Genomic DNA, 72089 nt, shown 5'->3' with positions numbered 1-72089 from the left:
GACATCATAATATGGTGCCATATATAATTGCAAACTCAGTAAATTACTTTGATTTAATTCCTTCCTGCTAGTGACAATATGCCATTCTTTACTTTTTCAAGTTTTTGAGGTTAATATTAGTTATATGCTGGCTCTTCATTATTATGAAGATGTTGAACTAATTACAGCATAAGTTTTTTTGGAAGATAACTTCCCAGGGATTTTTTCACAATTTACCATATCTTGTGAGGAGAGGCACTGACAATCTTTTTTTTTCTGGGTACTTTCATGGGTATTTGTATATCAAACATACTTGGAAGCTGAAGATATTATCACTAGGTCAAATTTGCTAACAGCCCATTATATATAAGATTAGGTTCTTAAGTTGGTGTCCCCAACTCTGATGCAATCCACCACATGTGTAAGTGGCCCAATGGGGTCTTTCACTTGCACACAGAAAGCAAAGCTCTGAACTATGGAATGTTTATTCACAAAGCAGTTTATTTGAGGTGGACACCAAGGCCATCAGTGAGATTGGCACCTTCAAAACTAGCTCCTTGCACAGTGTCATACTGTGATTATGAAGGGGGTGGGTCTGCCCGGTCTGAGGTGCTACTAGAGTCTAGGTGTCCTAAGTCACAGAGTGTGGCTTTCTCAGAAGGGAGTGTCTCCTCAGGAAACCATCAACAATGGAAAACAGATGCTTGCTTTTTTTTTTTTTTTTTAAAGATTTATTTATTTATGCATACAAGAGCCGGGGTATATATAGGCCAGAGGTGTAGGGGGGTGAGAGGATTCACCAGAGACAGAGTGGGGAACAGAACAGGCAGACTCACTGAAATACACTGCTGAGGGGAGCAGCGAGCGAGTCAGGAGAGGTCTGCTGGCCAGCCGGGGATTGAACTCGTGCTGCAGAGGCTGTGAATTGCTTCATAGTGAGGTGCTTAACCCCTTGTGCCACCAGGGAGGACTTACTTGCTTTTTTTTTTTAAGATTTATTTATTCATGCATACAAGAGCTGGGGTACAGGCCAGATGTGCAAGAGGGTGAGAGGATTCACCAGAGACAGAGCAGGGAACAGAATAGGCAGATCTACTGAAATACACTGCTGAGGGGAGCAGTGGGCGAGACAGGAGAGGTCTGCTACACCATGTGGGTAGCTCCCTGGCTTGGGATTGAACTCATGCTGCAGAGGCTGAGGATAGCTTCATTGTGTTGTGCTCAACCCCTTGGGCCACCAGGGAGTCCCAGATGTTTGCTTTTGATATTCATATCAACCTCAAAGGTGCACAGACAAATTTCGTTAGATATAATAAAAATCTGTCACCCAAAAATATGTGTTGGCGCAAGGTTGATTTCAAGGGATGAGCTCTGAAGCCTGCATGAAAGTTGTTTTTGAAGGCGATATTTACAAACTCTGTAAGGTGGTCTCCTTGCTTTATCAGAGAGACCTAGTCTATATATTTTTTCTCAAGGGAGAATGCAGAACTCAGTCTGTGTAGTTTTTTTTTTAATATTTATTTATTTATGCATACAAGAACTGGGATGCAGGTCAGAGGTGGGCAGGGGGTGTGTGTGAGAAGATTCACCAGAGACAGAGTGGGGAGCAGAACAGGCGGATCTACTGAAATACACTGCTGAGGGGAGCAGCGGGGAGACAGGAGAGGTCTGCTGCGCCATGTGGGTTGCTCCCTGGCTGGGGATCTAACTCTTGCTGCAGTGGCTGCGGACAGCTTCATAGGTTGTGTCTTAACCCTTTGCACCACCAGGAAGGCCCCTCAATTAATTTTTTAGTGTCTTATTTTTTGCATTTATTTTTTTACATTGTTGCTCATTTTTGCACAGTATTTGATTTCTCCCCTCAAGTGTAGTGTCCATGGTTCTCCCACCAACACAGCACCCATGATCCATCACCACAGTCCCTTGTGCTCTTCCTTCCTTGCTTTTGACCTCTCTCCCTCCCCTTCCCCTGCTGGATGTCTCAGATCTATGGTCAGCAGGCAAGTTTTGACTTTCTCTTGATCCTTCCTTGCTTTCTCTATATTCCACAATTAAGTGAAACCATCCAATATATTTTTAAACAGAAATTTTGTTAGTTGGTTCTGAGCCCCTGCTGGTGAGGTTTGTACCTCTCCTCTCAGCAACCAGTCATTTCATTACCACCTTATAAAGATTAGGTATAAATATTTTATGTAGTTTTATCCCATAGTTCTGTTATTACAATGTCTGATATTTATTATTTATTTAGCTTATTTTGTTCTTTCATTAATGTGTTTGCATATTGGCTCCAGGGCTAGTGCAATGTGAAGAAACAAAACAAGCTAATAATTTTGAGAACTCTTATTTTAGTGTAGCCTAATTAAAACCATTTCTGGAGACAGAGAATTAATTATTACAACGGGATATCATGCATATGATCTTGGGGGGATGCCCAAGATTCCTTGGGAACTAAGTCAGGAAAGAATTCTAGATGCAAAAACTGGAACCTTGATTAACACTAAAGTTGAGCATTCCCTTTTTAAAAATGGACTTACCATTGGTTTATAACATTATATAGGCTTCAGGCATATAGACACAGATATCAATATTTGTATTCACTACTTTATAAACGTTACCAAAGTGTAGATTCCCTCAATCACCATGCAATTGAGCCCTTCTTACCTAATTTACCCACCATCCCTGCACCTTCCATTCTGCTAAACACTATATTTTTCTTTCATCTAAAAGATTGTTTTTATGTATATGTAGTCTGTAAAAAATTATAAATAGTATTGAAGTGTCTAAAGTCAAAAACAAAAGAACTAAATGTGATTAGATCTGGAACAGAAAAGATTAGTGGGAAAACAGATAAAATCTATACAAGTTTGGAGTTTAGTGAATAGTCATGTGTCAATGTTTTCTTTTTTTTAATTTTGGGAAATGAATGGTGGAAATGTAAGATGTTAATGCTTGGGGAAATTGGGTGAAGGATATTCTGAAACTGGGGTATATTTTAACTTTTCTGTCAATCTAAATTATTCCAAAATTTAAAAATGTTTATTTTTTAGAAACTGAAAACAGGGTCTCCCCAGTGGCTCAGTGGTTGAGCGCTGCTCTGTGAAGCTGTCCACAGCCTCTGCAGCATCGGTTCGATCCCGGCCGGCCAGCGAGGGTCCCACATGGCGTGGCAGACCTCTCCTGCCTTGCCTGCTGCTCCCCTCAGCAGTGTATTTCATCAGTCTGCCTGTTCTGTTCCCCGCTCTGTCGCTGGTGAATCCTCTCACCCCACACACCTCTGGCCTGTACCCCAGCTCTAGTATAAAAAACAAACAAAACACACAAAAAAAACCCTGAAAACAATTTTTTTCTTTTGTTGATAGTAGGGTTATACTAGCATGTGCCTCTTCCCTTTGCTCCACAGGATAGGATTAGACACTCAGGTTATTTTTAAAAATTACTGCAAGTTACTCCATAATAATTTATATACATTAAAGTCATTCTGTTACAACTCCCTTTTTTTTTGCCTTAACAAATAATCCTGCAAAATGATATCTTTTCAAATATATCTTTGTACATGTACATGAATCTTATGTATAAAATGGATGTTTAAAATTGCCAAAAGTATAAATATTAGCAGTTTAAATGTCAAATTTTCTTCAAATGGTTGTTGGAATTTATAAGTGTACCAACAGTATTTTAAGAATACTTTTTTACTGATATTTTTACCAAGCTGTATATTATCTTAAAAATAGTCCTCATTCTATTGGAAAGCAGGTGGCATTTCAGTGGTGTCATGATGGATGGATGGGTGTTAGCCATGCGGCAAGGCAAGATGAACTCATGGGCAAATGCATGGATACACAGAGGGAAGACTGTTCTCACCATTTTTCAGAAAAACAGGAATTTAGCATGGAATTGAGGGTCAATGTGAGGTTGATAGCCATATTATGTTTGAATCCTTGATAAGGGGACAAAATGTTGAAATGTTGGAAAACCATTAGTTTTTATAAATAGGGTAGAACCTACACAGATTTTCATCTTAGAAAGATGACTATGAATGCAGTGTGGGAGTCTGACATAAGTGGGACTAAATCTGGAAAAAGGATGATTGTTTAAGAGCTTCTAAATACATTATGATAAACATTAGCAATTACACAAAGCAACTACCTTTGAGAGAGGGATACGGGATAGAAATTACAGGACTAACTTGTTGGATAGATATAAAGGGTAAAAAAAATGCAGTAGGTTAGAATAGATTTCTGTTTATTTTTACTGACAATATTAAAATTAGACACTGCATGGGGAAAAAGCAGATTTGTTAAGGAGATGATGCATTTGTCTTAGATCTATTCCATGATGCCCATAGGACTCAAAACTGGGCAAGTGCAATGGATAAAGGGAGATTCAGGTTTCAAGGTCAGTCTGACCTGAAAGTTGAGAGTGAATAGGTGGAAGAGGACATTTGGGATTGGCTGGTTCTTCATGGTGAGGGGCAATCCTAGACACTGAGGGCCTTGTATAGCAGCCTTTCTCAGTAGTATTGTAGTGAGGTTCACCTGGGAAATTTTTTGTTTCCCAGAAACAAAAATTATTTGTTTCTTGACCCCCAGAGAGCTTGTGCTGATTCATATCCTCAAGTCCCACCACAAGGTACTTAATGCCCTTGGTCAGGGTCCACAGTCCTGAGAAGCCTGCCAGGGGACCACACCACAGATCTGTACAGTAAGAGAGCGGAAAAGATTCCTAGAGACCAAAACCGGTTAAACACCAGACACCTGATTTAAGATGACCAGCATTGTTGATGGACTTCTTTTTTTTATTTTAATGTTGTTAAAATCAACTTTCAAATCTCCTTACCATATTATGCCACAGAATAACAGCTCCACCCATTGGAAGACAACACATAAAAACTACACCAGAGAGGAGAAAATTGGTGGTTTAGAAAGTCAAAGTACTTTTCCCACCAGAACTTAGTAGCTTTCCTCAAGTTGTAAAGACAAAATATGTCTCCAGATATTGCCAAATAGCCCTTGGGAGTAACATACAGTTTACCCAAGTTGAGAACCACTGGAATATGCGAAAAGAGAAGAAAGCTAATGACGGAGTCCCTAGGGAACGTTAGCACTAAAAACGTGTCAGCGAAGGCACAAGGTAGAAATGTCAGGTGGGGAGAAGCAGAACGGCAACCACAACAAAAAATGGTACCTTGAAAGACCGAGGATAGGAGGCATCCGGAAGAAGGATATGGACATCAATGTCAAATAATGATGAAACGTTATGTGAGTTAAAGACTAAGCCTGTCAACTTATTTGGCAATTTCAAGGTCACTGGTATTATTAACTGGAGTGGATTTTTGGATGTCAGCTTTAGGTGCCATCTGGAGATAGTTGTTCTCAAAATTCAATAAACTATTCGTTTTTGAGTGATGGTAATCTTATTGCTTCTGAAGGATTTCCTGACAGTTCCTTAACTTTTCAGCCACACTCAAGTCTAGGTATTTCCTTAGAGAAGTATTGTACATTTCTACTTTTTCTTTGCATTACTTTTGTCTCTGGGCTCCAATTTCAGATTTAAACCTTTACAAATGAAATACCATTCCTATTTCAAGATGGCAATTTTTTCAGTTTTAACCACTCTTATTATAGTCCGTTCATTCTAAACTATCCAGAGATGTGTCCTGGTGTTACTTGGAGAGACCAACATTTTTTTTTGCCACAATCTTATTTTCTCTTTTTTTTCTTGAACCAAACTTAATGAAATACAAGTGAACTAATAGATCATAATGTAATTATAAATTAATAATGCACATTTTTAATTAATATTTTATTCTGTACATAGGAATGAAAGTTTTCTGAGAGCAGGACTGTATCTATTTTTATTCTCAATTGTAGTCATTGTGTCAACCATAATACACTCTCAATTAAAAACTGATTGACTAAAATCCCTGTTTTACAAACAAAAACTTTGCTACTATAATGATTAGCAACACTTTGCATATAACTTATCTAGGAATATCTAGTTGCAAATTCATGTGATATGGAGTATTTCGTGAAAACCTTCTCCTAAGATGGGAAAGGAAGGAGGTCTTTTAGTTGAGTGGGATAAATATATTTGATGTTAGGGGTCCTTTTGTTTCTAAGCTAAATTTACTCATTTTTTGGGCCATAGAGACAGAATATGTGCAAATGTCTGAGATAGTAGTGTGTGGAATGTGATGACAGCGCCATATGTGGAATGGCTTGGTGTCTGGATGACATGTTATATTTTAATGTTTAATTTAAGATCTGATTTTGACAGTGAGAGTTGGGAGCTTAAAAAATAGAACTAAGGGATAAATATATAATAATATTGCATGACAATAAATAAACTAGCTGTGTGATAACCCATTATTTTCTATTTTTATGTATGTTTTCACACACACAAAAATTCATCACTCATTCACCTAATCTGCTGCATACATGTAATTGTCATTTTATGTATGAGGAACCAATTCTATTTTTCTCTATTTTATAGTATTTATTTTGGGTGCTTGTTTAATTACTGAGCTTTTTTAAAAGCTATTTATCAGTAGCCATTTTTTATTTTATATAAAATAATATTTAAAACATTACTGTCACAGATTGATATATATATATATAAATTAGAGCATATGGATTAGTGCAAGTAGTAAGACAAACCAGAGTTCATTCCAGAGGAACATATGCCATTTCAGTGTTTGCTGACACTAACATTAGATTGATGAGATACATTTGATTACAAAAATATTTTTTTCTAAATATATATATGCTATCATATTTTTAAACAGAATATTTGATGCATGAGTATACTTAGCATACGTTTTCTTCATATTTGTGTGCTAATTATGTGCAATTCTTTCCCTATCCTTTGAGCATATCTATGCAATTATGACATCATTTGACAAAAATACACCCAAGAAATGTCTGTACTAACATCTTCCATTAATATACAAACTAAAAGATGGGGGAATGTCAATAAATTCAATTGTATACATCTAGAGAAATGAATCAGAGAATAGCTGTAGCATGTATATATACATGAATATCCCAACAAGAGTAGGAGTGTATACACACACACACACACACACACACACACCCCCCAACTCTCATGAAGTCATTGAACAAATTGCAATGCTTTGGAAGGTAATTTTACCCAATTTAAATTACCTAAAATTTTTGAGTTTACAAGAGAATCCTTTAGGGATTTAGGTTTATGGAATTTAATTTCCAATTCTTGTAGTATACTTTGGAACAAATTAAAACACTAAGACTTTTCTTGAATCTCATAAACCTGGCCATAGATTGATTTACATATTTTAAATACACATTAAACTAACTGTGAAATTTAATTTTCTCAATTTCTAAGTGATTAAGTATTTAGCAGGAGATACTCAAAAATTAAGAATTAAACAGGAGATGCTTCAAGATCTTAAAAATGTAAAAGATGTAAATGTAAAAATGTAAAAGACCCACACTCTGTTACTATTTTCTTTCTGATATAATTTAAAGAGCCAGTATGACAAAATAAAACATATTCAGAATTCTCTAGAATTTTTAAAGAATAGAGACTAGAAAGCTGCACATTCATTTAGGAATCAACCAACAATTTTTAGGTATAGGTTTAAGAGCTATAATTCCCATAGAAAATTAGCCAGTAAAGTGAATGTCTCCTCTGTAATACCAATGGGTTCTTTGTTACCTGCCTCATTCTAGAACTGGAGAAGAATGGTGTCAAGATTGAGAATTAACGACATTATCCACTCCAAGATAGACAACATACAAACAAGACAAAAATCAAATTATTGTCTGAATTTTTTTTCAACTAACCTTGAACCAGTTAAACTGAAAACTCACAACCAGCCACAGGTTTCATGGAAAGGCCAGGATTGTGCTGTAAAAAAGTGAATTTCTCTGTAGTTTTGATACTGAATCTGTGAATTCAGTATAAATTCAATATATAGAAGAGGCCATATGCATCAATGTGTCCACTCAACAAATGGATGGCTTTTGAAGGTCTCTGTGTTCCTTATGCACTCTTGGCAGGTGTTGGTAATACATTTTTTTATTAACCAAAGGTACATTTATTATGTGTTGAATTGCTAACATTAAATGTGTTGTGTTAAGTAGAATATGAAAATTCATTCCACTTGCTTCCTTTCTTAATGTGGCAATAAGAACATAATTATTATTTTATTAATGACATATCTTTATTTTACTTCTTTTTTGTTGTTTCACAATAAGGATTTCTCCCCTCAAGTGTGGTCACCATACTTTTGCCACCACCAGAGCGCACATAGTGCTATAGTGCTCCACCATAGTCTGCTCTCCCTCTTTTCTCTATCCCCCTCCCTCCCTTCCTGGCTGCCTCAGGTCCGGGGTCAGCCTTCAAGTGTCAGTTTTAAAGTTTGTTTCTCTGAGCCTTTGCTTGGTTTCTATATATTCCACCTGTAAGTGAAACCACCTGGTTTATCTTTCTCTTTCTGGCTCATTCACTTAGGATCGTCCTGCCCAGTTCCATCCATGCTGCAACAAATAGCATGAATTTATCTTTTTTGACTGCTGATTGGTAATGCATTTGTGAGATGGAATTGAAGAATTACAAAAGTATTGGGTATTGTTTCCCTCTTTCGCCCACTACATTTGTTTTTCCTTCTTCCTCAATTCAAGAAGAATGTTAGAAGATGATTTTGTGAACTTTCTTTGATATAAACCTGGCAAATAATAGGTAGGGAAAAGACATCAGGACCAAGTACTTAGAGCCTTTTATTTGCTTTCACATCAAGTCCGTTTGAAACCTGCCACAGATTGAGTCGATTTGTCTAAGTGCCTGTCATTTGCTGCAAGGTAGAAATCAGTAGTCTCCATACATTTGAACCAAGATTTAGAAAACACCGTTGGAATGGATTTGGGTGGATCCAACCCACATACAGAGACAGGAAAGGGAATGGAGCCCTGAAATGAAATGACCACGATGTAAACAACAGAAAGAAGTATTCAGTGGGTAAGATCACACGGGGAGACCAGGAGGGAGAAGAAAGGAGTGTTCCAGATCAAACCCTGCTGGGCATGATTTGCACCTAGGAAAAGCGCTTTATGTGAGAATTAAAGCAGCAGGTGGTCGCAGTTGTGATAATACTTGGGACTCAGTCAATTTGTCCTGGTGCACTCTTGGGTCAGGCTTGGCTTCAAGAAATGCTTTAGTATTTGTGCCTCCCCTCTGCTATAGGCCTGTTCTTTCAGACCGGGCTCTCAAGTCATTGTCCTGAGCCTTTATGACTTCAAATCTTCCTGTATCTGGGGCACATGAAAGAGCTTTCCTTGGAACCTGGCTAGATGCTGGAGAGTCTTTCTACTTTTTTTTTTAAATGAGAAAATCCTCAGTCAACTCTGGCCAGGTGAAGAATGGATACTGTAAGGACAAGCTACCACCTTGCACATGAGTTTGCTACAGGAGTAAGGCCTTCTCTTTCACCACAACAGTAATAGCAGGTACTGTGAGTTAACAATAAAAATCAGATTTTAGACATATTAGCAGCAAGTTGTTCATATAAAACAGGAGAAAATACGCTAGGATTAAGAAAGATAAGTGTAGGGTAAGTAAAGTATCAGGCTTTTCTGCCTGCCCACCATTAGGATAGATGATGGATCCTTGAGGTCCATCATGCGTAGATGGGATTCACCTGGGCTGAGAGACTGGGCTTATAAGGGCGGCGTCATGGGGATGCCAGCAGAACCTCGAGGAGCAGAGAGCAGAGGAGCAGAAGAACCATGAGAAACAGAACGAATGGAAGAGCAGAGAAGCAGAAGCAGAACCATGAGAGGAGCAGAGAGCAGAGAAACAGAACGCCGACAGCCCAGAAACAAGACTTGCTGGGGGGAGGCCTGCCAACCTCCCGGCCCCCCAGCACCCCTGCCTGCTGTGTACCTGGTGAATCCCAATAAAGCCTGCAAAAGCCACTGAGGGCTCCAGAACTCTCTCCTCCTTACTCCGTCTGCTCGAGTCATAGAGATCCTGCTCTGTGTGGCCATTCCTGCCACTACAGTAAGAATAACACCTTCCTATTATTATTAGATGATTATTAACAAAAGTGTAACATTTCAATCATTTGAAGTTGTTCAACTTTGCAAAAGTATAAATAAAACCTAATAACTTTTTATATTACTGTAGGGTAAGTAAAGTATCAGGCTTTTCTGCCCTCCCGCCATTAGGATGGATGATGGATCCCTGCGGTCCTGAATGCATGCCTGATGGCGGGCACCTGGAGTGGGGTGTGGGCACGCGTAGGTGGGTTCACCTGGGATAAGAGACTGGGCTTATAATGGCGGCGTCAGAGGACTCCAGGAAAGGGGAACAGCAGAAGCAGAAGAGAATAAGGCCACGAGAGAACGTCAGAGAGCCCAGGAAGAGTGAAGACTTGCTGGGGGCTTGGAGGTCTGCCAGCCTCCAGGCCCCCCAGCACCCCTGCCTGCCGTGTACCTGGTAAATCCCAAAAAAAGCCTGCAAAAGCCATCGAGGGCTCCAGGACTCTCTCCTCCTTTACCCGTCTGCATGGGATCATAGAGATCCTGTTCTCTGCCGTCCTGCCACTACAATGACATAAACAAAATTATTTTTCTCCTATTTACTTTCCAAGGCAGCAATTGTCATAGGCTAGATACTGGATAGAAATAGCTATATCTGTTGGCATTTGAGCTAAAGAGATTTTGTAATTAAGGAGGAATGAAAGTAACTTTTTTCTTGATTGAAACACTTAACTCTGATTACTTTTTCATGTTAGGGTATTGTTAGTCTTTTGCCCTTACGTGAGCGGACAAATTTGGAAATAAGCTTTCCACTTTGGAAAATGCTAACACGATGACTTTAAAGTAGCGAAATCGCCCATGGACTCCTAAAGGAGGAAGGAGCAAAAGACGTGTTCATGTCAAATTAGCAAATCGTAAAGCATGACAAGTATTAAAATGCATGATGTTGGGGTACAAAACCATAAATCTATACCATCCCTATATATTTATATATATGTATTTATATTTTCATATATTGTATATTATATATTTTATATACATTTTATATAGTATATTATCTATATATTCTTGATTCATTTTTCTTCCCTTAGCTAGAATCTCTTCCCACCCCATGTCTGGCCACCCGGGTCGTGGGAGGATGTGCTGACCGTGTTCCCGTTCCCAGTCTTGTTGCTAGGGGACGTTGGGGGTGGGAGTGGAGACGTCTTGTGTCTGGCTGATGCCCTGGCATATCTGTTGGCAGCATTTGGGCAAGTGCATTTGATTGGTGAGGTTCCAAAAACATCTGGCAGAAAAGCTGCTCATATTTTGCCATTGATTTTCTTGAGAATTTTTACAAATGCCTAACTGACGGATAGAGAGTTCTAGGAAAGCTCAGAATTGGAGTTTATGCAGGACTGAGCCGTCAGGGGCGTGTTCCTTGGTCATAGTCGGGTAGAGGGTTGAGTAGAGAGCCTTTGTCTTTCTCAGTATTGAAACCCTTTGTTTAGTTCGCGCTGAAATTTGGGCTCACCTGAGGAGAGTTTGCTTTCCACGGAGCTCGCTGTGGTCGCCAGGAGAGGCCCATGCATAACCTACATGTGTAACTGGTGAGCGGCCAGGGCAAAAGTCAAAGACCAAAACCCAGTGAGCATTCTGTGCTGATATTCTTTTTTTTTTTTTTTTTTAATAGAGGCATGCTTTATTTATTTGTTTGCTTGTTTGTTTGTTTGTTTGTTTATACATGCACTGGGTACAGTCAGAAGCGCGGGAGGGTGAGAGAATTCACCAGAGCCAGAGCGGGGAGCAGAGCAGGCAGAAGGACCGAAGTACACTGCTGAGGGGAGCAGCGGGCGGCAGGAGAGGTCTGCGCGCCATGTGGGACCCTCCTCTGGTGGCCGGGGAGCAGCCGGGGATCGAACCGGCGCCGCAGAGGCCGCGGGCAGCTTCGCAACCCAGCGCTCAACCGCTGCGCCACCGGGGAGGCCCATGTGCTGATATTCTTTATGTCCTGTGTGTTCCAGGAACTTGCACAAATGAACCCTTGGAACTGGAGAGACCCAGATATAGCTCCAAGACAAAGTTCCTCCATTACCACGTGAAAATCTCCCCCAGAAAAGGAATCTGCCTGCTATTTTAATGTGACACATGACCAGGTACATGGAGCCAGTGCGGAGACACCATATTGCCGCCTCCTGATCAGCAGCTGACACCCCTGAAGTCCCCTTTTCTCCAGCTCTTCGCATTTTGTGCTTAAAAGAGGAGGCCCAGCCTCTGCTAAGTTTGCCTTGCTTTGTGGCGCTGGCCCCAAGGGACCATCTTCTTTGACTCAAGTAAGTAAATCTGCTTGCTAAAGCCTCATGACTTTCCTTTAAAAAAATGCATTATTGAGGTCAAGTTGGTTTACATCACTGTATTTACTTTAGAGGCATGGATTATGGATTCACAGCTGCTCAGATGTTTGTTAACATACCCTGTCCACCACCAAAGCACCCACATGCTGCACTACAGTCACTGGGTCTCATCCTCTGCTTTGCTGCACCCCCCAGTGACCCTCTCTGGTAGCCTCAATGCTACAGTCAGATTTCTAGGATTTGTTTTGGTTTAGTTTTTACTTTTGCTTATATTCCACACGAGTGAAATCATGCCATCTCTGTCTTTTTTCCTTCTGGCCTATTTTGTTTAGCATAATCCCCTCTAGTTCCATCTGTGTTGTCCCAAGTGGCAAGATCTCATCTATTTAAGTAGCTGAGCAGTATCCCATGGTGCATATATCTACCACTTCTTCCTAAATTCCCATGTCTCGAGTGCCTTGACTCCTCAAGCAATCAGACCCCTTTAGGGAGGTCATGCCTGGTGCCTTCTGTCCTGGCAGCAATGGGTAGGGATAAAGAACAAAGTCTGGGGGATTTTTCTGGATGTGCTGGATGATGAATTGGTCCTTGTGATATGATCACAACCCTCCTGCACTCTGCAGCTTTATTTACGTTAGATGGCCAGCCAGAATGCTTGTAAAGATTAGTCCTCCTTGCTGAGCAAGAACCCCCAAAGCATGAGGATTTGTGTTTGTATGACTATGACTTTGTGGAAGCTTGTTTCTGTTTTGTAACCCCTAAACTGAGGGTATAACACTTATGTTTTCAGAGTAAACCAGTGATGAAATTGGATGACTGTATGAATGAAAAGAGTGGTTTGAAAATGGGTAATATAAACTTCAGTATAATCAGTACGGCAGTACAATCTTCAATAAATTCTAGATATGAGATTTGAACATAAAGCCCTAAGGAGAATGTTCGTACTCGAAGTTTACGTATTCCTAGAAAAACACTCCAGGTGGGCGCTCACAGCCACAAATATACAAGGTCATGAACCCATCCTCTTAAGTGAATTACATTATGAATGTGGAATAGAATACATTCAGAATCATTCTGCTGATGATGTGACAACACTGATGAGAGGATTTCATCACAATTGACTCAGGGAAGAACATGTTGTTTAAGATCACTGACATGTGGTCAGCTGAAAGGGAGACCTTTCTCAGTGGCATGAAAATCATGGTTTTGTGTTGGCTAACGTGATCAAAGTAAAACAAGGCTGGCTGAAGCGGGATTCTGCTGGGACCTGTGTGCTTGATTTTGCTTAATCTGTACACTGCAATCATGATTTCAATGCTTGGGGCGGGCGGGTTCCTCTCTCCAAGGTAATGCAGGAACATGTGGAGGCAAGTTGCGGACACGTAAGGCAATGGGGAAGACCCTGGGTTTACTTGATGCTCGAATATATATGTCGCTGGGATGACATGCCAGATGGAAGTAAGAAAGCATTTCTCTGATTTTATCACTAACACTGGTAGAGATCCCATTTTCCAGGTAGAGAGGAAGTCCAGCATCTTTCTGGAGAAATTCCCTGCCTGAGAGACTTAGGCAACACGATTTCAGCTTCTCAACTGCAGTCACTCACAGAATGGAGAAATCACTCAGTGTGCAAGGGAGAGCAGGTGCTCGCCTATGTGTCTCTCCTGCTGGCACTTGCACGCGCTGCGGTGCAGGGAGGACAGCGTTGGCTGGCACAGGCCCGGCTCCCGCAGGGCGCAGGGGCGCACGCTGGGGCTTCGCAGGGCAGGTTCCTTAGGGAACACTTGCGTGTTCAGACTTTTCCCCCAAAACGGCTTCCTCAGCCAGCATGGCCCATCCAGCCTGGGCTTCCAGCCACAGTCTCGTTTTCCCAGAACCAGCACTGGCAGCTGAATCCAGTCACCAGCGCCGAGGTCCCCTCCTTCACGCTGAAGTTTCCCTTGCGGGGGTCCTGTGCATCCTTTTCTGTGACTGTGCCAGGGCAATCTCAGTCTATCAGAAGAGCTTCTCACAGCCCATGCTATGTTATTACATCTTAGTCTTGGGTCGGGGGGGGATCACAAATAACCTCACTTTTTGACAAAACCCAAAATTTCCATTTACACATCTTATTTTTAAACATAGATGAAAAATATTACTCTTGACTATTTTAATCTGCTGCGTTTCATGAAGAAGGCTTTGAGAGGCCACCCGGAGTGAGAAAGGTATAAGATCACGAGGGGCAATTTTCCACCAAAGAAGGAAAGCTACACTCACTTTAATCATTAGTTATATAATTTTTTAAGGCTAGGGAAAGAAACGATTCTGTTTTAAAATGACAGACAGAAGCCCTGGTAATCTCATCTAAGAAACTTGAAATAACTTGCCAGTATTTTTTTTTTCTTTATGCTCTAAATTCATTTTTAGTAACAGTGGAAGCAATTTGAAATGAAATACAACACTTAAAGCAAATGAAGCGGAAATGAATGCCAGCAGCAAATGGCAAGAAGAAATTCAGTTCAGTGTGGTCTTCCGAAATCCTTTTTTGGACGAATGTTGAAAGCTGAATTCTTATTCTGATTTTTGAAATTTCACAATTATGATGCTACCCAACGCTATTAAAATGAGCTTTATTTTAATATATCCACTTGTTCTTTTAATAACAAAAGTTTGGCCTCAAATAGACCCAAGATCAGATTAACACCTGTAATTTCTCTGTGATATTTCTTTTCTCTTAGATTTGAAATAGAAAAAATGATTGCCTATATTAGTGCCTGTATTACCAGCTGTAGCTTCCAAAGTATACTAAGTATTTTTGAGGATAATAGATGTAACATCTGGAACTAGGTCTTTTTGATATGGTAGATACTTCATATAAAGAAGCAACTATGATTTTTATATCTGATATTTGCATAAAAATAACTTGTCCCACTCTTTGTGGTTTAAGCTTTTTCTAACAACTTGCAATAAATTCTTCTAAACTGAGTTTTAAAAATTTATGGTCTGGAAGTTGCTCGTTGTAAGGTATCGGGGGAGCATTTGGATTCCATAGCGTGATGGCTAATTTTGCATCAACTTGCTTGGGCCATGGTGCTCAGACATTTGAATAATATTCTGGATGTTTCTGTTATGAAGTGTTCTGGACGGTTTTGAGTAAAGTAGATTATCCTCCATAATGCTGGCGGGCCTCCCACAATCAGGAAAATCCTAAATACAACACAAAGCCTCCTTCCTCCAGCAAGAGGGCTTCTTTGCACTCAGCTTATACCTCCTGGGTCTGCATCCTACTTCCCTGCTCTGCAGATTTTTTAAAAAAGATTTATTTATTTATGCATTCAAGAACTGGGGTGCAGGCCAGAGTTGTGTGCGAGGGGGTGAGAGGATTCACCAGGTAGGGGGGTGAGTAGGATTCACCAGAGACAGAGTAGGGAGCAGAACAGGCAGATCTACTGAAATGCACTGCTGAGGCGAGGAGCGGGCAAGACAGGAGAGGTCTGCGGTGCCATGTGGGCCAGCCGGCCAGGGGATCAAACTCGTGCTGCAGTGGCTGGTGGTAGCACCACTAGGGAGGCCCCCTCTGCAGATTTTGAACATCTACCTCCACATTCGTGCAATCCAGTTCCTTAAGCTAAATCTGTGTTTCTCTCTCTCCCTTCTTTCCCCTATCCATCTCTCGGTCCCTTTCCTGCTAAACACAAGACAACATTTCCTGGATTATACTAAGGAGTAACAGTAGAAAATTAAAATCTGTACTAACCATCCTTGTGTGGTTCTGTAGAGTGCTTGATAGCAAAATTTAGGAGTAGTCAGCGTGAACTGTTTGACTCTGCAAGTTACACAAGTTTCCTTGTAGGGAGAAGTTCAGGCCACTCTCAATGGCATCTAGGATGGGCAGGGCAAGAGGTGCCACAGGAGGGAGCTGGGAGGAGTAAGGGTGCATTTAAATCTCCCTTTCCCGTTCTTTAAAATCCAGACTATACTTTTAAGGGAATCACTTTCCCTACCATGGTTTGAAGAATTAGCCAGAAATGCACTACTGGTGCTTGCTAATTGACTTTGAGAACTATTCCAGGTGGCTACAGCTTTCTCCATCTGCTTTGAAACCCCCTCTCCAGTCTGCTGTCCCGGATTTCTCTGCCATTGGCATCATTCCTTGGATGCTTTCTCTCTGCCTGGCACAAACAGATTGATTACCTATTTGGCCAGTCTTCTGTTCTTTGGACAATTGCTGCAATATGTGCAGCTTCTCAAATTGCTGGCCTTTGTGACCAGCAGTGAGTGAAGTTTTACCTTCCACTAATTTGTGTAGGCTGGAGGGCAGGGTGGGAAGCCCTTGTCAGGTTCTTATGTGAAGCAAAATTTGTGTCCAAATGTCTCATGGAAACATAGATATGATTAAATTATCCAGGATATAGCATAGTACCCAGGACCATATAAGGAGAAAGTATTAACATGAAAGGAATATGAATATTTAGGATTACATGATGCTTGGTAATCAATAGTTATTTGATGATATGAAAATGGAGATCCTTTTAGAATATCACTTACTAGGATTTGGTGGTTATACAAAGAATTAAGCTTTTCTATTTATTATTACGTCTTGTGTAATGTAAGAATTTGCCTGGCTAGGGTCATGGTTAGTTTGGGATATCTTTTGGTTTTATGGTAATTTTGAAAGTAGGAAACAATTAAGCTTTGACTCCTGGAGTTTGTCTAAGGGGCCACTTGCAGATCTGATTCTGCCTACTTTTCAGGGAGAAAGAGTTGATTTCGATTACCAGATCTCCATCCAATACAGACATTCCATGAGCATGTTATTGCTTTACATTGCTGAGGATTACGTACTGAATGTTTATTTGAATAAACATTTTTGAATAAACATTTTTATGATGGAAACAGTATAGTCAGGAACTTCTGGAATTTTTTTCTTTCTGTCAATTTATGCCGCTGCCTTCAGAAAGTATGTTCTTTTAGGGCCTCTTGTTTCTACATCTGTAAATTTGTTATGTTGTTATCATTTTTTAAGTAGGCATAGACATTTGTGTGGACTGTTAAATTCTGCAAGTTAGACAAGGTTTAGTTTTAATTATATTATTGACTTTGTTTTAATTTCACAATAATCTTAAAAATGCACATTTTCAGATCTAGCTCTCACATTAAAGAGCTTAGAAGCCATCATTCCATCATTAAAGACAAAAAAAAAAGAGGAAAATTGAAAATCAATGATTTTTCTTAAAAGACAACTAAGATCATGGATCAAACCAATACCCTTAAATCTGGAGCTACTGGGTGGTCACAGGGCATGGTTGAGATCAGTGTACCTGGAGCGGAGGCTGCTGGAACCATAAACATTAAATAAGAGCTAATGTAATATGAAATTAGAATATCAGAATAAGAAGAAAGATGAAGCAGAAGAGAAGAAATATTGGAAGTTGTAGTTACCAAAACCTTTCTACTATTAATGGCAAATTAATGGCAGACTAACCACAGGTCCAGGAAGCTCAGAAAACACCAACCATGATAAACACTGAAATCCAAACCAAACCAAAAAACCACAAAAAATTCGTATCTCATTTGTAGCTATATTGTGTTGAAACTGAAAGCAAAGACAAAATGGAGAAAATTTTTAAAGAATCCAGAAGGGAGATGCCCAAAAATAGATGACTGGATCAAAAAGATGTGGTACATATACACCATGGAATATTACTCAGCATTCAAAAAAGATAAACTCATGCAATTTGCAGCAACATGGATGGAGCTGGAAGGGATCATGCTCAGCGAAATAAGCCAGAAAGAAAAAGAAAAATACTGGATGGTCTCACTCATAGCAGGAATCTAGAAAACTTCAATAAGGGACCAGGAAAATGAATAACTATAAGAAAGTGAAAATCAAAATCAACAAACAACTATGAACCAGAGACACTCTATGGGGAGTGGGGGGCAGGGAGGGGAGGGATTGGGGTCAAAATAAGGGGATTGCAATTGTATGGGGAATATAAAAATAAAATTTATTAAAAAAATAAAAAAAAATTAAAAAAAAAAATCCAGGAGGGAAAAAAAAATCACCTTTTCCATAGAGGAACAAAGACAAGAATTCCTTTTGGATAAAAATCTTCTGGTCACAGACAATCTAAGTCAGAAGAAAAAGTAGTGAATTATTTAAAGCGTTGACAGTAAAACAACACATTAACATCAATTTTATGTACAGTAAATTTATCATTCAAAGTAAAGATAAATAGAGACTTATCTCACACAAAAAGTGAGGAACTTCATTATTTGCAGACCTGGTACACAAAAAGCATGAGAAGAAGTTCTTGAGGTCATAAGAAAATGAAACAGAACAGCAATATGAATGTATGCACAAAAATAAAACATCAGATACATTATAATTGAGGGTGAAAATAGTCTTAAAATTTTTCTTTTTAATTGATCAAAGAGAAAACTTTTCTTTTAAAGCAATAGTTGTAGCAATGTATTGGATATGGGTGACGAGTATGAAGGAGAGCGATGTCACAGGAGGTAAGAGGAGAAATTAGGAACAATGTGGCTTAAGTTACCTGTCCTGCAGGTGATAAAAATTGTGTCACCTGATAAAGGACATGTACTAGCTAGAAATGTGTATTAGAAGCTCAAGGGCAACTATTAAAACTTATAAAAAGTATAACTTTTACACTAAGAGAGGAGATAAAATTAAATCATGTTTTTAGCTGAAGAGAAGACAGAAAACAGATGGCAAGGCAACACACAAATAGAAACCAATTACAAACATGGTAGATGCTAATCCAGTGATACCAATAATGATCAAACATATAGATAATCTAAACACGCCAACTAAAAGACAGAGACTGTCAGAGTGGATATAAAAATGAAACACAGGTATGTTTTATACAAAAGATATACTTTAAATATTAAAATCCAGATTGATTGCAAGTGAAGGGATGGGATAGAGAAAGATTATTGCTCATGCTAGCAATAATCAAGAGAAATTTAGACTATATTGATTTTTTTTTAAGATTTATTTTATTTATACAAGAGCTGGGGTACAGGCCAGAGGCACAGGAGGGTGAGAGAATTCACCAGAGACAGAGCGGGGAGCAAACAGGCAGACTGCCTGAAACACACTGCTGATGGGAGCAGCGGGCGAGACAGGAGAGGTCTGTGGTGCCATGTGATTATCTCCCTGGCCAGCCGGGAATTGAACCCGCTCTACAGAGGCTGTGGACAGCTTCACAGCGCTGCACTCAACCTGCTGCGCCATCAGGGAGGCCCTATATTAATTTGGAAGTCAACTTCAGAACAAGGAAGATTGTGAGCTAAAGAACCAATACTTAATGATAAAGGGGCTAATTCTTTAAGAACATAATGATCCTGGGACCTCTCTAGCAGAGAAAAGGGTTAAGTCTTAGCACTGTGAAGCAATCTGCAGCCTCTGCGGCGAGTTTTGATTCCCAAGCCGGCCTGGGGGCTAACCCACATGGCGCAGCAGACCTCTCCTGTCTCCCCGCTGCTCCCCTCAGCAGTGGATTTCAGTAGATCTGCCTGTTCTGTTCCACAATCTGTCTCTGATGAATCCTCTCGTCCCCCGCATCTCTGGCCTCTACCCCAGTTCTTTTATGTATAAATAAAAAAAAAAAACTTAAACAAAAAGAAAATGTATGGGGAGCAAATTCAGGAGGAAGCCCACTGGAATATGATGGGTGATTATGGGTGCTTTGGTGGTGGATGTGGTGTGGCAATGGTAACATGCACGGACAGGAGAGAACCTATCTCTAAATCAAACGTAGTGTTACAAACCCATGTCTCAATAAAATAACAACAACAATAAAAAGTAAAATCTGTCTTTAAAGGAATTTCTGATTTCAAAGGAGTAGAACTGAGGAGGCAAATTGCTAGTCTGGAAATCAAGATTTTTTTTTTTTTAAACCAAATATTTCTATTCCTAGTTTATCAAACAAAGAAACAGAGATAAAATTTATTGACTAGATTGACTTAAAACAACCCCAGAATGTGCTTAAGTTATTTTTAAATAAAGTTGATGATGCTAAAACTATCTTTCTATAGATTATATCAAATTATATAATTATATATATATATGTATTTCCCTTATGAAAATGAATAGGATTCATGAATCATGTTAATTATATAAGGGGAGATTTTCCCCTCTAATTTTATAGGGGTTTTGTTTAGAAAATCTTAATAAGTTAATTCTTCTGTTGCTTGGGTTTAAATAAAAGCTAAACAGAATAGTGTTTTATCATCAATAATGGCACAGGTCCTTATGTCTTCTGGTTCTCAGCTCAATCGATGCTATTATAATTCCATATCACCCTGTATAACCTCAATTGAACAAAAATGGAAATGAGTTATTTAGGACATTCAATAGTGACATAAAATCACATTGTATCCATTATCGTTGATTAACTTTATGTAAAATGTTCAGGCAGAGGTCTTGAAAAACCTCCCTTAGAACTGTGGCTAACCTTTCTGAGGGAGGAGAGGAAATAATTTCCATTTGGGCTATCAATCAATGAATAAGCAGCTTGGTTCCAATTGGAAAGCTGCTATTGCATTGTCAGCTAGAAGCAATTATTAACCAGGTCCCAAACAGAATATGTTGTTTCCATTTCTTTCATCTCTCCTGATGAGCAGATTAAAAGGATAGAAGAAAAAAATGAGTTGACCAAAATACATAGATTTGAAGATGATGTATTTTCAAAGTACCAAGGTGTAAATGAAATTCCCAACAGCTTCCATTGTGTCTGAACACAGTAGAGTAAAACTAAGTCAAAGGCATTTCTTCTGTGTTGCACAGTTCCTATTCATTTTGGATTCAGGAAAACAGCCAATCAGAAAAAGAAGACAAAGACGCCAGCCTCAAGGATCTCATAGCTTTGTAAACAGAGTAACTCAAAAGGTGAGAGTGTGATGCATCTAGTGATTAAAGCCAAGCCAGGGTGCTCTGAAGTGTATTAGCAAGGAATCTAACCCATAATATTAGGGCCAGGAAGATTTCTGAGACAGGGTTTTTAAGAATGCATGAATTTGGGCAAATGAACAAGATAGAAAGGAGAAAGATATGTAGAAAGTAGGATAGAAGAAAGAAGATTTCAAATAACAAGGCAGAAATGAAAAACAAACGTCTGTTGCTTAACATGGCTGGTTATGAAATTGGAAATGGGTTGGGACACAGAGAGAGGGTTAAGAAGATTGATGTCACAGAGGCTGACACAGGATGATTGCTGGAGGGGAGAACAGACAGCCATTTTATCAGCATGAACCAACAGACATATGGTCTAAGGGAGCAATTTAATAAAGAGCAAAAGATGAAGAACACGAAGGTTTCCTAAGTTCTCAAACTAGTGGATTCTGCCATTTAATCTCTAGGTAAAAAGATGCAAAGGGGTATTGAATCTTGACCATGAGGGAAGGAATCCAGCAAATTCTTGACTCATTGCTTTTTTTACCCTAGGACTGTGGTGGTTAAAGGAGTAATTTTGTTCCTACCCCCTGCCATCATACGTATTTGGTGACATTTTTATTTGTCATACCTGGCCAGGATGCTGGTTCTGCCATCTGGTGAGATGAGGCCAGAGGTGCTCTTAGGCATCCTGTCAACACAACACAGAACCCCATCTCAGTACGAAAAGAATCTTTTTAGCCCAAAACATCAATAGTGCTGAAGTTAAGTTCCCTGCTACAGGAAGTTGTTGTTGCTGTTTACATATTTAGGGGTTTAAGAATTAAAGTAGGAGCTTCAAGAGAACAGACTAAATTTGCATTCTCCTCTGAGCAGAATGGTGTAAGTGGTTAAGATGACCTTCAACCCCCACATCTAACAGATCTCAAAGTAATGAACAAAATTGAATAGAATTGCAAAACAAAAGGTGAGAGATACCTATTGTGCTAAGGGATAAGAGGGTGTCTACCAGGTTGCTCTTTAGAGGGATATTTGAGCTACATAATGGGCAGGCTGAGCCTGAGGCCATGATGGTTGAGTGGTCTCCAATGGCTGACCTGCCCCTTGGACCTCACCCACATGAAATCTGCCTTCCACAACTCTTTTCTTTTTTTTTTTTTTTTTGAAGATTTATTTATTTTTATACAAGAACTGGGGTACAGGCCAGAGGCATGGGAAGGTGAGAGAATTCACCAGAGACAGAGCGGGGAGAAGAACAGGCAGACGGTCTGAAATACACTGCTGAGGGGAGCAGCAGGCGAGACAGGCGAGGTCTGCCGCACCGTATGGGAATCTTCCTGGAATCGAACCTGTACTGCAGAGGCTGCGGACAGCTTCACAGTGCTGCACTCAACCCGCTGTGCTGCCAGGGAGGCCCCACAACTCTTTCTTAATGAAACTGTGTTCTCCTATGTTACCAATAACTTATCCCTTAATTCAGGAGACAGGCTTCACCACTTACTTTCCTTGACATTTTAACATCTGTTACTGCTGACCACTTGATTCTTCAATAAGCTCACTCTTGGCTATTGAGCGGCCCAAACTTTGTGATTTCCTACTCACTATTTTTCAATCTCTCTCCTGGCTTCTACTTCTACTAATTTTCTTTCTGTTGACTTCTTGAAACTCTGTCTCAGAGCTTCTTCTCATTTCACTGATAACTCTGAGTGTTTCATGAGCAAATTAAATTCCACATATCCAAAACTGAACTGTCTTTCTTTCCCTGAGTAGCTTCTTTTCTTTTGTATTTCTTAGCACTGAGAGATGTCAGCATGAAATAGAGATGGCTGCATTGGTTCAGATGATAAATATGACAGAAAACCCAAATTGATGGTGGTTAAACCAACCATGATTTTATTCTGTCATATACAAAGACCAGATGTCAGCAGTGCTGGGCTTGTATGACAGTTTCATGCATTTCTAGAAATCATTTTCTTCCATGTTATTCCTTTGTCATTTCTGTGTTGTTCTTTTGGTTAACACTGTCAGAGATAGCTGGTTGAACTTCCACAAACACATCACCATACAAGCCATCAGAAAGGACAAACTAAAGTACGTCTGCTCCATTTAGGGCACTTCCATTAAGTTACACACACTCCATTTCCATGGCACACACCATTCCTGCTTGGTGCCTACTGGACAGGACTGAGATGCCCACAGCAAGATGGAAAGGAAGCTGGTTAAAGTAGCTGTTATTCTAGGTAGTCGTATGCTCATGTGCCTGACTGTTTCCTTCCATGGGATCCTTTTTGTTTAGTTTTCATTTTAAAAAATGATTTCAGTATCTGGTCTCTATGAGGGTGCTCAAATGCTCCTTTTTAAAGGTTTCTTTATCCTGCATAGTCTCTGAATCCTCTTTGTTCCACTCCTTCTTATTGGTTTTATTATCTGCCTTTCCTGTTAAAAGGTTTTTCTTAGATAATTTATTAGATTTGGCCTCTATCATCCTTGTTCAAATATTTTCCTCAGATAGCTGATAATCTTTAGTTCTCTACATATCTTCAATAATAAGGAAGTCTGAAGACACTTGGAAATATTGCTCTCTCTTTTCTGTTTTTTAATTCTTTTCCACTAGCCAATTCTTCTTAACCTTTACTTCTTAGCTTAAATGATGTTTTGTGAGAGTCAATTTATTTAATCCCTTAGATTAGGGAAAATGTACTTTATAAAAAATCTAGGAACATTCTTTATTTTCTTTTCAAAACCATCATACTTTCAATTACATGCAATATATAATAGTCTCTTTCAACAGATTGGGACCAGGGAGAAGGTAGCAAACTTGAGTCGACCCAGTAGAACTGCCTTTGGGAAGTACCTGTTCTTCTCACAGAAACCAAGATCACAGGTCTTCCTGAGCAGAGCTTGGGAGGAAGTACTTTGCTGTCCATCCAGATGTGGCCAACTTTGATCAAGTATACAGGAAGAAGAAAAGGTGAGATGTCTACAGTTTGATTTTAAAGGGTGAAGTAAGGACTAGGCAAAGATTTGACACAGAAAGGGTATCTCAATGGAGTTAGGAGAGGTTTATACCAGGAATGATAACATTTTCAGTTTCTCTGTCTCTTTTAAAATGTATAGTCATCTGGGTTTTTTTTTTTTCTAACTTAAGTTTTAGCAAATGAATTTACATTTTGTACAAAGGAAAAATGTACAAGAAGAAATGAATTAATCTGAGAAAGTGGGAATCATTTTAAGAAATAGCCACCAATATAAATTATTAAATTATTTGCTTTTCTAAGACTCATTCTTAGATTTTTTTTTTTTTTGGTGGAACCCTTGCTGGAGGCCGGGGAACAAACTGGCTATGCAGAGGCTGTGGGCAGCCTCGCAGCCCAGTGCTCAACTGCTGTGCCACCAGGGGAGGCCCCATTCTTAGATTTTTTTTTAATCAAATTTTTAAATTTGCGATTCATGTGCATAAATATATAATTTTGGGAGTATTACTTTACATCTCAATCAGTGCCATTAATCTTTAGTTAATATGGAATATCATAATACCATTTAATTAGGCAATCTTATACAATGCTTGGGGACAAAATCTTTTATGGATATTTAACATTCAGAATGACATTTACGTAGTGTTCTCTAGAGAAGTTATAGTATGTGGACATTCTATGAATTACTCCTTTTTACATAATAAAAATTTATGTGGCTATGGATAATTCTTTCCTCTCCATAGCTCTGAGGCTATATTTTCAATGGTGAATATGTTCTTAAATACATATTTTAAAATACTTCAGAAAAGTAGTTCATACTCTTAAACTTGCTTATTATTTTGTTTGTTAACCATTTGATAATTGCTTTGTAATGTCATAAAACACATCCACAGCAGTGCCTGGGATTAATGCTTTCACCATTCCATACTTGATTTTTTTTTTTTTTTTTTTTGGTCTGAATATGGCAATGGGTTTGGGAGAAAAAAAACTTGGAGAAAGATTTTGAGGATGAGAAATAGTAGGTAAATATAGGCTTATTATGTATACTATTCCAAGGATATTGAAATCGGTTAACTGTTATATTTTATAGCATTTGGGATCACCCAAGTTTAATATTAATACCCTACATTACTTTGGTTCCTTCAATATATATTCTTCTCCAGGTGAATATAAAATTACCGTGGGCAAGTGTATGCATTCCTGTAACTCAGCACAGCATTTGGCACCAAGTATATAGGCTATGCTATGGATGGATAAGTGAATATTACTTAAGAAAAATAGTAACAATTTACAATAGCTAAGCTTTGGAAACAATAAATAAACACCTGCTAAGTCTCTCACAAAAAATACTAGCACCTCAAAAAAAAAAAAAAAAAGAAAGAAAAATAGTAACAACTTTGACATAATGAGATAAAATTTACACTGACAAAGTTATTATATTTTATATTTACTATTAGGAAAAATAGTCATGAAATCTGAAATTTGAGGTATATTTTAAAATTAAAAAAAAATTTATTTACTTATACATAGAGCTGGGTCTAGGCCAGAGGAGCGGGGGTGTGAGAGGATTCACCAGAGACAGAGTGGGGAGCAGAACAGTTAGATTGACTGAAATACACTGCTGAGGGGAGCAGCAGGAGAGATGAGAGAGGTCTGCTGCATCATGTGGGTCAGCTCCCTGGCCAGGGAATCAACTCAGGCCATAATGGCTGGTGTTAACTTGATAGCACTGAGACTTAACCCCTTGTGCCACCAGGGATGCCCTAAATATTTTTTTATACTATACTTGCCTGGTAATGCATTGGAGTTTTACAGTTGATTCTTGATACATAATTACTCTCTAGCTCTGGTTTCAGAAAATTAACAGCATTACCAAACATTATTAAACATTTTCTGCACAATTTGTATATTTCTACAAACTGTCACAAGAACATAGAGTTGGAAAATAGATTTGGCTTTCTCTTAAGTATTTTCTTTTAAATCTAACTGTAGATCATGTCTCATATTATTTTCATTGGAAATAAAGTTATCCAAGAACAAAGTCAATTCATTCATTCCAAGTTATTTTCGGATGTATTTACCTGATTGATACAAATTATTTAGCCCATTAAGCTAAACATACATTTTTATAATACAAATTATATATAGAGAGGGCCTCCCTGGTGGTGCCGCGGTTTGAGCGTGGCACTGTGGCTGTGAAGTTGTATGCAGCCTCTGCAGCTGCAGGTTTGATTCCCGGCTGGCTAGGCAGAAACCCACATGGCGCTACAGACCTCTCCTGCCTCACCTGCTGTTCACCTCAGCAGTGTCTTGGGTCCATATACCTGTTCTGCTCCCCACTCTGTCTCTGGTGAATTCTCTTACCCTCCTGTGCCTCTGACTGTACCCCAGTTCTTGTATAAATAAATGAATCTTTAAAAAAAGATTCATTCATACATAGAGAGAAATGACTGTGTGTTAAACTGCATGTTTAATTATTGCTTTTATAGTGTCTTAATAAATAAAAAATGGAAAACAGTGATATCTAGAGGGTTACTTGTAGTCTTTATTCATTTGGATGAGAATGAAAGAGGATTTATAAATTACGTATTTTTTATAATGATACGCATTTGAACAAGAAATCAACCCTTGTTTTAGAAGTTTATATCTGGACTCCATATGTTCAAAAGGACTTTGTGATTCATTAAACCAATATTACAAAGACAATTAGTTTTACTGTGAGTTGCAAATTTTATGTTTCATTTTTTTCTCATGTGATCTTCTCAACAACCATATGGTGTGGGCAGAATATTTAACTTTCCAAGTTAATAAGATGAAAACATAGAGAAGTACAGTGATTACTAAAGTTCACAAAGTTACTGGAGATGAGATCAAGTTTTTCAGATTCAATTCTATCTCCTTTCAGTATACCACACTGTCACTAAAAATGTATCATCCATTCAGTTATTAGCTTTTTTGGGACAGGAGCAAAATTTCATTGGCATTATTAATAGTCTCTTAACTTTTTTCCTTACGTTTTCCTTACATTTTTCTCTTTACATTTTGCAGGAGTCTGCAAATTTGATTTTTCTGAAATATAGTTCACTAATTGCTTCACTGTTTAACCTAACCCATAGCCTAATGCTTCACTCCAAGATATTCTAGATCTGGTGTCAACCTTTCCTTCATCCACTTTCTTCTTCCTGTTCTAGTCAGGAAGGAGTAATTTTTCTTTCTTACACAATTTCCTGATCATTTCTTCACTATTTTCTCTCGAGTCTTCCATTTTCTAGCATTTTACTGCATTGGTCTCTTGTCCATTTGCTGAAGCATCACTCAAATGCTATTTTCTACTCAAAGCTTTTTATATTTTCCCAACTCCTGTCTGTCCTCTTCCATCCCCTCGCCTAGTCTTTTCATACTGTGAACTCTGGGAGAATTTTATCTACACTATGATAATAGCATCTCTTGATTTCTAAGCAATGGGTACTCATTTGTGGCAGTCACTATTTTGTCACCTGGGATGGAAAAGGAGAGAGAAAAATTCAATCTTATCTCTGAATTAAAGGAGATTTAGATCAGCTGAGATGGTTGGCCAGTAAAATAAAACACAGTGTAACAGAAGGATTATCACACCCATAGTACAAAACGAGAGAGACGCTGGCTGATGTAACAAACAAGTACAGACTGAAACATGATAGAGAAAGTTGGATGTTACAGGGCAGGAGAAGGCACCCCAGGACCACCAAACCTGCCTGCTGTAAATGGGTTCTGTCCTCTGCCACATCAAGACAAAACATACTCTAATGCATGAGACCTTCAGTGGAAGGACCTTTAATAGAATTAGTGTGCAATAAAGAGATGGGGAAAATGTGGTTTCCAAATCACACTTCCAAAGTCACACTTCCCCTCATGGGTAAATGCCCAGCAAACAGGGTTGGGCCAGAACAGTCATTAAGGCCTGTGAGCCTGCCACAAGTCTAAAGCACCTTCTGGTGGGGAACCATAGGTAAGGGGCAGAAGGGACCAGGTAAGTATGGAAGGAAAAGAGTAAAGTCAAAATCAAGATAGAGGTTGCCATAGTTAACCTCCCAACGGTCTCTCACCCATATCTGTTTTAAGTGTCTCCTTCCATGTCCCGCAAGTCTCTGGTGCAAGTCCAAGTCCAAAAAGTAAGCACGACTTCTTCACATGTCTCTCTGCTGCATGTGCCTCCTCCAGGTCGCCTTCTCCTTGCTCTCTCCTCCCTTCTCCCAGTCTTCTCTCATCTTCCTCTCCATCTTTATCTAGCTCAGCCGCTCTGCCCAGTTCTACCCCTCCTTAGGGTGGGGCAGGAAACCTGTGAACTCTGGGAGAATTTTATCTACAGTATGTTAATGGCATCTCTAGACTTCTAAACAATGGGTGCTCACTTGTGGCAGTCACTTTTTTGTAACCTGGGGTGGAAAAGGAGAGAGAAAAATACAATCTTTCTCCCAGGAAACTTCCCTCTCCCTGGGATTTACCCTGTTACAAAGGGAGGGGTTGAAAAGACATGGAGCTGGTGCTAAGTTACCAGTGAGTTCCATGTGCCATGGATGGAGTTGGGGGCACTTTTCAAGCTCTGCCACACACTCTCATCTTGCTGTGAGTACCACCTTGCTATCTCCAGAGCAATATTGTTATGCAATGGATTCTCTTCACTGTATTCAGTTCTTAATTAAATTTAACTATCTTTTTTATTAAAAATCAAAACCTGCTTAAAGTTTTTATATACTGTAATGTGCTATAAAATTTAAGAAACCCACAGAAATTAGGTAGTTGGCAGTGAGAATTTTTCAAGGTTAAAATTTAGAGCACTAGGGAGATCGGATGAGATAAGATGGAAAAAAAGACCCAGATAAGCAGCCACTTCATCACTTATGTGAGAAGTTTCTTGATATTGGCTGGAACTATGAAAAGCAACTTTAATTTTCAGGAACAATTTAAACTTGCAGGAAGCCAAAGAATTAGAATGCATTTTTTCCCAATGGGCAATTTTTTTCTGCATTAAATAAAACTTTCTCCTATCACTTTTCAAAATATTGCATCCAGGAAAAAGTAAATGATACTTCATGAAAATTCTATACTTATTACATTTTCTTCACAACAAAGATATTTAAGGGAAGTCACAGATGCTGTTATATAAGACGATGAATGAGATTACTAATAACAGTATACAGAATTCTGCAAAAATTACAGTATAAATCACATATATAACTATGAAAAATATACCAATAAGAAGCTGCTTTAAATCTGCTAAAATTATACATTAGCACCTGGGAATTTGGGGAAAAAATCTTTTGTTTTCAGTCCTTTGATTTTCAGGTAAGTCATTTAACTTCTCTGGAATAGCTATACAATGTAAGAAATGGACGAGGTCATAGGTCCTTTTACATATAACAAAAGTACATCTGTATGCAGTCTGTGAATTCCATTTGAAAATGTGATGCTATGATTATTAAAATTACACACATCTAAATTTAGCATGAAATTCCAGGCCCTGGTCTACTTGAGGAAAATCTATAAGATCTCTTATTTCTTCTTCCAACTTCCATAGTTTCATAAATTACAATGCCACAGTTATGCAGGTTTTGGAGTGCTTGAAGATTTCTATTTAATTTTATAATTTTTTTTAAATAAAAATTTTGCCTATAATTAGTAAACTCAGTAATTTAAATGGTGATTTTTAAAAATGAATTTGGGGACTAAAATTCTAAATTTTAGTCCGTCTCTATACAATTCAGAGTCTTAGCCAGTGGCAAGGAATTGATTTCCATGATGTGGCAAATACAAAGAAGCCCTCAAGATATAATTTAAATTTCAGGCAATGAATACTTAAAAGGTATTTGTGAAGTGTAGTAAATCTGAAAGAGGAAGATGAATACCAGATGATCTTACTTACATGTGGAATCTAAATGGAACAGAACAAAACCAACCTCCAAAAAAATCAAGTTAATAAACACAAAGCACACATTTTTGGTTACCAGTGGCATAATGGGTCATGGGTGAAATAAATAGAGGGGGTCAAAAGATACAAACTTCTAGTTATAACATAAATGTGATGGGGAAAGAATTGACACCATGTACTGTACTGTCTATTCAAAAGTTGCTAAGAGAATAGATCATAAAAGTTATTATCATAAGAAAAAACTAATTGTGTGGGAGCAGATATTAACTAGACTTATTGTGATCATTTCACAATATATACAAATATAGACTCGTTCTGTTGTTTACCTGAAACTAATAAAAATCATTAAAAATGGCAATGTAGTTGATATATATATGAATTTTTTCACATCAAAGTTGATTACTGAAGCTGATAATGCTTTTCATTATAACAGATAATACCTCTTATGATACTAACCCAAGTATGTTGCATTTTCATGACCAAATTGATTTAAAAAATTAGAACATTTATTACTTAAAGAAATTATTTTTAATTGAGGAATTTTGGGGTACCCCATCAGCTATTACCACTATAGTGCGCCTACCACCAGGTCACCATTGTTCACACCGCAGTCCATTGTGCTTCCTCCCTCTTTGTTCTTATCCCTCCTCCTCCCAAACCTCCTTTCCTTGGTGCTTCAGTTTGTAGTTGTAACAGGACGAGGGGGGGTTTCAGTTTCCCTGCCCCACCCAAAGGAGCGTGGAGCTGAGCAGGGAGGAGAAGAAACTGCAGAGGAGACTGAGGAAGGAAGGAAGCAGGATGGAGAGCCAGAAGGAGGCCTGGAGGAGTCACTTGGGGAAGAGACACGTGAAGAAGCTATACTTGCTTCTTGGCTTTGGACTTGTACCAGGAACTTGGGGGACAGGGAGGGAGACTCTTGAAAGAAGCAGAGACATGGGTGAGAGACTGATGGGAGGTTGCCAATGGCAGCCTTTATCTTGACTTGTATTTTGATTTTACTCTTTTCATCCCAGACATGCCTGACCCTCATGCCCCTTTCTTATGGGTGCCCACCAGAAGTTGACTTAGATGTGTGGCAGGCTTTCAGGCCTCAGTGGCCCTGCTTTGGGCCCACCTTGTTTGGCTGGGCATTTACCCATGAGGAGATGGGTCACTGGGTGCTCCATTTGGGAACTCTATTCTCTCCCTTCTCTTCTGTGTATTGGACACCAATTGTGTTAAATTTTCTTCTGAGGGTCTTATGCACTAGAGTATGTTTTGTCTTGATGTTGTTGATGGCAGAACCAATTTAGAGCAGGCAGGTTCAGGAGTCTCGGGAGACCCCTCAGTCTACTTGATAACATAGTCAGCAATCAAGGGCTAGTTTTTATTATAGGACATTTAAAACACAACTTAATGTGACGGTTTGAAGTCTTGTGCAGGGCAAGGCCAGCTGGGTTTGAATCCTGGCTCCAACACTCTCGCTGTGATACTTGCTAGCTGTGTGGTCTTGACACCTAAATGTTCAAGAACTCATCTGTAAAAGGCAGTGGCTGTAGCACCTGGTCCCTAAGATTCTCTTGGCAGGTAGATGGGATGCTATGTACGAAATGCTCCGAACAGGGTGTACAGGTGGTAGTCGCTATAAAATATTTGCTGGGTCACCATGGTGGCACAAGGGGTTGGGTTTCTGTGCAACACTATGAAGCTGTCAGCAGCCACTGCGGCATGAGTTCGAGCTGAACTGCATGGCACAGCAGACCTCTCCTGTCTTGCCTGCTGCTCCCCTCAGCAGTGTATTTCAATGGATCCACCTGTTCTGCTCCCCACTCTGTCTCTGGTGAATCCTCTCACCCTCCCACACCTCTGGCCTACACCCCAGATCTTGTACACATAAATAAAATAAATCTTAAAGAAATATTTGCTGCCACTATTATTTTCATTGTTATATTTTATTATCTTGACCAATGAGTGCATTTAAATTTATATTAAAAGGACACTTACAATATAGCCAAGATTCCAACTTTCTTGAGTAGTAAGGTCCAAAAGGCTGATGCAAATAAAATGAGATTTAAATTAGCTTCTCATTTCAATTTTAGCAAATAGTAAGTCTGGCAAAGTGGCTTTCAGTTTTTGCTCTTTTTAGATTATAGGCTCCTTGAAGACTCAAATGAAAGTTTTTGATATCTTTTTTTTTTTTCAGGAGAAGAGTATATATGTCAGCTTTGCCACTTATTTTACAGGATTTGAGACACCATGTTCAGAAACTCAGTTAATAATTTTTTTAACAATTTATTCATTCATGCATACAAGCACCAGGGCCAGATGTGCGGGGTTGCGGGGGGTGAGAGGATTCACCAGAGACAGAGTGGGGAGCAGAACAGGCAGACTGACTGAAATCCACTGCTGAGGGGAGCAGCGGGCGAGACAGGAGAGGTCTGCCGTGCCATGTGGGTATCTTCTGGCCAGCCAGGATTGAAACCTCACTGCAGAGGCTACGGACAGCTTCACAGTGCTGTGCTCAACCCGCTGCACCACCAGGGAGGCCCCTAGTTAATAATTTTTGAGAGTTATATTTGTTTCATTATTTCACTGATGGAAATATTGGAGTAATCTTATATTTTAATAAAAAGGCATACTCTTGAGGTGTCTTCTCTGTATATGAAAAATTACTTACATAATAAAATGTATTGTGATAAATGCCTCATTCTTTCCTCCATGAAATATTCTAAAACTTAAAAATTAATTGTACAGCAAAGGTGCAGGATTTTATGCTGAGGACACCTCTGACATGCTAATTAGAAGGTCAAATAAATCTGGATGTGAACTTATCTTAATTGGAAAGGTTAAGAAGAAACATTGATTGCATCAGTCACTAAATGAAAACAGCATAGCACCCCTGAAATATTCTGAGCAATTGAGGTGTAGGATTCCCCCTCAGAAAATCAGTTCCTGCTAAGAATATATTTTTGCCTTTCACTTTCTCTGCATTGAATAAACTTGCTTTTCTATAGTCAGTCTATGCTTTACACATTAAAGTTGAAATTTTCACTGTGTGTGTGTGTGTGTGTGCGTGTGTGTGTGCGTGTGTGTGTGTGTTATTTTCCTGTCATTCCCTCTTACACGTATGTAAGACTGTGTGCTACTATGCCTTATTCGATTTTATTTTCTGGACTGTCTTTTTCACACTTTATTTTGGATAATTTCTTCAATTTCACAGTTATTTTCTTTGGCTGCGTTAATCTCATTCAGAATTATTTTCATTTAGAAGTTGTTTTTCATGTCCAGAGCTTCCAAATGGTATTTTTCATATGTTCCATTTCTCTCCTTATCATTTCCCTGCCTCCCTTTCCTTTTCTTAGCCTTTTCACAAGAATTGTAATAGCTCTCATTCCCTGTCTGCTAATTCTGTCGCTTCTGTTATCTGCTTCAGTTGCCATGTTTTCCCCTCCAGGTGATGGGGCATAATTGCTTGTGCCTCACAATTTCAGTTGTGTCCATATTGTGATTTTAATGTTTGACTTTTTTGTCTAGCTTAGAGTTAATTTGGAGGGAATTATTTTCATCTTTCTGAAGCTGACTCCTGGCTTATTAGCACAAGCAAACTTTACTCCATGGACAATTTAACATTACTATTCAACCGATAAACTTCTCAAAACCCAGCTGAGGGCTGCTATATTACAAACAAGGTCTCTGGGGCCTCCCTGGTGGTACAAGGGGTTAAACCCCAGCACTATGAAGCTATCCTCAAAGACTGCAGCATGAGTTCGATCCCCAGCCAGGGAGGTGACCCACATGGCGCAGCAGACCTCTCCTGTCTTGCCCGCTGCTCCCCTCAGCAGTGTATTTCAGTAGATCTGCCTGTTCTGCTCCCCACTCTGTCTCTGGTGAATCCTCTTGCCCCTGGCACCTCTGATCTCTACCCCAGTTCTTGTATGCATAAATAAATAAACCTTTAAAAACAAACAAACAAGGTTTCTCTCCTCTGATATTACATCTTTTCAAATGTGACTGGACAGTGATTTTGAAAAGTAAATAGATACTATTTCAGCTATAATGTTTACAACAATTAAGAATGCTTAAGATGTATAATTTTTATTTAGGAGAAAATTGTAATTATTAGAATAAGCTGAGATCTTGTTTCCAGAATAAGTAGCAGCACCAGATATCCACGTGCTCCTTTTCAAGTCCCATCCTCCCTTGTAATCAGTCTGTAGCCATGTAATTGTAACAGGGGTCCCCAGAGAAAGGGGAGGTTCCAGGTTTCCTGCCCCACCCTGAGGAAGGGTGGAGCTGAGTGGGGAATAGAAGCTAGAAAGGACTGGAAGAAGGAAGGATGAGGAGCATGGAGAAGACCTGGGGGAGAGAGAGACAGTGAAGAAGATACACTTGCTTCTTGGCCTTGAACTTGCACCAGAGACTTAGGGGACATGGAATGAGACTTGAAACAGATGTGGGTGAGAGACTGGTGGGGAGGTTGAAAATGACAGCCTCTATCTTGATTTTTATTTTGTTCTTTTCCTTCTAGACATTTTTAGCCCCTTCTGCCCCTTTTCTATGGGTCCCCACCAGAAGTGCCTTAGACTTGTGGCAAGTTTTCGGTCCTCAGTGGCCCTGCTTTGGGCATTTACCCACGAGGGGATGGGTAACTTTGGGTGTTTCACGTGAAAGTTATTTTATCTATTCTTTCTCTTGTCTTTATTGCACACTAGTTGTATTAAAGTTCCTTTCCATTGACGGTCATATGTTTTGTCTTGATGGGGCAGATGGCAGAACCCATTTGTAGTGGGTAGGTTTGGGGAATCCGGGATGCCCCTCACCCTGTTCTGTCACATAACAGATTGGCAAATAAAAAATCATGACCCCTATTCTCGTCTAGAGCTCTTAAGATTCTGTAAGCTGCTTCCATTTCTCATTATCCTTGCCTGTTAATCATGGAAAAAAAAAAAAAAACAAATTCAGATGGTGACAGTGACCTAGCAGCATAGACGCAGCCTCGGCCCAACCATTACCTAGAGCACAACAGGTCACTGCACCATCTTAACTACATCAGATGGTGTATGATAGAGGGTTAAACTTTTATATTATTAAGCTACTTAGATTTTAGGATTAACTTGCTGCTGAATTAGAGGCTATCACATATTGCCTAATACAGTAATTAAGCTGAAATTTAACCAATATTTAGGATATTAGGAGATTAGGCACAAGCCTTGGCTCTAGTACTTGTTCCTAACATCCTAGAGAGAAGACTTTGGAGCCTTACCACAACACTGGAACTCTATGTTGTTACCGCTCTGAATACCCTAGAAATAGAGCTAAGAAGCTAATATCACACCGTGCTTGGCTCTGCTTGGGCAAACCACTGTTTTCTTCCTGGATAATGTCAGAGCCCAGCTCCAGATAAATATCAGTTGGAGGCGAGAAAATTTATGTCAAAGTTATTAAAATTCCCACACATGCACAATCCCAATTATCCTTCTGGGAATTATTAACTATAAGGGAACAACTGAGGATCATGTAATATTTGAAAAACATTCTTTTATCTGAATGTAGATGTCAAGATGAACAAATCAGAAAAGAAATTGGACGGAAAATTTCCATTTTCGGCGCTGCTAATAAGTTACAACAAACTGAGTGGCTTAAATGAACATAGGGATTATTCCCCAGTGCTCCTGGGTCAGGAGTCCTGGCATAGAGTCCTGGGTCCTCAGGGGGTCACCAGATACCGTGGAGAGGCTCGGGGGCTGATTTATATCGCTATGCTTCACCGGGAAAGAGTCTGCGTCCCAGGCCACTCCTGTGGTGGATTCACTCATTTGTATCCAGAGGGCCGAGTGTCTTGGCTCTTGATGATTCTGACTTCCTAAGATCCTGAAGGTCGCAGTTCCTAGGGGCTGCGCACCCGCCCCCGAGCCCCGTGACCGGTCCCAGGACGGCAGCACCTTCACCACTCAGCATGGGGAGTGTCTGCAGCATCTACAGCCGGGAGTTTCCCACAATGCAATGCCCTGATGGGAGGGGCGGCCCAAGGGTGATGTTAGCGCTGCTGCAACTGATGCCCAGTTTAGGGATGCAGGGTCACACTGAATAGGAAAAGAGCGGACTTAGGAAGAGAGGTCTTCAGAAAAAACAGTAGGTATTTGTGTTTCCTATCATTATAAGACAAAGCAAAATGATACAAGTATTAATTCCTGTGAAAACAAAACGGTGTCTTAGGTAATTATACATGCTAAATATTGAAGTTATCAAAATTTTACAATTTTTTTTAAACTTTTTTTTTTAAGATTATTCATACAAGAGCTGGGGTACAGGCCAGAGGTGTGGGTGGGGGTGAGAAGGTTCACCAGAGACAGAGTGGGGAGCAGAACAGGCAGACGGACTGAAATACACTGCTGAGGGGAGCAGCAGGCAAGACAGGAGAGGTCTTCTCTGCCCGGTGGGTAGCTCGCTGGCCAGGGATCGAACTCGTGCTGCAGTGGCTGCAGATAGCTTCAGAGGTTGTGGCTTAACCCTTTGTGCCACCAGGGAGGCCCATATACTACAATTATTTTGGAGATTTCTCACATGCACAGGCGGGCAGAGGAAGGATCACAAGGGGTCTCTGGTGTTCCTGGTGATTGGAAGGAAGTGAGTATATGTAAATTATGTGATTGGGGGAGGCAAAAATATATTTGAATCCTCATATCCATGGTAGCAAATCAATGCATTAATATCCAAATGGAAAAATAAGGACTTAAAATGGAAAAATAAGAACATTAGTACATTAATTAACAATATGATACTTTTTAAATCAATGAAATAATTAACTGAAAATTCTTGCTGTGGTGAATAAACCGGGAGATACAGTTATGAATGTCAAGGTCTATTGTTTTCTGCTACACCTTCCCCAGGTTATTTGATTTTTTAAAGCTACGCACTTGCATAATTATAATAACAATAAAAATTAAGAATGAGTATAATGAGAACATTAGCATTTACTACATTCACCTTAGCTTTATGTGAATGTGTGTTACAAATTTACATGTCTTAAATGTAAAAAAACAAAAGAAAAGCTATAGCACCTCACTACTTCCTTCATACCTGTAAAGTCTGATGAATTCTGAGATGACAGAGAGACTCTCCTTTGAGGAAACCAGAAGAAATGGAAGAAAAATTAAATAGTTGGTGGGGAAAGGGAACCCAATGACAACAAAGAAAAATACATTTCTTTAGCTTTATAAGTTTTTTTTTAATATTTATTTATTTATTTATGCATACAAGAGCTGGGGTATAGGTCAGGTCTGGGAGGTGAGAGGATTCGCCACAGACAGAGTGGGGAGCAGAACAGGCAGATCTACTGAAATACATTGCTGTGGGAGCAGCGGGCAAGTCAGGAGAGGTCTCCTGGGCCATGTGGGTAGCTCCCTGGCCAGGGATCAAACTTGTGCTGCAGTGGCTGCAGATAGCTTCATAGATTGAGTCTCAATCCCTTGCACCACCAGGGAGGCCCAAGAAGAGAGGTTTTGTTCTAATGAGAGTCCATTAGGACTTTGGATGATGCATTTTAAAGAAACTCCAAATGGAGACCTGACTGCAGGAGTCCGTGGAAGGAGTTAGGGGGATTCAGGCAGAAGGACCTCTGACTCTTAGATGCCCAGGGTGGAGTAGTGCTTAGGCTGTGGCATGCAAGGATGCTGTGGCTCAGATGGTAGAGATGGCATGGCCCCCACACACAGCTTCAGGGAACAAAGTTGCCAATGGCTCATGCTGAGTGGCTTTGCACTACTCTACTTTTGAATGGAGCACTTTTTTTAGGGCCTCCCTGGTGGTGCAAGGGTTAAGCACAGCACTATGAAGCAATCCGCAGCCTCTGAACCTGGCCAGGAAGCAACCCACATGGCACAGCAGACCTCTCCTGTCTTGCCCGCTGCTCCCCTCAGCAGTGTGTTTCAGTCAGTCTGCCTGTTCTGCTCCCCTCTCTGTCTCTGGTGAATCCTCTCACCCCCCACACCTCTGGCCTGTACTCCAGCTGGTATATGCATAAATAAATAAATCTTTTAAAAAAATTAAATAACATTATAACATTAAAAAAAAAAAAAGAAACGCCTAATGGGCTGGTTTGGGTTGCCCCACCCACTGCATTTACTGCTGGAACAAAAGCAAGCAGAGGTGTCCTTTGAATGGTGATGTGGAAAAATCATAAAGGCATTAAAATCTCAACAGTGAAGAGATTCTATTCATTAGTCTGCTCATTTGCATGAAGAGCCTTCTGGCCAACAGTGGGTGAAATGACTAGTGATTTAGTGCTGATACAAATTCCAGCACCAGCAGGCAGAGAAACACCAGGTCTCCGACTTTCCTGGAAGCTCGTGCTCTTGATTACAGGGGATAAAATCTGCCACCAAATGTCTGGGTGTGTGTGTGCCTATGTGTGTGCTTCAGTAGGTCCCTTTAGCTTTCCAATTGGTACATGGAAAATCTGTTTAATGGATGCCTGATCACAGACAAATGCACCAGTGTTATGTAGACTTATGCCTCCATCTTTAGCCTGTTTTTAAATAACAAGATACAATATTTCTGACTCTAAATTGTCAGCTTCTATGAGAAAATGGTACAAGATTAAATCTTTTATGTATACTTGAAAACATATTTAATTTTCCATAGCAATGACATTTTACAGGAGAACTTAATACTGGAATGTGAAAGATATAGATATTTACCCCTCAAGCACTACAGTGCTGGTATTTACTGGGGAAGCAGTATGTGTGAGTTTGTGTGTACATGCATGTGCTTGAACATGCAAGAGAAGGATTTCACGTGGATGAGTGTGAGGAGCACAGGTAGACTCGATGGTCATCATATGGTCACTCAAATCACCTGAGTACTCTTCTCCAGTTTTCTTCCCATCTCCTGGGCTGGCGACATCATTTGGACATTGTTTAACCTAAAGCATGATAGACGGGAAAAGGACCAGCTGAGACTTAAAGCCTTTGTTTCGCCTGCTAGACCAGGTTAGCATTTTGCAGATGGTGGGTTTCCAAATCAATAATCCCGTTGAAGGCATCTAACAGCAGTAGCTATTAGATGATGTAATCTGGAATTTGATTTGCTTCTTAGGTTAAGACAAACGAATCTCATTTGCTGTGTAAAATATCTAACATCATGAAAATAATGCCTTCTGTTTTACCTCTCACCCAAGGGCATTTTACAGAACAGAAGACAAGATTATAGTGACACTCCCAGCACTGCAGAAAACTGCAGCCACAGACTGTTTGGAAAACCTGCTTTTTTCACTTACTAGGTTATCACAAGTGGTAGCCACGCTAGTGGCAGTATTTTGTAGCTTTATATTGTGTTAGGAGAAATAGAATCCCCCGATATTACAGCTGCACTTTTGATTTGTCATTTATTTGGAATAAATAGGGGGTGGTATGCCAGTTGCTATGGAAACCAGTTCTACTTTGGAGCAGTGCAAGACCTTTAAGCACGTTTGAAATTGCTTCCTCCTCATTATGTTTCAGCAATGAAAAAGGTGTAGTATGCAATTAAATAGAAATGAAGGTTTCATTTAAAAATTAAATTACATTTTCTGGATTGTTCTTCATGTACAATAAGCTTAAGAGAGCATCACTACCTGCAAGACAGATGGGACATGTATTTTGAAAAAAGGAATCATATCTTAACTGCTGTGTGTGTGTGTGTGTGAGAGAGAGAGAGAGAGAGAGAGAGAGAGAGAGAGAGAGAGAGAGAATGATCCTTTCATAGAACTTTATTTCAAAAATGTCAGTTTTATCTACAACATTCTGGAAATCTTGCTAAATGGTTAGATTTGTTTGTAAGTTATTAATCAACAGGGTTAAGTAGTAGGCAGAGACAAATAAGACAACATTAGTGATGCAGGTTTTAAAAGAGAATCTTTTAAGGAAAGTTAGTGAAAATAAGAGATGGTTACACAGCCAGTGGCCTGGATATAGCCGTTCCAACAACAGACGTGTGTGTTAGGTGGCCAAAATGTGATGATTTTTACATCATGAAAGCAAATAGTAGGCTACCCTAAAAAGAAAAAAGAAAGTATCGCTTGAAATGCTTTTATTCAGTCTCATGTGTTTGTAGATAAGCCATCCCTGAAATATAAAATGGGAAGATAAGAAATTATTAAAAGATGATTAAGGGAGCACCTTAGCTATATCATTTGTTAAAGCTTTACCTTTCGATAGCTCCTTACAATATGGAAGGGGCTTCTGTGTGCATATTTCATACACTGCTCAACCGTTCTGAGGTGGCAGTGGAGACCATCTATTATCTTTGTTTTACGTATAAGTGATTTGCTGCAAGCCACTCAGGCAGTCACTGGGACATCTGAGATTCAGTGTCTCCTGCCTCCTAGTGCTATGCTCTTTCCATTTCCCCATTTCTATTTAAGACTACATTTGCAAAACATGCTGTTTTCCCCCAACTCACTGAGGAAGATAACATGAATTATTTAGGGATATAATTTAACCGCTCTTCAGAGTTACAGAGTGTGTATGATGAAGGATGCTTAAAAATGGAGATTTCTTGTTCTTTTTGGCATCAAACCATATCTACTTATTTTTCCTAGGTCTAAAGTGAGTTTTCTGTTTCATCTCATCATTCAAACAGATTGGCCCTGATTTTGACTGTGTGTAATTGAAATATCCCTGTTTTATTGATAAGATTACTTGTGGGTGCAGGATGTGCCCACTTAATTAGGTGGTATTTATGTTTGGTAGTTCTCTGCTCAGTCAGTTCCTTCCTGGTGATGAACCCTGTGGCTACAGAGCCCACGCACTAGAAAGAGATTTTGTGGAGAATCAAGAAAGGATTACTCTATAATGACAGGGGCTTCCTTGGTTGACAGCAGCTGCTGGCCCAGCAGTCCTGGGACTTTCTTGAGGCTGCTCTGAATATGTTCACAGCAGGCAGGGGCTGGTTCCATGCTGTTAAAGTCCTGCATCACCAAATCCCGTCTGCTGGAGTGTGCTGGCTCCATTCTGTTCAGTACAGAGCCTTTCTAAAGATATACTTTGTGCTCCTGTCAAATAAAAATTATGCTGTCCACTGTATAATCAGAGCACTTCTTATAATCCCCTACAGAAATTAGCACTTGGGAAATATGTGAGTTCTTTGTTGTCAAGTGAGAAGTTTCTTCCTTTATCAAAAATCATCGGAGTGACTAGATTTAAAAAAAAAAATGTAGAAAGAGTATTGTTAATGTATTGCTTTTCTATTCCAAAATCTATTGTCTGAGTTTAGGAATATACAGGTTGAACAAAGTGTTGGCTCCTGATTGAGATGACAGTCATGTCAAATGTCAACAAGGGACATTTGTCAACACATAGAGTCCAGATCATTCTTTGGGTTCAAGGAGCCTGACCAAAGGAAGAGGTAGCCAGGCTCTGCACACTGATGCCAGCCCTGTGTCCTTCTGTTCTAGTGCACTGGCCTAAAGCAATGACAGCCTATTTCTCCAAGTTTTTATACTGATGGTAAAACAAACAAACAAACAAAAAAAAAAAAACCATAAAACACTAACAGAAATCTAAAAACTTTGTACATACTTTTGAATGATATACTTCTAGAAATGTGGAAAATGTATAGAAAAAGTGCACATATCAACAATGTACACAGTTCATGAATTTTAGAGAGCCAGTGACCTGTATAACCAGCAGTGTGAACAACACATTTTTTTTAAGATTTATTATTTTTATTTATTTATGCATGCAAGAACTGTGGAGTAGTCCAAAAGTATGGGTGGTGGAAGTAAGAGGATTCACCAGAGACAGAGTGGGGAGCAGAACAGGCAGACTGACTGACTGAGGGCAGCAGTGGGTGTTACAAGAGAGGTCTGCTGTGCCATGTGGGTCAGCTTCCTGGCCAGGGATCGAACTCTTGCTGCAGTGGCTGCTGATAGTTTCATAGCACTGAGACTTAACCCCTTCACCACCAGGGAGGCCCAGAACAACACAAAATTTTAATATTACCCTAGAGACTTCCTGGGAATTTCCTTCCTACCTCTATCAACCCAAATAAAACCAATATACTTCTAAAGCATAGATCAGATCTGCCAAAATTTTAAACTTTACATGAACAGAGCCACAAAATACCTTTTTCTATGTCTGTGACTCCCTCACTTCATGTTATAGTTGTGAGATGCACCCATAATTTTGTGAAAAGTTGTATGCTGTTGTGCAAGTATACCGCAATTTAGATGGCTCTTGATATTTCCAGCTGGGGGTGCTATGAGAATCTGCAACATATCTTTTGGTGAATATGTCTACATATTTCTGATGAATATGTTTACATATTTAACATGGGTGCGCACCTAGGGATCATTGAGTGGGGATGTTTGGCTTTAGCAGATACTGCTGAATTGTTTCCAGTGGGGTTGGGTACATTTACTCTCCTCTCTGCTGCGGTGCGCAGCAGTTGCAGTTACTCCATAGCTCACCCACAAGAGATTTGACTGCATTTTAAATGTAGTCATTTGAGGGGACATACAGTGTCATATTGTAGCTTTACTTTTTATTTTCTGATCACTAATAAATAATGCATTTTTTTATATCTGTTGGCCATTCAGTATATTGTGAAGTGCCTGTTCACGTGCTTTGCTATTTTTCTATTGCTTCAGCTACATTTGTTTTATTGCTTTATAGGTTCTGTTTTTATAATCTGATTTTGTTTGATTTTCTAATATATATTTGTTAATATTTATTCACACTTGGAAGTCTGCCTTTTTACTTTCATCATGTGGTCTCTTTAATTGTGGTTACCTCTATTTACTTCCATTTAAGAACTCTTTAAAAAATTGCCCTGTTTACTTCTAAAGGATATATTGCTCTAAACTTTTACACTTAGAACTGCTACTCATCTAGAATTGATTTGGGGTAAGTGGTTTAGTAAAAAACTTACAAAAGGTTCTCTATCACACTGCAGTGTCATCTTTGTCATAAATCAAACAATCATACATGTGTGGATTTGTTTCTGTGCATTATATATTTAGTTCTAATGGACTATTGGCCTATCATTTCACCAGTACCACCCTGCCTTTACTATAAATCTTTTATGAGTCTTTCTATGTGATAGTGTCAGTTTTCTAAGTCTGCTCTGTTTTTTTTTTTAAGATTGTCTAGAATATCTTATTTCTTTGCACTTTCATATAAATTTTAGGTTCAGATTGCCAATTATATAAAATAGTCTGCTGGAACATTTATTTGGATTGCTTTGATTAATAAGATAATTTTTAAAAGAATTGATACATGTACATTCCATGAGCATTTCACACATTTCATTTATTTAAATGATATCTCAAAGGAAATTCCTTCAATAAATCTGCCAGTTGGGTGGCCATGTGGATAAAAATGAATTTTGATTTCTGTATGTTAAAGCTACACACTATACATTAAAACCAAACCAGGCTACATTATTGGCCTGAATGTTGAAAGTGAAAAATCATGTTTCTATAAAGTAATATGTCTGAATACATTTATGATCTTGAGATGGAAAATGTTGAGTATTTCTTGAACAGGGTGCAAGAAGCATTAAAGAAAAGGAAAAGAATACTACAATGGATTGTATCAAATTTAAATTATTTTTATCAAAATGCAACATTAAGTGTGTATAGTTAGGAGAAAATATTATTTTGAATAGATATATATTTTTAAAGATTTATTTATGCATATAAGAACTGGGGTACAGGCCAGAGGTGTGGGGGGGTGAAAGGATTCAGCAGAGACAGAGTGGGGAACATAACAGTCAGACTGACTGAAATACACTGCTGAGGGGAGCAGCGGGAGAGACAGGAGGGGTCTGCTGCACCGTGTGGGTTGCACCCTGGTCGGCTGGGGATCGAACTTGTGCTGCAGAGGCTGTGGATTGCTTCAAAGTGCTATGCTCAACCCCTTGTGCCACCAGTGAGGCCCCATATTTTGAATAGATATTAGCAACACAGGGTTCATGTTCAATATGAGTCTGTATGAGTGCATATGCTTATGTACACATATACAAACATATATTGGGTTATTCTACATTTACTCACATGACACTATGATCATATTGCACCTATTTCACTCAATAATTTATATCTATATAATATGTATGAACAATAATATATTACATTGTCTATGTATATTATTAGTATGCAATACTAACATACATTAATAGTCTATAATATATATTAATAAACACTCACCAGATACCCAGATGGATATCTTATTAAAGGATGCTCACATGAGGGTTTATTTAATTTTGCTCTAATTTTCACAAATACATAAATGATGACAGATTGATGGGCCTCCCTGATGTTGTAAGGGGTTAAGATCCAATTGGCAGCACTATGAAGCTATCTGCAGCCTCTGCAGCACAAGTTCGATCCCCAGCCAGGGAGCTGACCCACATGATACAGCAGAACTCTCCTGTCTCACCACTGCTCCCTTCAGCAGTGTAGTTCAGTCTGCCTCTTCTGTTCCCTACTCTATCTCTGGTGAATCTCTCACCACCCATTCTTCTGGCCTATAGCCCAGTTCTTGTATGCATAAATAAATAAATCTTTTTTTTTTAAAGAAAAGTCTGTCCTTTTAAAAAAAAGAATATTGAGGTCCATTACCTTTATGAAGAGTGTGAGAGTATGTATATCCACACAGCTAACCCTCACTTGATAATTTTCTGTTTCTTTTTCATTATAATAAATGAATGTGTCGGCAAAGTGAAATACACTATCTTAAGGACGTGATTCAGTGAATTTGTGTAACTGTATGTATACCCCCTTGACACCATTGGAATTACATGAGAGATGTTTCCACCTTTTCAGAGTATACCTCCTACCAACTGACTTCTATCACAATGCAGGTACTTTTTTGTTCTACCTCAGCTATGTGGAATTGTAGAATGTGTCCTTTGTGTTGGCTTCTTTCATGCAACATGATGTTTCTGAGATTCATCCATGCTCTTTCTTTGTACATTGTGTTTTTTGTTTATGGCTAAGTAGTTTCCTATAAGAAATGAAATGATTTTTTAAATTTTCTTGTTCACAAATGGACATTTTTGTGATTTTTCAATTTGGGACTATTATGAAAAAATTGCTATAAATGTCCTTATATGTGTCTTCTTGGGAAAATATTTCACATCCTTTAAAGAACCACCTAGAAGTAGACTTGCTAGGTCATGAGTGTTGAATTCTAAACTAAATTGTCACCATTTGCCAAAGTGGTTCCAACCAACAACTTTCAATGGTTCCTGGTTTCCATTTACAAAAACAACAAAAAGCTTAGATATTCACTCAAAAATGACTTTAAGCTTAAAGATGACAAAGGTTACATAAATATTCAAGACTTGATAATTTTTAGAAGTATTTACCTAGACCACAAAAAGCATATTTTTACATTTCAGTGAAAATGCCCTCTTAGCCAACTTCTAAAATGAATCTTATTAGACGATACTTACAAAGAATTCTTAAAATTTTACATGTCACCTCATAATTTTAAATTTGATCTAGTTGTTTTTGCTTTTATAGGTCTGTGCAGTTTTATTTTATTTTTTAGGGAATGTGTTTGACTGACTTATTCAAATTTACTTCAAGTATTTTTGTGCTATAATTACATTGTAAGTCGAAAATAAAATGAGTAAAACAAAAGAAATGCATCTTGAATTTTTGTCCTAGTAACATTTTTTTAAAATAATATCAATTATTATAAATATATTTTAAAACACTTAAAGGATTTGAAAAGCCTAAGAGACTTTTATGATAAACCATAAATTTATTCCAGCATGTATTAATCATGAGTCAAATACACATTAGAGTATGGAACATATATGAGAGAGCAAATGACCTTTAACTGCCAGAAGCAATATAATGTGTTTGACGTGTTGGTTGATGCCGTTTTTCTCCATAGCTTTGATCTACTTAAGGAGACTAGTTAACCAGTATTCACTATCCACATGGAAGCTGATTTAAGAGATTCCCCCATGTTAGTCATAGAACAATTTAAGTTTGAGCTCCAGGCTACAATTGTCAACCCTGTAATATTGATACCTTGCTGACCTTTCAGTGAGATGTAATTGGGCTATGTGATTTTTTTTTTCCCTTCAGATTGCATAGATTTGACAAATAAATAGAGGTGATAAGATCTTTTAAGGTCATAGATTTTAATGGGGAAACATTGGTGTAATAAACAAAGCATTTTACTTACAATAATGATCAATGTAGAGCACTAAAAGATAGTTTTATAATAATGAGGGAAAGAGATATCTTTTTACTATCACCTTTAACGACTACTATGGAGAACTTAGTTTTGAGAACTTTTACATTATTATAACAACTGCCAGAAAAATCTTTATTTATAATTATATATCTGGAAAAAAATGTAGTATGCTAGACATATTGGAAACAAAATGTTTAAAAAATAGTCATAGAGTACATAGAGAGTTCTACTTTTAATGAGGATGTTATACAACTTTCTTTTTCTTCTTCACAATCTCATCTGCACATTAGAAAGAGAAGAGAAATTTAACTGTACTTATTTATTTCTTTTTTTAGATATGAAAACTCCCAAAAGGAGTTTAGGCAAGTTTCCTAATTATAGCAGAAATTGAATAGGAATCCGAGGTACTCCAAGTCTAAATCTTTTCTCTTTTCTCCCTTGCTCTCTGTTGTCATATAGGTCTAAAAGTTTGGTATGGTGTCTTTGTTACAGAGGCATCTTCATGAAAGGGAGGTGCCATTTTCTCCAATGCCACTTACAGGCAGCCACCTTGGATTACAGGTCCTGGTGTGCCATGAAGCAGTCTTCCTGAGTGAGGGAGCTACTGAAAGTGGGGTGGAGTTAAATGTCTATGTTTAGTGTGTAACAGAACACATGTGGGCTTGGCACATATTGCTCTGCAACCTAATTTGAATACTGCTGCCATTTGTTAGCAGGATGGTTGATATTTGACCACCTTTTGGCAGTGAATTAACTCTCTCTCTTTCTCTGCCTTGATAAATAAACCTTTTTTTACCCTTTCAGATTCCTCTTCATGTCTGCTTTTGTGTTTTACCCCAAAATTCTTAAGTGTTGAGGGAACTTTTGGGATCTCTCTTATGAGGGCATCAATCCCATTCATGTGGACACTGTGCTCATGACTTAGTCATCTCCCAAAGGTATCACCACTAAATACTGTTACAGTGGAAGTAAAGATTTAACACAAATTTTGTCAGGGCACAAACATGGAGTCTATAGCAGTAGGTTTCTTGGTCTGCTTCTAGTTTGTAGAAGTTTGAGGTTTCAAGACCTATTTTTATTTTGTACTATTTCTGCTTTATTTTGTCTAAGCCAATGCAATTCTCTTTAAAAGTCTGTATGTCTCCCTTGAATAATTTTTCAGTTTACTCCTTTGGACAAATTGCAACCTTAACAAATCCTCCCCAAGGAAAGCTCTTCTCTATCTTATTTTTCTTCAACCTTAGGGACAACTGTCCTGACATTCCTAGCTGTATGGTATGAAAGGAAAGAGCTAGGTGGTTCACACACTTAAATTCCTTAGAGTGCAGAGGCATTGCTTGATTGACTTGTTTGTTGAAATTGTTCTTTTAAGAAACTCAGGTGAAACGGATTTAGGTAAAATATATTAGGTGAGCTAATTCTCCAATACCAATGCATAAATGATTAATAAATAAACCTATATAAGGAGTATACACATTTGACTGGAAATATGAAGTTTGAAAATTGAGGAAGAGGGAGTTTCTTACGCCAGGAAACCATGTGTGCAGGTATGTGTGTGTGTGTGTGTGTGTGTGTGTGTGTGTGATTTGTAAGCGCACGTGCATATGTGTTCATGTTGGAGCATGTTGTGGGGAGGAAATGGTGAATTAATATTAGAATAGTCAGAAACATACTTACCAAGAGTTAATTTTTTATGTACATTTTTATCTATAAAGCTTACTAGAAATTTTGACTTATGCGTTATACGCCAATTTAATGTGGGGATACAGGTGCTATAATTTACAGCTAAACTTAAACCACCAAAATAAAGGAATAATTATTCTAATTTGTTGACCCAAATCTCTCTGAATTAGATATCTGTACTCCAAATGATAGTAATTAAAATTATCAGTAAAGGTTTTATTTGTATATCTGGTTTTGAGGAAAATATGGACAATAGTAATGACTTATTTTAATCTAAAGGCATTTCAATGAATAATAAAAAAATTTCCTCCCCTGTAATTACTATGAAAAACCACAGAAATTGCAAATGAATGGATAAATTAGTAACATGGATTAAGCATGAAAACTGGTTTAATAACCTTAGCTATCAAACTAATTGTGAATAACTGGAAATGTTTCATTCAGAACTGTTTTATAGAGTGATTACGTGTGATTTGCATAATTTTCTTTTAGAATAAAAATAGATCTAAAATATTTTGTAAAATGGAAGGAGAAAAGCACATCTGAACAAAGTATTTTCATAGAGCAATGTGGGAGAGTTGACATTTAGATTTTATTGAAAGTATATGTGAAATAATTTACCCCATTTATTTACCCACCTACTCATCAAATTATCCATTCATTCAACAAATATTTTGAATTAGATTTTGGTCAGGTTTGGGCATACAAGTTCTCATATAATTGCCAAAATTTATTTTTTTAAAGATTTATTTTATTTTTGCATACAAGAGCTGGGGTGCGGTCCAAAGGTGTGGGGACTGAGAGGATTCACCAGAGACAGAGTGGGGAGCAGAACACAGGAGGATTGACTGAAATAAACTGCTGAGGGGAGGGGCAGGTGAGACAGGAGAGGTCTGCTGCGCCCATATGGGTCACCTCTCTGGTCAGGGATCAAACTCATGCTGCAGTTGCTGTGGATAGGTTCATAATGCTGAGACTTAACTAACTCTTGAGCCACCGTGGAGGCCCATAATTGCGAAAATTTAAATTGGTCCTGTTGAAAGAGATAATAAACAAATAAACATTCTACATGTAACTAAAATTCTGATAGTGAACAATGCATGGAATAGTGCATTTACAGAAAATGAATATTTTGTAGTTAGAATTTCAAAGCATTTACTAGATTTCTATAAATGTTAGCATTTTTTAAATTGTAAAATCACAAACACTGAGAAGAGAACAGATAGCATCAAAGTAGGAAGCACCTTTCTGAATCTTTTCAGATCTTTGATGCCATTTCAGTGAGGGAAAATGAATGAGCAAATCTATTTCTGCATGCCAATTTTATTAATAAAACAACTTTTCTCCCAGACTCACTTCCCCAAGCAGAAGAAATATTTTGAAAAGAGTAGCTAGAATAGATAACAATTTTTATATGCTCAGGAAAACAAGGCTTATCATCTCTCTGTCTCAGAGGGGACTCTAAAGGATTTTCCTGACATCTCACTCATTTTTCTTAACCTGGCTCTGAACTTCAGTGCTCAGGAATATGGATCATTCTTTTCAGAGTTGCGAAGGAATCATTGCATAGCAGGAAGAACTGGAAAGCAGCAGGGGAGAAATAGAACAGCAATGAATCAGACAGTCTGCCTTCTCTCCTATCTTTGCCTTCCTGATATGACCTTTTTCAACAGCAGGGAGCTGGGTTAGTGCAAGGCCGAGAGTAGTCATCATAGGGATTAGTGTTTCCATTTTCTAGTTAGTAATATTTACACTAACTATTTTTAAGTTGCTTGATATTGCTAGGATCCAGTGTTGGAAAAAAAATCTGTAACCCATTCAATAACTTCCTTTGCCGGGGGTGAGAGGATTCACCAGAGACAGAGTGGGGAACAGAACAGGTGGATTGACTGAAATACACTGCTGAGGGGAGCAGTGGGTGAGTCAGGAGAGGTCTGCTGCGCCATGTGGGTCAGCTCCCTGGCTGGGGATCAAACTCATGCTGCAGTGGCTGGCGACGGCTTGATAGCACTGTCTTTAATCCCTGCACCACCAGGGAGACCCCTATGAGAGATAATTCTACCACAATGCAATCCTCATTTTCCAATGAGAAAAAGAATCTTTATTGAATTTAGTATCTTGCCCAGGTTTACATGGAAACACATTGCTGATTTGGATTTGAAATTAAGGCTGAACCCAGAACATATGGTTCCACTTAGAGACAATTCTAGGTTGTGTGAGACCTGAAGTTGAGAGAACTTTGAAGACCACCTACTGAAATAAAACCATGAATTTAATACAAATTGTGAATATTTAGAAAAAACACAACAAATGACAAATTTTCCAAAACTAACAAATGCTATAAACATCACAATAACAAAATATATTTAATGGTAAACTTAATGTGGTATATATGGTAAACAATATTTATTTTTAATGATGTACACCTGACATTTATATGCTGCTATGATGCAATGTTACTTCAATAAAATAATTTAAATAAAAAAGATTTGTATTAATGACCTTGCAAACATCTATGATGATTTTTTGCAAGTATTTGTATAAATGGAAAAGAAAGATTATTCAGTCTATTCTTTGATATAAAATTTCTCATTTATTATTTATTATTACTTTAAAGTAAGCTGACTTACTATAATTTTGTTATACTTATGATAAATTTCATTTTGCATAATTTCCATACAGTTAATTTATAATTTGGTGCATTGATTGTATTCCTAACAGGAGAATTTTCTGATTTTGATGAAGCCTGGATGAGAACTAAATTTTCCACTTACAATTACACATGTGTGATGATTGAAAAAACTTCAATAGATCAGCTTCTCTTCCTACATACCTCTCACATAGCTCACACAGTCATGGGTATGCCACCTGCTCTGACAGGTCTTCATGCTGAGCAAATAGTCTCAGTGGGCAGTGGGAGTATTACTAGAAGCCATTCTGTCTTTGGGAGGATGAGCAATTACACAGGGATTCATAGACATCACTGCAAATGACTTTGAGATTTTCCCCTAAACCTAAATGACTATCCACCCTGGTGTTTTCTGCACAACTCTTGTTTTTGTGTATTATGCCAATTTGTTTATTAATTCTGTCCACTTTAATTATCAAATGTCTCAGAATTTGAATGGGTCAAATGATCACCAAATTGAACCAACCCTAACTCTCACCTTAAATGGAGACAACATTCCTTCCAACTGCAACAAATATATAATAATGAAACATAACCTGTGTTGAATTCTAGGTGTTTTTAGTGCTTAGAAATATGCTTGATTTCCCCAGAAAGATGGAAGAGCAATGATAAATTATTGATGGATTTAATGGAAGAGCAAACAGTTTAATCCAGAAATTAAAAAAAAAAAAAAAAGCTCAGTCTGCAAGAAAAATGAAAGAAAAAGCATAAATCTTCAGTCATTAGGCTGTACACTCTGAAAAATAGCTGTCAAACTAAAAAAAAAAACAGAAAATTCAAATCTGATGAGACACAACTCCTCATCCTGTGTCCACTCTTCCGAGGTGAAAGCAGATTTAGTGAGTGAATCAACAAAATTCAACTCTTATTTCCTAACCTTTCTTGTTTGCATAGGGGTCAGCTGCAGGGTAAAGGACTCAGCCTGGGGCGGGGCAGGCAGGGGTGGGGGGAGCCTGAAGAGAATTTCTAGACCAGAAATTTATACCCAGCGTCGCCATACCCCAAGGGAACAAACTGCTAGGGGATTATAATTTTCCAGGGTTTTCTATTGATGCATGGGAGTAATTTAGAGTCAGCCATATTCCAACATGACTGAATCATTGAGCCCCACAAAGTGGAATGAGCTTCTTCACTAAATTCCAGGGCCACAGACCCAAGACCTACAAGGTTGCCAGCAGCTCAAATCAGTCATTCACCCTTCCTTTTAGTTGCACCAGGGGTTCAAAACAAGAAAAAACATCTGAAACCAAACACAATCTTTATCGGGTCTCATATTAAGGAAGAAATTTTTCATGTGGCATCTGGGGCAATGTTCTTTGTGTGATACTTTAACAATAAATCACATGGCTACTGTGTGATTGAAATACAGCTACAGACAAGCTAAAAATAAAAAGTATGCAAGAGGGAAGTGAAAATAGAATTTTTTAAATTGAATTTTATCAAATGAGCTGTGGAATAGAAACCAGCAGTCCTAGTTTTCGTCATACAAGAAGAAACACACTTAAGGAATGGTGGGTGTATCTCAACGATAACAACAGATTAAATGTTAATGGGCTTCCACACTGACCATCCAATTTGCATATCTAATAGAATAATGGTGATAATGAATCATAACACACTCCATAACAAAGAATCCACAAGTCCAACATGCTATTCCAAAAGGAGGTGGATGAGAAGAGAAAGCTAGATAATATTGTAGAAAGCATGAGAGGTTTATCAAAACTACCATCTTGTAAACACATTCACATGGATTTAGAGAAAGCTCATTGGAGGATATTAAAGTATTATATAAAAAAATTGGTAGAGAATGCGGTATTCAGAAAGTTTAAACCATCACTTCATAGATTCTTTAATCATTTCACAGTGAAAGGACATTTACAAGAGAGAAATTTAGCAGGTACAATCCGGATCGTAAAATCAGACCTGGAATGAGGCAAGGTGAAGGATGATGAGGCAGGAAGCTGATTGCAAATAATACTGAGTCAATTTATGTGGAAATATGTCAGAATGTGGGATATTCTACAAGAAAGATTGTCTGGTGCTTCCAAATATCAAAGTCATGTAAATGAAAACAAATGAGGTAATCTATTCTAAATCAAAGGAGATCAAGCATAAACACTAAATATAATCTGTGCTCCTTTTTTGTGCTGTGGGCAAATAAAAAAAAAATTAGAAAAAGCGAACCAGCAAAAAATTGGGAATAAATGAAGAAATTTGATAATGCATTGATTTAAAAATTATGTTATCTAAAATATTTAACAACATTTATTCAACAGCATAGTGGAACACAAAGTTAAGTCTCTTGAGTGTGATGATTTCCTGATGGCTTTACAGAAGTGTATCACAGTTAGGGAGATTCTATTTACTACTGACTTCTTTGTAGGGAAGCTGCTTGTATAGGTTATTTAGAAACAGTATTTGGTTTTAATTCTCTTGCAGGTGACTCAAGATAACTGAAAAACAACCATTATTGATGACACACACATCACCTCTTAGTGCTTTGTGAAAAGGAGTTGTTCAAAGAAAGGATTTGGTAAGTTCCTAGGAAAACAGAAGTAAAAATGTCACTTTTTGTTGTTCATGGGAATCAGTTACATAGAAGAATACTTTAGAAAGTATCTTGTCTAACTCTTGATTTCAAACTGTTGGGGCAAAAAAAGAGAGAGGTGGATAGAGAGGGAGGTATTTCTTTCAGTGTCTGCTTGGTAAATCACTTTTCTCAAGAAATCTGTATTATCTATATTGTTAAATTTATGGGCTCTATCCTATAATTTTATAAATAAATTTTTGGATGCACTGTCTTTTTATAATCTTTTAATAAAGGATCTCTGTGATATTCCGTGTTTCATTTCTAATCTGCTTTCTGGTTTTTCTTTTTTGATTAGTCTTTCTTGTGGTTTATTAATTTATTAATCATTTCAAATAACCATATTTGGCTTTTTTGGCCATATGCCTAGTTAATATGTCATTGATGTATGTTTATTAATTTATGTTTCCTTCTCTAGTTCTTTAAGGGATAATTTGTTGGATTTTTGTGGTTTCTTGAAATTAAAGCATGTATCATTCATTTTGACTTTTATTTTGCAATGAGTATAACTTAAAGCTAAATATTTCTTTACAATACTACTGATCTACCCCCAAATTTTGGTTATGATATATTTCATTATCATCTGGTCACCTCACTTTTATTTTTTTTGTGATGCCTTCTGTAATCCAGAGATTTTTAGAATGGATTTGCTTAATTACTAAATTTTTGAGGATCATTCTACATCTATCCTGTTTTGACAAATGTTCCTTCTTCATTTGAAAAAAAAATCTGTGTTCTCAAATGTTTAATGCAGCATTCTATATGTCTATTAAATCAAAGGATGTGTACTATAGTGGAGAAGAGAGTTAAAATATCCAAACTTGATTATGAATTTGTCTTTTATTTTTAGATTTCTCAGTTTGTTCTTCATGTATTTAGAAGTTATATGAATAGGGACATACACAGTCAACCTTCAAAGAAGGAAGCATTCAGCAGATGACTTCTGTGGGATTCAGTAGACCTCCAGATCTCTGGAGACCCAAGTAGACCTTCCAGACTTCCACAGAGACTCAGCTTCTGTACCTGTCTCAGGCCATGCCTCTGAAATCACTGCCAATGAGCACCCTTGACTTGGGTCCAATGTCTCAAAGAGTTGTTGACTATTGGTTCATACCAATAACTCAAAAACAGCTGTAGCACCTGTTGTCTCTGACACCACCTCTTGGTGACCAGCACTGAGTGACACTACTGATTGGTGAGCAGCACTATGCTTGGCCACCTTGGAGAGCTGTCCACTGCCTCTGGTTATCTGGCACCACCTCTTGATGCTGTTGAGTCTGTTGCTGTCTGTCCTGTATTTGGTACTGTCCAGCCTGGCTTTCAGACTGTTGCTGTGGGTTGCTGGGGTGTCATCTGAGCAGCCCTACTGGTGAGCACCTCCAGCTGCCACCGTGAGTAGGACCCTGGTGCCTGGCTGACCAGTGTGCCACTAGCTCCAGGCTCTTGTTGATGGAATGGTGACATCTTGCATGAGCAGAATTTGTTTGGTCTACTGGAAACTGAACAATGTCTAAGGTGAGACAGTGGGCCATTTGCGGCCTTAGAAACACTTTCCTTTCTCCTCTTTGTTAAATAAACTCCATTGTTGTTGGACCCTGAGCGTGTCTTGCAATTGAATACATGGGTGAGAACCCATGGACTGTGACCCATCCCCGCCTTTGGCTCTGTCCCTTAACACTATCATTGGCTTAAGACTTTTATAGCTACTAAAATATAAGTAAGTGTGTGATTTAGATGTAGTTTTTGTTGTTGATACTAGCTGTAGACTGAATGTTAATATTCCCTATAAATTCATGTGTTGGAATCCTAATGTCCGATATAATAGATTTGACTTAGGACTTTTGGGAGCTGATTAGCCAGCATACATAGGATTAAATCCTTATTAAAGAGACCTCAGAGAGCTCATTTATTTCTTCTGCCTTGTGAAGACACAACGAGAAGACAACCATGTGCCAGGGAGTGGGACCTCCTTATCAGATAGGAGCAATGCCTTGACTTCCCAGACTCCAGAAAGGTAAGGAAAAAAATGTGCTGGTTATAAGCCATTCAGTCTATGGTATTTTCACTATAGCAGTCTGAACTTCTCAGGACTACATACCATATTATTTTTGATGACTGTACTTATAATGATTATAGTACATAAATGTTTACTGTTAACACTATATTTATTTGATGAGGCTAAAGTAAACTCAGAAGAAACTAAGTGATGAGAAATCCCACTGTTTATTTTCCACTGATAATGTGATATTTAACAAACAGTCTTTTATGGGAAAAACATCACAGGGTAACCACATGTATGATTTACAGGATTTTAAAAATAGCACCATGTTGTGATTTGAGTTATAAGAGAATCTCCTTTTTAAGAAAAAAAAAAAAAACCTCAGTGGTACTAATTATATATTACATGTTAAATCATAATTTGAGTTACTTGACAGCTTTGATTTCCCTAAGATGTCAATTACTGTAAATTCATAGTGTTTACACTCTGTTTTCAGTGTGGAATAAATGTGTTCAGTATAACTGTCTTTTGGATAATTACAGGTCATAAAAGATTGAATTACCTTCTGGGTATTTAGGTTTCTGTGAACACACAGAAATTTTAAAAATGATCTTTGAATCACTCAGAATATGGTGACATTAATATATTGCATGCTTTCCAAAGAAACTGGGAATATAACAATAAAATATACTTGAAATATACTTGAGATTAATGTGAAGTTTACGTTCAAGTGCTGATGAAGACTAAGGGTAACCTTTCACCATTAAAATGTAAAGACAGATGGGCTCAGGTTGCAATGAGATTCTCTTGGAATCAAAGGAGGCAACCAAGTGAGACAAATGCTTATCTATTAATAGTTTGCCTTTCATTTCTACCTGGTCTGTGTAGAAAGTCAGAACCCAGGCAAGGGAAGCAACATTGATTATATGAGATGTGCTATGATATAGATATCAGAGAATGACACCGCTTTGCTTTTCCTGAGGTGGAAATTACAGTCCCCATTTCTTCTGTGTGTTCTTAGTAGTTTGAAATTATGATTATTCTTTTTTGGAAGGAAATAAAAATGAAGGATGAATCACAGAAAAATTGGGGAAAGAAGATTATCAACAATAGGATGAAAACAATTGATTGAAACATAAATAAATTGAGGATGTAAGGTCTGGCAGGGGTAGGGTTTTTCACTAAGAGGAGTCTGGAGTCTGCTGTTAGAAAATAAATGAAATAACAATAACTGGAGCTGAATATGTGCCATTCACTCTTCTGGGTATTATACATGAATTAATCAAATTTATCCTCACTAAATGTTATGAGGTAGGGGTAATTCTATAAGCTCATTTTATAAATGCATAAGCTGAGTCACAGTGAAATTAAGTAACTTGCTCAAGGCCACATACAGTAAATGATCTGGTTGAGTAAAGATTCTCTAGAATCTTTAGTCTTCACTGTTTTTCTAATGAAAAATATTGAGCATGAAGATGGTTAACAGATAGGCCACATTTTCATTTTAGCGTAAAGGAGTAAGGCACCCTTCACTTGTAGGGAGACTAATCCTCAGCTTGATGGTGTCAACCAGGCTAAAACGAGATCATTTAACAATGTTAAATTAATCAAAGTTATTACTTCTTTTTTATGGAGCTATTCAAGGGGTTTTGAGTATCTTGAGTCCCTATTTCATCAAGCAGCTATCAGTTACACATTTAAGAAATATTAACAAGAAGTATGCCCGCCCCCCAGCCAAATGTGTAGATGCAGAAGTGGAACATGAAGATTGCTCAAGGTCCAACAGGACAGGCATCAGGTGTAAACTGACTCTCATGCATGGCTGACTTTGTGATGGAGGCACATGTGCAGTGACATCGACAGTCACGGAGCACTGATTTGCATACAGGGACTCTGAATAGCACACCCACACGGTGCGTGTGCAGCTCTGGGCATTCCCCACCCTGACCGGCTCCCACTTCGGCTTTCCACTCGTTTGATCAGGGCAGGTTTTATCTTTAACAGGTTTTATATTCAAATTCTCTATATTTTTAAAAATTTACTTATTTTAATTGAGGTAATATTTGGATATCCCCATCAGGTATTGCCCCCGTAATGCATCAACCACAAAAGCACCCATGTCCACCACCAGAGTCCTTTGTGCTTCCTTCCCTCTTGTTCTTACCACCCCTCCCACCGCCACCTTCCCTCCTCCATCTAGATGCTTCAATTATGTGGTCAACAGTCAAGGGTTAGTTTTCAAATTGTACACACAGTTTGTTTGAAGATTCTTAGATAAGGTTAGAAATTCTCTTATTTCAAAATCACACAGATAACAAAGCCAATGATTCTGCCTAAATGTCGTAGCTACAGATCATGATTTTCTTGGTTAATTCCATTTCTTAGTATATATTTTCAAACACTTATAACGAGAATACATGAATACAAAATTCTACATACCAACCATTCAGTTTAAGGTGGAAAATGTTGCCATTATAGAGGTTGAGAACTCTATATATCCTTTTTGATTTTATTTCTGGGTACTGTTAGCTGAATTTGGAGATTATTATTCCTATGTGTATCTTCCCAACAGTATGCTATACAGTTTTACTGAATTTGAATTTTTATAGTACGTTTTATAGTACCACATTGTGTTGTGTTTGGTTTTATGGCATCTTGCTGTCTTCAAATGGTTTTCTGGCATCTTGCTGTCTTCAATTGGTTTATTTTATGAGTTCCATGCATGTTGACAAATGTAGCTATATTTCATTCATTTTCAGTATTGGCTAGAATCCTACTATTTAAAACTACTGTACTTTATTATTTATTCTCATGTCAATCTCATATACCTATATGTTATATATAGTGATGTGGCTATGTTACTATCAATGTGAATAATATTTTGATGTTATATGTGCACATATGTGTATATGTAATAAATAAAGCAGTGTGATAGGAGAAATGCAGAAATCTGACATGGCCACAATACTTCCAACTCCTGGTATCCACATCTTGTGCAAGTCCCTACTAGTGACTGGGGGTAGCTCTCTCCAAATGATCAAATACACTCCTATGATTAAGTTGTGTTATTAGTCAAAGGTGAAAGAATTTTGAGATGTACTTAGAGTGGAAAAATCAGCTTTGAGTTAATTAAAGGAATATGACTCTAGGGGACCTGAGAGAATCAGGAGGACTCTGAAAAGGAGTTGAACCAGGGCCTCCCTGCAGGCAGCTGAGTGCAGCGCTGTGAAACTGTCCACAGCCTCTGCAGCACCGGTTCGATCCTGGCTGGCCGGTGAGGGTCCCACATGGCTCTACAGACCGCTCCTGTCTCGCCTGCTGTCCCCTCAGCAGTGTATTTCATCAGTCTGCCTGTTCTGTTCCCCACTCTGTCTCTGGTGAATCCTCTCACCCTCCTGCACATCTGGCTTGTACCCCAGTTCTTGTATAAATAAATAAATAAATCTTTAAAAAAAAAAAAAGGAGTTGAACCAGCCCTGAAGGAAGGAATTCAGGACATGGAAAAAAATGCTTGTGCTGGTCGCAAATAAGTAAATCACCACATGTGAACTGTTGATGGAGAGGACCAGTTTCTAGAAGCTAAGGACGTCAGGCTGATATTCACAAGAAACTGAATCCTGCCAACAATGGAAGTGAGCTTGGGATAGGATCCTAGGCTCAGGTGAGGCCCCACCCAGCCCTAATAGTTGGATTTCAGCATGGGAAGACCTAAGGAGAAGACCTAGACTTGGGCAATAAGTTTGTGATAATGTGTTACACAGCAATAGAAAATTAACATAGCAGCTATAAAAGTTGTGCTATGCCTTTCTTCATGTACCTGCATAAGCATTTCTCTGGCATATGCATTTAGGGCTACATTTGCTGGGTAGTCAGTTGTACATGTCTTTAACACCACCAGATCTTGCTAAATGGCTCTCATAAGGGTTAACCCTCTTTACTGCCAACTGTGTAAAAAATAGCAGCTGACTTTCCCAGGAGAAGAACTAATTATCCAATCATACATCTTGTAAACAAGATTTCTTTCTGGCATTTCTTTCTTTCTTTTTTGAAAATCCTTTACTAATAACCTCTCAGAATAAAATACTATTGACACATTTTTTTTCCTTAGGAATTCATATTGTAAATTTGCATCTCATATTGCATAGTTAGCAACCATGTTTTTAATGTCAGAAATATCACTGACATCATAATTAGGGATGCTAAATTTTAATATGCAGGAATGTTTTTCCTTTGTTGAACTGAGCAATGAGGGACTCATTGGCTGATTTAATTTATATACTGAGAAATAACACATTATAAATCCATGCCTAGAGTGCCTTCTAAATTTATGAGTAATACCTAAATAATCAGAGATCCTTTTTACACATAGAGGCAGGCACAAAAAAGAAAGGTCACTAGTTTTGCTTCTGCAGATCTATATTTGCACATGTTGCTAAGCAATGGAGGAAAATCACAGCCCTCATGCTCTAGATTGCCTTTTTTTCTGACATCTATTATTTACAAAAAAACCAAAAAACAAAAACCCAAAGCAAATATATGCAGTGATGTAATTTTGCATAATTGTTTTTGGAATGTTTAATTAAGCACTAACACCTAGCTTAGACACCAAAAAGTTAAGTTCCCACAGTTAGAAAAGGTGAAGTTTTGTTTTTCATTTTTTCTTGCTTTCGTTGGGGTGCAATTTAGATCTACCCTCTGTTATATAATGCACAAACAAGACAGTTTTCATCTAAAGTTCCAAAATAATGGCTCAATAATCTTTTGGCATTTACAGATCTAATATGTGGGACTTTAACTGTCATGAGCGATATTGTTGATTATGTATATTCCTTCATTATGATGCTAAGGCATGCACAAGTGAGACAAGAGACCACTAGAGTATTTAGCATGCAAGCCTTATCCATCTCTGCATTGGCTTTATTCTTCTGAAACAGGAAAAAAAAGACAACTGTTTGTGAAATTACCACCCTTCCTACCATACACACACATTATTTCAACTCCAATGGTGGGAAAAACAATGAGGTTTGGTTTAAAACATTTATAATAATAATAATAATAATAATAATAATAATAATAATAATAATAATAATGATAATACAGACGTTGGGTGATGATGACCAACTCTGACTCTCTGAAAACCCTCAGGAGGCATCTCCCTTGAATTTTACAACCTTGTAACATTTTATGTCACTCATTTTGACATCCATTGTCCCATTCACACTAATAAATAGAAAACATGTTATCATACCTTACTTAGCTTTCAATTTTATGAGTTTACATTCCTTAACATCTTGCTTTAATTTTTTAGTGGCTTATACTATTTTTAAGAATCCATTGGGAAGAGCAAAAATTTGAATATTTGCTGTGTTTTAAGTAAACTTCGTCCTCAAGAGCTAACAATTATTATATCCATTCAGCCCCCTATATTCTGTTTATCCTTTATGCAAATTATAAAATCATAAAGCATTCCATGGAGTTGTTAGTTATGCATGTTTCATGGTATTATTAATGCATCTTTGCATATCTAAAAAGAGACATTGGTCAAAAATTGATTTACTATTCTATACTTTACAAATTGACACTAATTGTTTAATAGAATGGATTAGTTTGTACCTGTAAGACTTCTGGGAGCACATACTGAATTTTTTCCATGCCATTTTCATTTTATTATTATACATTTTTTGCAAACAAATAGCTTTAAAAAGAGTGCATCTCAATTTATAGGCAATATGAGTATGTCTAGTTTCTCAAAATATATGTTAGAACTAATAAAAAAGGCAAATGAATGGGTTATTACACCTTTTATGGTGCACATTTTTGCCAGGCACATTAGTATAAAACTAGTTCAGGGACTTGCAAATTATTCAAAATTGTGTATAAAAAGTTTGCTATGACTATACTCATTATAAAGTTTGACCTTTTCTCCCCTCTCTCTCTTGTGACTCTAGCTCAGGAGGAAATAATGAAATTCACTTAGTCACTTACATTGCTATTATGCATCCTTTAATGCTGCTCACGGGTGGATTTGCCTTGAATTTTGCAGTGGTGATTTCCATTATGGTTGTCACTGTGAGAATAAAATTTTCTTTTTCCTTTTTTTTTTTTTTTGCTAAGTTTCCTCAAGAGTAGTCCTGCTAAGATTGAATATGTTCAACCTGAATATTCTTATATGGTAAGAAATCTTAACCTTGACAAAACTACTTGAATCATATTTTTCAGAACCAATCTTATGTACACAATGGAAACATGTTTTATTTTTAAGAACATGGTCTAGATATTTATAATCTCTGACATGGTTACCAGGAAATTGTTGTATTTTAAGTTTTTTTAAGATGTCAGTTTTGCCATATTATGTGTATGCCAATTTTTCTGGTATTTTCAATTTTGTGTCTTTGTATTATTTAGTGCAGAGACCAAGTTGCAGTACTTAAAAGACCACAAGTATAGCATCTCAAGGAAGGCACAAGATTAATTTCTCTAGTAAGTTTAAGCTAAGCAAGTGGCCCCGGGTAGTAGGCAGTGATAGTCTACATGATGATTCAGAAATTCAGGCTCACTCTCTGTCATTGCTCTTCCACTCCCTAATATCTTGCCTTTCTTCACATTTTAGCTTTCAGGAGAAATAATGAAATAGGGGCAAGTAATATCTTTAAAAGTAGGGGAATAATGATCAGTCTGCTATCTTTCCTTTTGAGGAAAGGCAGGTTGATTTTACTATGATTAGTTATAATTCTTATTTTCTAATCAAACCTCTTGCATCACCTCATTAATAATAATCATTACCAAATGAAAATAAAATATTATACATAATTCTCAAATTACTTATTAAAATGCTAATAATTTCTGAGAATTTGCATAGATCAGTTTGCAAATCAATAACTTTTAGATATAATAAGTTAAATTTATTAAGAAGATTAAAGACTAGATTTTTTTCTCTAGATAAAGGAAACATATTTGTGAAGAAGCAGGCTGCATTAGTAAAAACTGATAACTCAAGCTTTTGACATTTGGTTTAAAAAAGGAAAGAGAAAAAAATATGTGGGATTCAATCAAGTTTGCATATGCCGCTGTCTAGAGAATGTGGAAGCTCAAACGCAAATGTGGGTTAGATGACATCAATGGCACATTTTTTTCCTTCTGACAAGTGCTCCTAATACATGGTATTCAAAGGAGAAATATACATAAAATGTCTGGAACTGTTAAGAGCAAAATTGTTTGCTTTTGGGGAAATATGTTTTGAGGTTATATTGAATGATTTCTAAATGTGCAGGAGTTAGACTAGTCTTTATATTCCAGAATTGCTATTGGATGCACTGTGGGGAAGGAGGGGGCATTATTATTTGTGAGTCTGGAAAATAATATGTTAAAAGCATTTTTAAAGCTGAGACTTATTTTTTGGGAGGTATAATTTACATACGATGCTACATTAGTTTCTGGTGTATAAAAATGGATCAATTTTTGTTATTTACTAAAACATGGCTGGAACTTGAAGGTATTATGGTAAGTAGAATAAGTTAGACAAGAAAAGACAAATAGCATATGATTTCAATCATAATTGGAACCTGAAAACCAAAAAAAATATTAACACACAAAAAATAACCTTACAGATAAAAAGAAGAGAAAGGCAGAGAGAAGGGCATTGGGGGTGGAAGAAATGAGTGAATGGGTCAAGAAGTTCAAACATTCATGATGTAATAAATGTCTTGGGATGTAATATACTCATCTGATTATTGTCACAATATGGTAGTGCATATTCGAGAGTAATCAAGAGAGTAAGTCTTGAAGGTTCTCATCACAAGGGGAAAAAATATGACTTTGTATGGTGATAGTATCTGAACATATTGTGGTTATCATCTTAACACATCCAAATCATTATTCTGGGAGATTTCTTAGTTCTTTAAGATAATAAGTAATAGTCAACATTATTGAGTGCTTGCTCTGACTCAGGACACTATCATAAGACCTGCCCACAATCATCCCAACAGTCTTTTGAGGTATTAGTATTATTTTCTCATTTTGTAACTCAATATATTTAGATATAGAGAGATTAGTTAGACAGTAATTGCTAAAGAAGTTGTGGAAGAGGATTATGAACTACTAGAAAACACAATATATCACCGTTCTTCATCAATGTCCACTCATAATCTCCAATTATTGAATATAGTGTGCTGTATTTATCAAATTCACTGCACCTCAGATCTTGTATTCAAAAATTTTCAGTCTTCCTTTGTTACACAAGTCATGTTGTATTCATTTTTCATTGCCATCATGCAACTTCTAGCTACATTATTATTTTTTGTTTAAGTATTTTTGTTTTCAAAATCAAAGAAGGATGTGACATGGAAGAAGGAAATTATGAATGTTGCTCATGGGAAAATTAGAGATGGAAGAAAAAAATCAATTAGGTTGGTAGAGACTAGACTATTGATTCTGTATTTGGTTGATAAATTAAAGTGAGATCTTCATTATTATTGCTATTAAAATCATTACTAAAAATAGTCATTTGTAAAAGTTTATTGCTTAGCTAAGTATATAGAGCCTGATACAATTTACTAAAGAAAGTAATCTCAAGAAGTTAAATAAATGGACATCAAGGCTAAAGATGTTTCCCTGCTGCTTTTTTCCTGAAAATTGTAAAATAACAAGAGGACCGGAGAGGGTTTTGAGTAAACCCCAGCGTGTGGTATGCAGAAAATATCTTCCTTGACCCATTTAAAACTTGTAATTTCAATCCTTTTTCCAACTGCTTTCTCAATCAAGGGATAGTATAGAGCAGTAGGGTGGTAAAAATTAATACTCGCATTGCATAAACGAGGTGTGTGTGTCTCTTGGACCTAAAAAGAGCAAAGTGTATCAAGTTCAACATAAAAGACCAAATGAAAAACATACTAAATTATTTATTTTGACTCATGGTAGTAGCATAGCAGAGGGTATCTGCTCTTCAAGTACATTTATTTATCCTCAGATTGAATTATTCATGGTTGGTGAATCGTTCAGCAAAAACCTATCCCATTTCTCTGAATTTTGCAAAAAAAAAAAAAAAATACAGATCAGGTCTGCTCTGCAGGGCTCAGAGTTGCTTCAGAAGATCAGCTGACTTTCCTCTAATGACGTTTTCTCGTATTGGGAACTGTTACAGAAAAACATCCATGTCTATGATTTATTGGTCTTTGATGAAAGAGCCCTCAGAGTGTCCTCCATGTCCACCTAATTAAAGGCCTTGTTTCAGGCAGGGTTTTGGGGACCCCAGAATGAGTCACATGTCAGTGATGCTCCATGTTCTGGCCAAATCTGGAAAGAGTCAGTGTGGACAATTCACGGACTGAAGGGAAATCTTAGAAAACGAATACTCTTGGAGAGGTAATTCACATGAATACAAGAAAATTGCTCAGGTTCTAGTTTTGATTTAGTTGAAAGTGTAGGAATGAGAAGTCCATAGAAGTAGAGGGAGCTGAACAAGGGAGGTTAGTAATGTTTTGGTCCAAAGTGAGCATGATTTACAGATACAAAGTTCATAGTCTAAGATTTTATTTTCTTTGATATTATGTTGTATTTATGGTGATTTTTTTCAACAAGCCAAGCCTAACTACCCATAGTCTAGATCAGACCAGTGATCATTCTGAACACAAGTGCCAGGTAGGCTGCCTGAGAATCACTTTGGGTACCACTGAAATGTAAAATAAGGCCTCAAGACATGCTAATTCATCAGGTTTGGGGTGGGATTCAAGGAGCTGAATCAAAGCAACAGAAAACTCCATAGATGGTTCCGGTGCGTTGGCAGCCACCCTTGTCAGACCACATAAAAGGGAAATAAATGAGACACAATGAAGCAGAAGCAGGAAGTGCTGAGTCACTCAAGTAGTTGTTTAAGTCTTGGAAATAAAAGTGGGTCAGTGAGTCAGGGTGATGGATTCTCCTAATAATAATTTTCCCCTCTTTCCTTTTTAGTAGAATTTCTAGATCAGTAGAGACACAACAAAAAGTAGTACTGCATATTTCAATCTTGTTGACTCTGTGTGTCTTGACACAGGCATGCAACCATGTACCTGAACTATGGCTATTGGGAGGTCAGAGGAAACATTATACACCTGTTTTCTAGAAAAGTTTTTGTCCCATTCTTTCATCATTATTCTGTCTCCTTTGTTTGTACTGTAGAAGATTCCAAATTAGATCATAAGGAAAAGAGCCAATCTTGAGGCTGTTTTTGATAGTAGTTAAGTAAACTGATGTCAAAGTTGTGTAAAATGGTTATAAAATAGCACATCTTTTCCATGATTTGGAATGAATGCTAGCAAGAAAATTGAAATATTATCCTCCAAGATGTTTTGATATGACTGAATCTTGTAACTGTCTTCTTCAGGTACATTAAAAAATTAATTATGATTTCTTACTCTAATATTTTTTTCTTTATTCAATCAGTTTTTATAATTTATGCATTAGGATATTTCAGAATACTTGTCCTAAATACCTTGAACTTTCTGTCCTTTTGTTTATCTTTATGTAAAATACATATTGGTATACAATAGTGGTATAAAAGCTCAGTATCATGAATATACACAGAGCATTATGTGAAAAATAATTGTAAATCAATATCAGATCTAATTTTCTTTTAGGGACTAGAAAATTATACATTTTGAAAATATTCAATATCATATTGAATATAATATATATATTTTCATATATTTTGTGTATAGCTTGATATATATCATATTGAATGCATATATATGAGACATGATATATATTTAAAATGACCATACATATTATGAGCAAAATTAAATCTTACAAGTTTTCTGAAGAGGGCCTCCTTGGTAGTGCAGGCAGTTGAGTGCAGTGCTGTGAAGCTGTCCACAGCCTCTGCAGCGCCGGTTCAATCCCAGCCGGCCAGGGAGATACCCACATGGTGCGGCAGACCTGCCTCGCCTGCTGCTCCCCTCAGTAGTGTAGTTCAGTCAGTCTGCCTGTTCTGTTCCCCACTCTCTCTTTGGTGAATCCTCTCATCCTCCCACACATCTGGCCTGTACCCTGGTTCTTGTATGCATGAATAAATAAATCTTTAAAAACAAAAAAGTTTCTTGAAGAGCTGAAAAGATAGACAAATGCTTTCTTCTTCTAAACGGAAAAACTTAGTGACAGTTACACAGCCCATGGGCCACTCTGTGATCTATCTGCTGTTAGTGTAAGATATTATACTTATTTGGTTTCTTCCTTGCTTTGATGGCCTTGATATAGAAATATACACTTTTAAATACTGCTCACTAAATGTCTGCTATTGTGAAAATTTAGAATCCCCTCTTATGCCTGGGGACATTCTAGCACTATAGATTAGAGCCACTGTCCATTTCCTAGCTTCCTAAAGTTTTTCCTAGACTGGTAGTTAGTCAATCCCTTAATAGATAATTCCAGAGAAGGTTAAACCAGTCCAACTATTTGAAAAGTAATTTTTGTAACAGAACTCTGGTAACCACTGTAACCCTTGAGAGAATTTAGGACTTTATAACCAGATATTCCTATTCCAAAGTATTTGAAAGCAGTTTTTCCCCTACACATCCTTTGCTCACAAAGCTATTTACTACTTAGCATCCTGAAATGTTGTAATGTGTAACAAGAAGATAATTTAAACATAAATACACCTTCAGGATTAACATAGAGCTGAACTGCTTCTCCCTTGTAAAAGAGCAGGTGCATTCTGCCAGACCTTAAAATAAACTAAAGATTGCAGAATTTCCCATAGAAGCCAATGTATCTGCCATAAATGCACATGACAATATTATACACATAAAATATAATAATTACAATTACAGACATTTTTCTGGAATTGTGGCTTTCCCTCTGGAGTTAGTATTTCTTTAAATAGCATTACACTCTTTTTAAACTATTAAAGTTTGTAGAGCTCATTTAACTGGATGAGATATTGGACTATTAAGTATCATTAAGAAAATAAATTAACACTGATATCAGCAGGCAAGTGTTTATAGTTTCCAAATGATATATAGCTTTTAATAAAAATGAAAGAATTAATTTTCAAAACACATTAAAACTTCTAAAATTAGAGTGCACATTTAAACCTTCAAGCTTATGGATATGAACCCTTGTTTTATCATGGTTTGATGGTTCAGAACCTCCTTTTAAAACAGAACATCCTTCATATTTATTGTCTAATTGCTTTCACATTTGTGTATTTACAATCTGTCTATCTAACTATTTATTTTTCTTCTTTTGGGGAAAACTGGGGAGTAACACATTATGTCCATTACCTGCTGCCCTTAAGCATCTGCAACACAAATCTCTACACCCCTCTCCAGAAAAGATACAATTCACACAATTTTCCCAGAGTTCTCATGAATCCTCTGGTCAGAACTGGTTTTTTCTTCAGATTTTTCTTCAATATTGTTATTAAATTGAATTCATGGACCTTATCAGAGATGAATTGAGTATTGACCAATTAATTCTGCCCTTAGAGAGGTTATAAAGGGGGTGTCATCTGTTCTGACTCTAGGTTTCAAGCACAGCCTTATCTTCCTGGAACACCACACCCCCCCCCAAAGTGAGGGAGCTAGACATGTTTGCACATGTGATCCCAAAAGTCACAATTTCACCAACTAAACCAACTGTGGTTCTATCTGAATGCTACTTTTTATATTTTTCTGCAGTAAATAACTGGCTACTAGAGTAATTTATTGTCTGTGTTTTAGATATGGTTTTGCTCTGGAATATCTTGCTTCATTGCTTATCAACAGGAACTGAAATTATAAGAACTAAGAAAAGGAATCAAGTTCTGATTTAGAGAATACTTCATGTAATGTACAGGTTCTCCATGTACAGTTGTTCAAGTTCACTGCACACAGCACTTGGAAAGAAGGCAAGTGGGGACTAAAACTCTTCCTGGGTGCCATGCTTCATGTCATTTGCCCTTGAAAGCAAATGACAATACTACAAAATAAAAGGCATTTTTTTTCTAATCAACCGAATGTGCTTTTGAGTTACAGTGGCTATTGGGTTTGGGAAATTCAAATTCCATAGTTATAGAAAAAGTGATACTAATATATCCTAAGAGTATTTCACTAGTAAATACTAAAAATAAGCTGAGATTTAGCCCTGAGGAACATAACCTTGTGTTTGTTGTAGCAGACATATATTACTTTAACACTAAACATATAAAAATACTTTAAAATTTAGAATAAACAATTTCATCTCTGTGTTTCAAACGAAATCCTTAGTGTGGTTTTTGTAGGACTTGCACAAACACAACCAGGAAAAACTATCGACAACTCAAAGGAGTGAAATTGATGAAGCAGTATGAAATATCCATGAACGGCCACTAAGAAATCATCAGGCTGTTACATGAAACTGCTGTCTTAGGGGTTCAAAGCAGTCAAATATCATTATGCTTTACTCCAATAAATATTTTGCTAATTAAACTTCCTTCAAGCCATTTCCTGGAACTGTCATCCCATCCTATATGTCATGCTCATCGATTAAAGGTATAATTCTACACACACCCTCACAACTCCTTTTTGATTGGCGTGTTTTTCTGGTTTTGTTCAGGAGTAGGTTTATCTTTTTTCTTATTCAATATATATATTTTTTTTACTAAATACCTCCCCCTTACCAATCAAACCATGATTGGTGTATATATTCATCTTTTAAGAAATGTTAAAGTTTCTTTTTGTAGGATGTGATCATTGGTTCTAGAGTTTCTGTCTTAAATATGTGATTTTGAATGGGGGGTTTGGTAAGTGTGTATAAAATGATAACTCAGCTTTTAGGATAAAAATGAGAATGGGGATACTAGAGCCAGTGGTGTGTTTGGACTCAGCTGACTGGACCATCTTAGACACATCTTTCTGTAAAAGAAAACAGAAAGTTAAGAAACCATGTGTTTCTTTTCCCTTGAAGAGAACACCTAGCAGTTTTGTAAAAATACATATCACACAATGCTCACTGAATTCTTAGCTCTCATTGTGCATCAGAATCAAGTGGGGATTCTTGAAAATCTGATTTTTCTGATCTTAGGCTCTCATATGAATATTTTTTCTTTTTTAAAGATCTATTTTTATTTATTTATGCATACAATAGCTGAGGTGTAGGCCACACGTATGGGGATAGGGGTAAGAGGATTCACCAGAGACAGAGTGGGGAGCAGGACAGGTGGATCTACTGAAATACACTGCTGAGGGGAGCAGTGGGGAGATAGGAGAGGTCTGCTGTGCCATGTGGGTAGCTCCCTGGCCGGGGATTGAACTTGTGCTACAGTGGATGGCAATAGTTTCATAGTGCTGACACCCAACCACTTGTGCCACCAAGGAGGCTCTCTCATATGAATATTTTAAAATTTTGCATTATTTTTATTGAGGTGATTGGTTTGCAAGGCTGTATATGATGGGATCTGTGGGTTCACACCTCTTTATAAACATGTTAGCACCATGGACCCACTACTGAACCACCAATAATCGTCTACCATTCTCCACTGGGTCCTTTCTCCCCTTTGTGCCCCATCCCATGTTCCCACTCTGAGAACCTTACTTGTCCTGTCATAATCCTAGGTCTGTGGGTTTGTTTTGGTTTGGGTTTATCTGTTTCTTCATTTTGTTTCTTTATATTCCACATGAGTGGAATCATCCAGTATTTGTCTTTCTCCTGGGATAGTTCCCTCAGCATCATCCAGCTCCACAACATGGATATTTTTTTAAAGTTCCCAAGTTACGTTAATGTGCAGAACAGGTGGGGACAGATGTTTCTAGAGCAAAACCAATACAGGCAGAGGGCACATGCCTTTCATTAAGTAAGGCAGGGAAATATCAGGAATCTGCTAGAAACACTTCCTTTGACACATGAAAATTGTTGATCAGACTCTATTTGTTCTTATAAAACTGCAGTAAAGATTGTTGTTGTGCTTCTATTTGGAACAAAGTTTTAATGAAGAGAACCTAAAAGTGTTTTAAATATATGAAAAGGCATGAAACAAAATCAAAGTAATTTAAATAATTTTTATAAGATAAAACCAAGTAATTCATTAACTGGACGTTTATAGGAAGATAAAAAAGACTGAACTATCACTTATTTGTATGCAAAGATATATTTATAACATGATTTATGAACTTTTTTTTTTAATAGAATAAGTATTTTGAGGATTCACAACTGTTAGAGGAAAGATTCTTATAAGCCTCTGTGGGTAAAGTTTCAGGGATGTGGCCAAAGATTCTATCATGCACAGGAAATTCTCCCACAAATTCTGCCCCAAATGTCAATGGTGCTGAGTTTGAGAAAACTTAATAGTGCAATAGTTTCTAGAAACACTCTCCTGGTCCTACTTTCAGTTACCGTTCTTAAGAAATGCTTTTGTGGCTCCAGAGGAGGCCATCTGCAAAGCCACCACTCCAGCTTTAAACAGAGAAGCTCTTAAAAATTTATTAAATGTTGAGCTGCTTTATCCTGATAAAATGTGTCCACTAACCAACCAATCAGCAAAAATCAAGCCCCTGGGAATCACTTTAGTAAAGTGGCCAGACTCACAGCAGCCCAGAATGGGCGGGAAGGTGTGGAGAAAGGGTGTGTCCCTGAGCTTTCTAGGCCACTGCAGCCCAGGACTCTGGTTGATTAAAGGAGAAAATAAATTTATTTAAAGGACATTGGGTAGCTCCTGAATCAGGGAGAAAGTGGATTAACAATGAATGAGAGGGCTTCTAGACCAATATTCCTCAAACATGTCACAACATTTTTCTGATAACTGCGCCTTCCAGAAGCATTGCAGACTGGAGATTGCCTGGGCGCCTCTCAATCAGGCTTAGAGGCTCCATGCCCGTGGGCGACTCCCTGAGGCTCCCCGAGGCAAGGTGGCCTCTGCTCTTGCAGGAGACAGCTCCTTGAGCCGGAGGGGAGAGAACAGAACCAGTGTCTCCCTCTTCCACTTATGTCCTAGTTCATGACACAAGGACAAGTTGCATCTGCTTTGAAAAAGCTCAAGACGCACGTCCCCAGTAGGAGAGGCTGGGAAGTAAAGCACCTGGAATTCCCAACACTATGGGGCTGGCCATTTTCTCTCCTCACTCAGGCTGAGGCCGGAGTGGGCCTTCACAGCCACAGGAAAGCAGCCCTCCAAAGTGTCCACCAAAGGGTATTAAGAAACAAAATCAGTGTCCGATTGAAACAAGAACATGATTCAAATAAAACATACATTTGATCCTTTTGTTGATAAATAAGAACAGCAACTTTTTTTTTCTTTTTCTTTTAGGTTGTCTGATAGTAAATTTCTTTTCTTTTTGGTTGTCCAATATTATATTTACTTACATGCTTAAAAAAAAAACCTTTAATATTACAAGTAAGGAAATAATTTAAGTAACCTATTGCCACTTTTTTCCCAATGTGACTCAGTTTCCAGAACTGCCTGGAATTTTCGCTCGTATTTGCACAGTGCGCCCATCTTGAAGTATTGTGCAACATTGTACTTTAAAAATGATTAGGAAGAAAACTTTAAATTATTTTCTTTTAATTCAGTTAACACTGGTTTAAATTGTTGTTTGTATTGTGGAAGTATAGGATTCCCTCTTCGCCAGTGGGGCTGTTCCCATAATGCTCCACCGCCCAAACACCCATCCTGTGCCCCATGGTCCATTGTGACCCCCCCCACCTTGGTGCTTGCCCCTCCCAAAGGCAGCAATTTTGAATTAATGCTTATATAGAACTAACTTCCAAGAAAAGATGGTTAAGCTATAATGATGATACACCTACTCTATGTAATTTAAAAATTAATGTAAATGAATTATTATTCACAGCATTCTCTCTATGCTTAATTTTTTCTTTCCTATGTTAAGTTAATCACAGGCATTCAAATAGTATTGTATTATTT

The 72089-nt window shown here is 37.8% G+C and overlaps 1 long non-coding RNA gene across 1 annotated transcript; it reads left to right on the top strand.

Moving 5' to 3' along the window:
- Nucleotides 1-12010: 12010 nt before the first annotated feature.
- LOC129144713 (uncharacterized) lies at nucleotides 12011-54784 on the top strand. The gene is made up of 3 exons (XR_008549176.1): nucleotides 12011-12310; nucleotides 53097-53190; nucleotides 54095-54784. It is a non-coding gene; the product is annotated as an uncharacterized LOC129144713 (long non-coding RNA).
- Nucleotides 54785-72089: the final 17305 nt, after the last annotated feature.

This window comes from Talpa occidentalis, unplaced genomic scaffold (assembly GCF_014898055.3).
Source record: "Talpa occidentalis isolate TD23 unplaced genomic scaffold, MPIMG_talOcc4v2.1 talOcc4.6, whole genome shotgun sequence".
Taxonomy (NCBI): Eukaryota; Metazoa; Chordata; class Mammalia; order Eulipotyphla; family Talpidae; genus Talpa; species Talpa occidentalis.
Note: the sequence above shows the minus strand (reverse complement) of the source record. Positions and strands in the feature narration are given on the sequence as shown.